This window comes from Meleagris gallopavo, chromosome 16 (genome assembly GCF_905368555.1).
Source record: "Meleagris gallopavo chromosome 16, MGAL_WU_HG_1.1, whole genome shotgun sequence".
Taxonomy (NCBI): Eukaryota; Metazoa; Chordata; class Aves; order Galliformes; family Phasianidae; genus Meleagris; species Meleagris gallopavo.
The window spans coordinates 7,641,771-7,713,231 of record NC_139419.1 but is presented as its reverse complement, the minus strand read 5'-3'; the positions used below and the strand labels follow the sequence as shown (position 1 = coordinate 7,713,231).

Below are 71,461 nucleotides of genomic sequence, written 5' to 3'. Positions count from 1 at the left end.
TATCAGCACAGCTTTCCATCTCCAAATGAACCCAGCTTTTTCCTAGCACTCTCCATGTGCACAATTGAATCCTTAAGCACTACTTTAGAGGATAATAAATTAAAGCACACATGGATCTGAGTTGAAATTAAGGTCAAGGAGCACCAGTTTAAAGAACAATGCAGAAGCCTAAACTAGATCTCCACAGATCAGATTTGTCATTTGCGCTTTCCTCAGTCAGCCACACCAGTGCTGAACCAGCAATGTTACCACTACCTCCACTGCCAAACAGCCAACCTGAGGGAAAGCAGCAAGGGAGAATATACAGAATGTTCAGGTAGAAGCAGTGAATAAACCTTCTTAGCATCATTGCTATTGAGTTAATGGATTTTTAATATCCAAACCACCACCACCAAAGCCTAGTAACCAGAGCACAAGAACAACATGTTCCATCCTTCCAAGAGCACTCTGTAACATCGCACTCGTGCTTCTGTGTTGACTATGCATTACTGAGCCTGCAAGGGGTCAGATTTCGTTACTCTACATTGTTGTTAGAGGAAAGTGAAGGGCTTCGTCTTCTTGTTGAGATGCTTTTAGAGACCAGATTTATAATTCATCCAAACAAAGCATCAGACTTAAATTCTGGGCAGGTTAATGCCAGCCTGTCACACTCTGGATGAGCAATGCCCTTATCTTGTCCATATAGTTCACATATCACACATAGAGAACTGGAGTGGAAAAACCCTGAGAGACAAAAGAAAATTAGAGTAGAATTAAAATGTATTTACAGTCAGGAAAGCAAATAAAAAGTCATATTACTCAACAGCTAAGCCGAAAAAGCAAATTGATTTTTTGGTTCACTGACAGAACAAAAAAAGAATTGTTTTTACTCAAAGCAGCTTAGTGTTACTTTACCCTTATTTAAACAAAGGTAGATCCTTTTGAAATTAAAAGTCTCTGCAAGCAAAAAGAAAAGATTGTGCTTCTAATGGCTGTTTTTTCTTTCCTCCCAAGCCACAACAAGAAATAAGTTTGTTCCTCTTTTACCAAAGCAGGTTGCAGACATTTTCCCTTCTGTCTCTGTAGATCTCATCTCTATACACATCCATAGGTGTCTGCCTATCTTTCACAATTTTTCCTCATGCTGGCACCTCAGAGTTAACACTACCCTTTAGCTTCCCATTCACACTGCCCTGACAATACCTGGATGCTGAAGAGCAGAGACCACTACTGGTTAATCGATGTTACAAATCTGCCAAGAGATGAGAAAGTTAAGCAGTATTTATTGACTTGCACACATCAACCCATAACTTTTAGGAAACAAAGAGGAAGAAAGTATCAATCCCATTCCTGCCCCAACAAAAATTATAGATATATTTGGCTTAGGAAAGCAGGTGAAGCTTTTCTAACATTGCAACAGAAGACCTACGAACAGCTGCAGGCATTCACTATAAGCACAAGCACCTACCATATACATTTTACAGCAACTGTATCTACTTAGTAAGGACAAAGTACATCCATAGTTTCCAGAGTTCCAAAAGGTGCCTAAGGCTTAGAAAACCATTATTAAATATTCGTATTTGTTGTAATTTAAAGTAAAACATTTTTGTAAATTGGAAAAAGCCAATTTATTAACCAAGTTCAGATGACAAAGCTAAGCTGTTACTCTACATTTTAAAATGACATTTAATTTGAACATGAGCTTAGAGTTTTTCCTTTGATAACTTTGTAGGTGTAGTACAGAACAGCTATTTCACATAGAAACTATTCAACATCCTTCCAAAGCTGCTATAAATCAAACATACCAGAAATCTCTACTCCAGTGACTCTTTTCTATCACAATTTGTCTGCAGTGTTATCATATCTATCTATCTCCATTGTACAACAAAATGTAATGAAGCTCAGGTGTTTCTTGTGTTCAATCAGTGCTCCCACCTCACAGAACCAAATTCTATTTTCAATAACATTAATTACTTTTCTTAACAGCCCTCCTCCATTCACAGCTCTCATGACACTCTCATGACATTGCACAGACTTCTGCTAGGGTAACCCATGGCTGTGAGAGATACTAATGCAACAAAACTATTTCAAGTTGATTGGTTTATTATCTACTGCAGGATCAGTTCACTCTTAAATAACATGTGTTTACTGAGCACCAGAAACAAACTAATTGTTTTGTATATTTCCAGTTAAACCTGTTAATAGTTCATTAGCATGTCATGGTCTGGGTCTCTTATTCCTCACTAAGAGACCTGTTGGTAGGGAATGATGTTGCCCTGCACCTGACATTAACATATTTCGGTGGCTGATAATTAGCAATGAGAAAACAAGCCCCATTTCAACCAACCAAGGACATGCTGCTGATTTCAGTGCAGCCTTTGTTTCCTTTGTGGTCTAGTATTAAGGTTACCTTAAATCTGAGTTACCAGAGTTTGTTTTCAGAGCTCCACCTCTGCTCTCATACTTGCTGGCTCAGCATCTAATCTGTCCAAACCAAGTGGGAGGGAGTTTAGACTGATGTAATAGAAACCCAGGAGTGTGGAGTAGACAGGTTTCAGGTCTGACACAACAGCATATCATTTCTCAAGAAAAATCAGCTTACCATCTACAAAGAGCTAGTTGTGCATTTTGCAGTCTAAACCATCCAACATCTATTCTTTTTTCTCCAAGTGGCAATGAGCTGAAGATAACTAAGGTGGATTACAAGCTATCAGCAAAACTTTCTTCAGCAGCCAGCACCTGGTCACCAGCATCCAGAGCCAAGGCCTAGAGCAATCTAATGCACCACTGAACATTACTTGGATCAGTCTTACTGCATCCCTTGCATAAGTCTACCAGTGGGAAAAGCAAATGCCTTACTACAGTGGTCAATATAATTTTTAATTGAAATCAGCAAGAGACCACAGGATTGAATGAGAACGTTAGGTACTGATGCACACCTCCAACTTGTTCAGTAGACTTCGCCTCCACATCTAGTTCAGTAGTATTCTTGCCTCCACATGCATTTTTCAGCATATTTTCAAGCATGATTATACAGAACGCTTAATATTTCTGAATTAAGTAAAACGAGCCTCCTGTGGCTGGAGATGTTTATTATTCTAGGTACTTTATGTTGTTACACTAATTTTATTTAAATCACTATCCACTGCCTGACGCCCTTAATACATTTCATTGGTATGCCTTGAGGGTTTTATTTTACCCTAAAAATCAACTTTGCTGAAGCAGTATATAAACTCCTTTTCGATTTACCTTTGATTTTACCATTACTAATTCTTCAGATATAGTACATTCCCAATAATAGTAACATAACACAGAAACACTTTTTATTCTAATATCAGCTAGTTCATTTGAGTTAAAACCAAGTAGCAAGGAAGAGCTCACAGCAGCAGCACACTGGGATTCCACAGACTCTACTGCCCAGCCTCCCTCCAGCACAGCTGCACAAACCAGACCGTAAGCACCTGCACATTCAGCAGGGCCAGCTGGTTGATCCCAGATTAAGGATGATTCCCTCGTGCTCCAGAATCCTTCTCATATTTCAGATATTAAGTAGTGCTGTTAACAGTTCCTTTTCCAGCCTTGCCATTCTTACATATTTACCTCTTCATTTTGCAAAATACATCCCAGTGAGCAATAACCATATTGCTCTGTGAACGAACAGGAAATTTTGCTGCAGCCTTACTGCCTTCAACACATCACTGGTATAATTAAAGCCTCGACACAAGGCAAAGGTAAAAGACAAAACCAGCATTTTATGCACCGGCCAACTAGTTCATTCAAGGCTTTTCTAGAAGCCCTCTACAGAACACCACCACAATCCAGTAATACAGAAGCAATCACATACCCCTTTCTGAGGATCAAGACTCACCAAAAGCTCCAAAGGAGGCAATCCCAAGCAGAGATGCTTCCCTTGTGGCCGCCAGCCCTTAAATGAGGTTAGGGAGGGGTAGAATTGCTTCCACCTGTGCTCTCAGAGCTGGCTATGCCTCTTCACAGGTGCTCAATCACTGCTTTAGGTCATGACCTAACAGTTCACATACACTAGCAAAGCAAAGTTTTTAATGTAGAGCAAAAATAACATCAAGACTAGTTACTAGTTTACTCCATTTAAAGAAAAATCAAGATAGTGAATTGTGGTATTCATTATATACAGCCATTAGTAAATATTCTCAACTAACACAGTAACTAGAAAAACAATTCCTAAAATAAACACTTCAATTTCTCCCATAATTACGGAAATGAAAACATATTTGGTAATATGTAAATTAATTATTTGTCTACACTGATAAACTTGCAGCTATGATTTTTTTCTAATTAATGAAACCTTGCCTCAAGAAACAAACTCATTTTCTAATTTTTCATTCGTTATATTAACAAGATCTCATTCCAGAATTCAAGCATTTTTCTGCTAATAGTGTGTAACTCCACATATATGGCAGTGACTACACATGCATTTTGCAAAGCTGCCACAGCTTTAAAGGCATCATTTATAATTTCCAAATATGTCAGATCTGGAATAAAACTATCTGACGTTAAGCTGTATGGTTTCATTGCACATCCAACCCAGCAGCACATTAACGAAGACACTTAAAGAAGACCTCTGAGGACTAAAATGCTGTTCTATCAAGGTTATGGTAATTCAAAGCCACTAGAGAAATCAATAACCTGACACAAACTATGCCTAAGACGCTGGTGCTCCACCAACTCCAGCTCACATCAGCCAAAATTCCAGCTCAGCAGCAGCAAGCTTGCACTTTGTCCCAACTTAATCCAGTTTGTGCAACAATAAAAAAAGAAGTATGATTTTTAAAAAGCTGCCAGTAGACTACAGGTGTCTTCTACTCTGCTTCAGTCCTTACTGCTACCTTCATTCGAGAGAATGAACCAAGCATATTGAAGATTAATTCCCTGAAGCCATTTTGATTTGGAATTGTTTTTAAGCCAGCATGTCTTGTAAGTGTCTTAGACAGCAAGATAAACTAGCTGCAGCATCTTGCGATAACATCACATACAACAAACACACTGTCATCATAACCCCGAGGATTTCTTTATCTTTTATATGATTTGTATATTTTGTCCTTGCGAGTGTAAATTATCTTCTTTGCTCCATTTTTTCCCTTTTGCAACCCTGTTATCACTGCAAGGTCACTACTGTATTATCAGCCACCATTCAGAGAATGCCAGTTGGCCAATAAAGCACCCAATGAAGCCTTCCATCCATCCATCCAAGGACCGTGGGGTGACTGGGAAAGGAAGTCTGACATTTGAAAACATAATTCAATGTCAAACTGGCTCATATGCCACTGTAACTCAGACTTGTAGCTCAGATGTGTACTGTACCATAACTACAGCTTTAGATGTAATCACTGTTTTCATCAGGTAGCTAAGAACTCATTCATTCCATCATGCAAATTTTAATCAAGCATGTCACTGAAACATCAAATCTGGCTAGAAGTAATCTGAAGCAGAGATATTTCAGCTGGTATTTTCAAAGACACACATACACCTTCAAACAGGACTTCAGTTTCATTTGGAAAACAGTGGCCTGCATCCCTAGCTCTAAACACATGCCTGCACACACAGATCCCTGGTGACAGTCTCCATGCTGTCATCCCTTAACAGCTGCTCCTTCCAAATGAAGTACATGGAGGCTTAGCTTAAGGTTGGAAACCTCGAGCTCAGCCTCTATTGTTTCTTTACAACAGAGATAAGCTAAACCCCAGGAATAAACTTGAACATGTTAAATGTGCTAGAAAAACATGTACCCAAATAATTACAATACATCACTAATAAGGATTAAAAATATTAATAAAATTACATGCAGACATTTCAGTCAATTGTTGGTATCTTTCCAGCTAATTAATACTTGGCACTGCATAAATACTCAAGACTGCATTTTACTCCATTATATTTGTATAAGACAGCTTCCAGAATCATTTTAGGTAGCTACTAATGAGAAATTATTCTTGCCTGAGTAGAGCATTGGACTAAGCTGAAATACAAGGTTTAGTTGCAAAATTAAATTTACCCACAATTGCTAAGAAAATTAATTTCATTCTAGGATTTTGATCCAGCCCCATACCTAGTATGAATGAACAAGCTTCTCCAAATGTCCGAGCTTTGCTATACACATCAATCCTGATCTGTTTGCAAGACAAAATCCTATAGCTGGGATAAGCCTGAGGAATCTATCTACATGTTGTGTAAGTTTTTCTGGTGTACCTCTCCCTCACAGCAGAAAGGAAGACTTAAGTCATTTTTCTTCAGGAGCTAAATATGAACATGTGTCTTGTCTATAGATCAAACATCACAATGAGTTTGTCTGGCACCTCCCTCTCTCAGTGGCTGCCATAGTAGCCCTTGCTCTGGCACACACTTTTCCAGAAGTGACAACTGATGCTTATTTAGCTTTGGTCTGGCTGTGTGGAATCATTCATTTGGACAGTCTATAATGCCAGCCTCCAAAATGCCAGCCAAACACTGTAGCAGAGATGCTAAAAGCCCTTCTACCCTTATTAAAACACTGGCATCTCCACAATGGAGTTTAGATAGTCATTTACACTTTTACAAAGCACGTATACACCCTGCTGTAGATGTGCTTAGGATAGTTGCAGAAGCATCTGACCTATCAGATGGGAATAATTGTCTGTTGACCCTAAATCTTTATCACTGCAGAGTTCTGGGATATTATCAGTTTCTACACCCAGGAATCAACCAGTTCCCATTTGGGATTTCATCTCATCTTTTTCCCAGTTACACTGCAAGTTATCCACTTGCATTATCAAAAGTGAAATGAACCATCTTCAGAGCTCTACCAAATTCACACTCTACACAAAAGAGGAGTAACTTCAACTCTTGTCTTATGGAAACAGTAACTTACTGTAACAGGAGGATTTCTGAAATAAACAGTTTCAGCTGATGATTGTATCTTTTCTATGGAAAATTAAACTGTAACACTCAGGTCATGTTGTCCTTTGTGGCCATTCAAGATGCCAAAGCAATCTTCCATGCTGCAGGAGAACAACCATTCCTTTGCAAAGTAATAAAACTTTTCTATATACTTCCTAGGACAACAGGAATTTTCTGTTCCCGCCAAGTCTGGAAGATGACAGTACTAGACAGGCTATCATCACTGTCAGAAATTCTTCAAGCTGCTTTCTGCTGCTACTACTTCAGCCCAGTTTTCAATAACCACACCTCGCCCTGCTTCCTGCCAAAGTCTTCCCCTGCTGGAACACAGTCACTGCCGACTGCTTCAAGGAGAAAGGCTTTGCTGTATGTCTGAAGTCTATTTTTTCTCCTCCCTCAAAGAGCAAATGCCATTTAGTGACAGTTCCCTGTCAGCTAGGCGTGACTGGCAGGTTGCTTGTATTTCTTTTGAGAACAGGACTTGCAAATATCCACTTAACAGAAAGGAGAGGAAAACAAAAATGAAACAAAGAAAACATACAAACAAACCTACCATATGGACAGCTTGTCTCAAAATTCAGGAGATAAGGTCCCGGTCTAGCAAGATGCATTTTTACAAGTATTTCTTATTCACATAAACAATCCCCAGTGAACTCAGCAAAAGAGCAAAGCGATATGTTAGCCAAGCGTCTGCAACCTGTCAGGATATGCCAAATGCTGCAGTGTATCAGCCTATACACGTATCCATGAACAAATGTGAATACTTCCAGCGCTGAACACAGTTTTAAGAACAGTGTAAGAAATTAACAAACAATAGCACTTCTTGCAAAACTTGAAGAATCTCTACAGGCTTTTACTGTACTACATCTTTGTACAAATGGCAGAAGAGGCATCTCCCCAAGGACAGCAGTAGTACCTCAGTACCTGTCCACCATCTTGTTGGGAACAGAAATCCCCACACATGAGAATGCTGAAACCTTTGGGAAAACCTGTATTCATGAGGAAAACTCACATATTCAAAAGCTTGCCGCTTTTGCCAACCACACCTATTGGTCCATTAACTCCCCTTACAAAACCTTCTTTGCTGTTAACCAGACTGGAACTTGGGACAAGTAAAAAATAAAAAATAAAAATAAAAATAATAAAAAAACCCATGGGTTATCATTCTGAAATTATGACCTTCCTCAGAGGGATCAGACATACCTTAGCCCAGCCTGCACATTCCACACAACACACCACCTCTGGAGCTGAGGTAATGCTGGCAGCCATCTTGCTGACCCACAGCCGCACTGAGGTAATGCCGGTAGACCACCTTGCTGACTCACAGCCAGGCTGAGATAATGCCAGCAGACCATCATCTTGACCCACAGCCAAACTGACGTAATGCCGGCAGCCATCTTGACTCCACGCAAAACACAAAGCATCCATCCGAGGCAGCTTAATGGCTGCTGAAAACGGTTGAAGGTTCTGTTACAGAGCTGAGGAGGAGCATCTCGATGCAGACAGACCCCCAGAGCACTGGAGGAAGGTGGCTCAACCACTGCAGCTGCCCTCACTCGGCCCCAGGAGGCTCTGCAGACTGCAGGGACCAAACCAGCATGGTACCCATTGCAGCAGAGCTCCAAATTTCCACACTTACAATCATTTTCTCTCTCTCTCTCTCTTCTTCTTCTTCTTTTTTTTTTTTTTTTAAGTATGATTAAGGTATCTTGCTTTATGCTAATGATGAAAGACTAATGACTGCAGCATTCAAGTATAGGTACTTTGCAATTTCTTCAGCAAAAAGAACAGTATCCAATAGCATGAAACTAAATTCAGGGAATGTGATCTGTGTCTCTATGCTTGACTCTCAGTAAGACCACCTCCCTTTCTTTCAAGCCATCACCACCACGTCCTTCCTCAGATTATAAAAAGGAGAAAAAGAACGTTCTGATGAATTTTCAGAATTGATGTGATGTTTTAGAGTACTTCTCCAGGAGACATAACCCCATTTTCTTTTCAACTAATTCTGAACTCTATCCTTATATATATATATATATATATATATATATATATATATATATATATATACACATTATTTTTAGTTATTTTTAGTTACACTACTTGCATCCACATGTACAGAAAAAGGAAAAAATCTGACCATTCTTTAAAAACCATGATCTGAATAAAGAAATCTTACCATCCCGCTCCTGTAAAAACTTCCCAGCTGGTGAGGAAAGAGTCTATGGTTTCCCAAACCTGTCAAGCCAATGCTCCTCTGAACTGATGCACACTGATGTTATACTCAAGAGAACTAATCTTCGATAGGAAGCAAATTGCATTCTCCATTAGGATAAATTTCCAGACTAAAGAATGCGTCTAATTTTAATTTGCTACACACAGATAATTGACTTTATACTGAAATTGCAGTTCATTTAATATTTATCATATTCAGACTGACAAGAAACCTGAGAAGTAGAAATTACTGTCCTCAGGTTTTATTTATGAGGTTATTTTTACTTACTAAATACAAGTCGGAAAACAATTTTACCCATTCCCAGGACATATACACAGTTACATCCCAAAGACTGCTTCATACGTGACATGCCACAAAATCACATCAAAGATTCCATGTTTGTAAATCAGCACCGAATCAAGTATATCTGCAGAGATACCACAGTATAGCTGCAGCTGATACTTTTACCAAGAATACCAAGATAAAGTTTTAGGTTTTGTCTCCAAAAACTTCCATTTTTGGCTCTTCATTGCATATCATCACACTTTCCATACTGCACACATGGCACTCTATTTGTCAATAATCATGTTGTTACCCTCAGCTACGTGACTGCAGTGTATTGCAGAGGCACTTGGGCTCCATAAAATCAGTTGCCTTCCTTGTCCACAGCTGTTTAACCATGGTGCTGTGAAGGTCAGCCCTATGCTACCATCCTTTATTTTTTTATTCATGTTTTTCCTGCGGTGTGTTCAACACTGCAGCAGTTAATTCACAGCCCCATTCTCCCTCTCTCCTAGCTTCATATTTAAAACACCTTCTTAAGATGCCAGGACCTCTTTACCAACTGTAGCAGGGAGGAGTGATCTGAATCTGAATGATTTCCTACCCTTCAAACCAGCGCTTCAAGTAGCAAAGGTGGGATTGGATGTAAAGGAGCAGAAAATATTTCAGGGAAAAACTGAGAAAGGTGTTATTTACGTCCTAACCTAGAAAAGAAAGGAAAATAAATCCAAGCCTCCAACCCATCTTTGAAAACTGGAAGACTCTTTCCTTACCTGGCTGAAGCAGTGAATTTCTGCAGCGAGAGAAGCTTATTTTGCACGGTGACTGATATACATGAACGACCTCACCAGCTACCAGTAATACTAGGTGTATCTCATATCCACCTGAATTTCTCAGATTAAATGGCTGGCCTGCATAAACATGAGCTTTCAAGAAAAGGTTTGGCTCTCTGCAGAACACTCTGCATGTTCTGACTGGAATCATCTGAATACACATTCCCTTTTCAGGAGAAACACCTGGCAATTTCAGATTTCCTTCTGTTACCAAATGGAAGAAAACAAAAAAGACATAGAAGTCCAGTAACACGAAATTTCCAGAATTTTTGGAGGCAAATACAAACCTACTTTTATTAAATCAAAGTTCTTGTTCCATTTTTTTTTATTTTTACCATTACTGTATGAAATTTACTTTAGTTGATACAGTATAATAAAATCAGAAAAGTTATTTAGGAGAAAAAAATCAGTACGCTGCTTTATCTTTTAAAATGCGTTACTAAAACCAACACTTCCTCACAAATTTAATACATCACATTTTATTTTTATTCTTATTGCCCATGTTAACCTCAGTATTTAGCTCCCATAGATAAAAAAGTTTGTGATTACATGCCATAAAGTATTTTCATCTCGAATATAAATGGAAGTAACCTTTCCAAACAGAATATATTAACATATGCTGGAGAATCCATTGATTATTCTGAGACCTCTTTCTTTCAGCCTTTAATCACTAAAGCCATCACTTCACAGTCAGTTTTACAAATGGCAAAAGAACCAATAGCTCTCATGAGAATGCCTTTTTTTCTCCTCCTCAATCCAGGCAAGGTCTCATAAATGTGCCATCTTCTAGTAGCTTTTTTTTTTTTTTTTTTTTTTTAAATAAAGCATAAATGTCATTCTTTCCCTAAAATGATAAACAAACCTTATTCTTCAGAATACTACTAAGTTCCTTGCAAATTAAGTAATCCTCATCTTATAGTATGCAAATGGCTTCCCCCTATTTTATCTTATTCTTTTGAACAGAAGGAAATTAGAAGAAACCAGAAACTGAAATATCTCCAGGCATCTTGAAGAAAATGGAGAAACAAATCAGTTGTTCTCTTCTTGAGATTTTGAGAACAAAGTTGATATACTATACCTTAAAAAGGACTCAAATAAGGAGAAAGTATTAATATCTATGGAAATAAGTTTTCACGTACTCAGATGTGCATCATCTTGATAACCATCTCCGTCCCATCTTAAATCAATACAAGTTCAAGCTCCTTTCTCTAGGACAAAGAGCAAAACTAAGGATTTCAGTGCATTACATGCTTTAAGTGCTTTTTCCCAGCTTCCTGAAGCACCATGCCATCTTCTTGAAGCTACTTCTAAAGGCTTTGTCCCTCAGGAGTTAAAGTGATGAGGAGCATAGATCCTCTAACAGGGAATAGGAGTGGGCACTGCAAAGCTCAGTGGCAGCAGCATCGGTCCCAACTACTTTGGATCTCAGTAGCCATCCTATAGACTATTAACTTGAACTTCCAATCATCTTTCATCCGTCCAAACCTTTCAGACTGTAAGGCCTTTAGGCAGTGGCATTTTATAATAGAAAAGCTAGAATGATGAGCATTAGAGCTTCCACTTGGCTTTCAGAATGCCTTCACACTTCAGCTAGTAAATAACAATGTGGAACAATGCCCACGCCAATTTAGCACTAAAACGTCCCAGATTTCCAACATGTGCTTGACAGACAAAGATTGAAAATTTCCTTGCTGTTAACAAAATCTTATTCTGAAATGTGGTAATACCAGAGGAGTTTGGAAGCTGGAATTGTTATGCACCTTATGGACGTGGAGCAAGTGAATACAAGAGGTTCCAAGGGGTTGATGGATGAAAAGATCTGCTGGCTGTCAGTTGTATACTCTGACGTTTAATCAAATTATTAAAAAAATATTTTAGCAAATAAGATCAGTGCAACATGAGGAATTAGAATTTATTCAGTGAGTTTTCTTAAGCAAAGAATGATTTTAGATGCAGTTCTTGGTTATAATCACCAGAACTAGAGTTGGAATTTTGGTACCTGAGAGAACAGAAACTGAAACAGTTGAAGAAAAAAACACTTGAAACATCAGAGATCAGAGAAGTTCTGCAGAACTGTAAGCAAATTCATAAAGGAGGTGGTCTCTGGTTCACATCTCTGATCTCTCTAACAAAATAAACCTGAGAAAGGAAGATGAAAGACAACAATGAAATTAGGCTCTTCTGCAAAAATGTAGTTGATGAACACTCTAACGCTTGAGCATAAAACATGCTATAGAAAAGACAGGCATTAAATAACTTCATTCAAAGGATAATCCTGCTCCGGGGACACAGGATCAGCAGCTGGGAAGTGCTAAAAGTCTTTTGTTCATTTGAGAAAAGTTTGGAGCATAAATGCCTCTTGCTCTGGTCAGTGCTGCCATTTTTGCACCCCACGCAAGCTGTCAACCCCTAGGAACAACATCTAAAGGGGAAAGCTGGAGTTGCTAAGTTTCATGGCCTCCTGATGGCATTCCAGTGGAAGGAAGGCTGCATACTAACAGTGCTGTTGCTACAACAGCCCATGTTGATTCAGAAATAATCATCTCATATGTGCTGATCTCCTTATGGACAGATTATTAATAAAAACTAGGTTAGCCAGGAATTTTGTCTCCATTTGTGCCAGGTGCTAACACTTGCCACCCTTGACCAGCTTTGCACAAGTCAGAGTGCAGTTCCCTTTGAATCACTCCTGTCATTACCTAGTGCTCAACATTCCACTGTTTGCAATGAGACTCCATCCTTCCTCAGCATCTTTGTGGGTAGGCTCTATGATGGTCTGAACAATAATGTCATTGCCCAACTTTACCTAATGCTGCATCAGAAATAAGCAGAAGAGAAGCCAGCAGTCCAAAGGCACATGAGGGTCTGTAGTCAGAACATACCAAGTGTTCTGCTTTCATAGTCAAGAATCACACAAAAAGTAACCAGTGCAACTCATCTGCCCCGGTTTACCTTGCATAACAGAAAAAACACTAACTACTATTGGATATTTTTATGAAATTGCATTCTTTAAATTGATTTAATACTGTATTAGCTTCCTCTTTCCTCCCAGCAACAGAGCATGTACAGAGAAAGTTTGATTTGGAACAGAAATCTGTGTTTGTATAGACCAAGATTAATTGTATAGATAAAAATTAATGAATGCAATAATTAAAGACAGCATTCACTGCCAGAAAGAACACGGGCTCACTGACCTAGCAGCTCAGGCACGGATTTATGGATGCAGTTTTTTGCTAATTAGTTTGATGGAGAAAAGAAATGTTGCACAGCACAATAAGGAATAAAAGCTAAGGAGGCAAAATATGTATGTGCTCTCTGTCTTTAGTCTCTTGTGCTACTTCCTTTCTTTGTTTACTCTGTTGATATATAAATGGCTGAAGACTATAAAAACAGAAGCCTTCTAATTGTGTAGGTCATCTTTTTTATTAATAAGCTGGGCTTTTTCAGTATTTTGCTTTTTTTTTTTTTTCCCTCTCCTGTATAAGATCTGTTTGCACAGTTCAAGAACAACAGAAGCACACCAAGAGACTGAAGCCTTATTTACACACAAATTCCCAGCTGAGCCTGGACCTACACAACAAGCATTTTGCTGGGGTGCATCTGTTTTCTAGAGACATCACACTTGTAGCCTGGGAATGGAAGTTTTGACTACCCAATGCCCTTGTAGCAAAGGATGCAGGAAAAATAGCAGCTCAATTACAAAACAGCCATCTGTTCTACATACTTAAGACACAGCAGGATGAGCTGGTACCAGGTTTCATAGATCAGGAGCAGAGAATTTTATTTTAGAATACATATTAAATTAATGTTTTAACTGTTTACTTAGGTACCTGAAAATACACATAGATGTATTCAAAAGCATTTATTATTTTTTAATTCAAAACATGTGAAATTGCTTGCTTAAATCCTCTTAGAAATTTTATCTTTTTGGTACTGAAACATCTCTAAGCATTGGCCTTCAGCACTCCAGGAAGTCTAGTTGCAAAGGAAGATAAACAGCCCTTATTTTAAGGAAGATTAGGAAAAATGCTGGTGGGTTAGCAGAGGATCAAGCTAAACACGTCAAGGAAGTCCCTTGTTCTCTGATAATGAGGAGAAAAAAACGTGACCAACTAAGGATCAGCTAGTTGTCCAATTCAGCTACTAGAAAAGACAAATGCCTGCATTCGAGATTAACCAGTTAAAATTACTGAAGTACAGGATAAATGCCTTGTGTTTGTATTTTGGGTTTTGTGATGTACACGTTAATCAGATTCAATACCAATGACCCTTGTCCTCCACCAAGAACTGTATCTGTTGCAATTTCACAGTTATTTACAATATTGTTTCTTGCTGTTTCTCCCTTCTGCAATGTCATTGTCCTGCAATATACTACTGCAAAAGGGGAGACATTTGTTTTGTCTATTCCACAGTACCTGGACTGCTCTGTACACAAGTCCCACTGCAGGATCTGAATCTATATGAGCAAAAGTTCCATCTTGTAGAACTGGAAGTTAAACACAGAGAAATCAGTTACTTCCCAAAGCGCCAAAGACTCCTCCTGTTCATCTTCTGCTCTGGTGCTCATTGGAAACAAAAGCACTGAAAACAAAACTGTCACCTCACAAAGTCCATCCACACTACCAAAACTGTAATTCACCATCTTATTTTGCATCCTTTGTTCAGTGCTTATTGATAGCACCACTGACATATCAGTTACTCCATTACCACAGCTTTTAGAGATGAATTTTGGGCATCTCTCTATTGCCTTAGGAAATTCCGTGCTATGTTCAGGATCCACCAAGACACAATGAAGTCTTACCATGTCCCAGGGATCACAGGGATGACTGAGAAGTCCTTGGGCATGCATAATGACCAAAGGGTTGGAAACTTCTGCATACCATAAATCAAGACTGGGCTTCAGCAGGAGAGAACCAAAATAAATCATATCAAGTGCAAAACGATACAAATCTGTGATAGTTCCATCTAGTGGTTGGCAGGCGAAATAGTGTGACACATCAGTGTCTGCAGGCATGCTGACTTTTTAGAAACATGGTAGGAATAATCAACAAGAGAGCTGATGGCAACATTACAGAACGCCTTACACAATCTCATATGAGACTTTTATAATCATGAAAAGAAAAAATTCAATTTTTTATTTTCCTTTGTGAAGTTCTGACTTAATTATGTTACTAGTTCCACATCTGCTCCACATAGCTTAAGATATCACTGCTGGACCAAGCTTTGTACAAGTATACATTGCCACATGAATGCCTACTGAATCCACAGAGCTCCTTACAGAGCTTGTTCTGAAGCTGACATTTACGACTTAAGGTTGGACTTTCCTTTCCTTATGCAGAAAGAATGACAGACTCTTGTAGTTGCACTTCTCAACTGCTCTGAGCCACCAAAAGATAATAGTGCAGCTGGAATGCAGAATAAAAGCAAAATACTGTTCCTGATTTAAATGCATAATGAAATTCACATCCAATTTCCATACTTACAAAAACAAAATAATGTGTGTCTCTCTGCACACAAACAGCTTTGCTCCTCTAGTGATGCAGAGGGCTGTTTCAACCAGGCTGAGAATCACAGGTACTACTTAAACTTTGTCAGAGGTGTCTTGATGGCAGAGAGCAAACCACCAGACCCCAAGCCTGCAGATGCGTTATTTGATCAACATTTTGATCATGTCTGATAAAAGGAATCATCCAGGTGCATTAACTGACAGGTGAAGAAAGGAGAGAAGTAGTCCAAGATAAGAAAGGGAAGATGGGCAGCATCTCCTTCAGAAGGAGTGAGTTTTACAGTACAGAACAGAGTACCAGTGTGCTTCCTAGTGAGAGCTGAAGAAAATAGTTTAAAGAAGCAAATACTGGACACCATAAAAACAAAACAGTTTGTTTTCCAGTGTTTTACATAAGCCCTATTATTTTCTTTTCTGCCTGACAGAAGGGAAGCTTGGAGTGAGAATATGTTGCTGCTTTGACAAAATGCTATGCAGCAAAATAATAAATAAATACAAGTAGCCAGAGTCTGTGTGATAAGAGACCCGTGAAGAAATTAGAGTTTTTGTGATGGGGATTTAATTATTTAGTATCGACAAGAACGAGAATTAAGGGAGGAATCAACAGGCTGACTTCCACAGGCAGTAAAAAACAGGTTTATCTTTCACTGTTTATTGAGCTCTTAGATGTAATAAATTCAATAATGGTCTGGTGGGTATTACTGCTTTATGACCATATATCACAGGGCTTAAAGTAATCATGGTCTTAGGCTATGAAGGTAACAAATAAAACTTCAGACAGCATCAGGTTGTTAAGCTCAAATATTCCCAGAAAGGCAGTGGGAAAGGAAGGGGGAAAACAAGGAAGAAGAGGTAATGTTTAAAGCAAGCAGAGTAAATAATGTAATCATGTTGATCTTAGTAATAGAAAACAGTTAAAAGTAATAGTAGAAGTTACTGGAGTAAAGCACCAACATATCAAATGATGACAGAAAGCAATTACAAAAGGTATAATAAAAAACTGAAAGGACAAGCTAGCTGATGTAAGAAGCTCACAAAAGCTCTGTAAAACATTCAAGGGGAAAAAGCTGCACTTGCTAATAATAATCCACAAGGGCTCAGGGAATGCTAATTAGCATAGAGCTGCTCTTCATGTGTACAAGGACATACAGCATGTTCCAGGTTTAAACAACTGAATGACAGAGATTAAACTCATTGTTCTTTTAAAAGTTAAAAAAAAAATAAAAAAATAAAAAAATCACAGAATTCAGGCATCAGTCGGTAACACCCCAGAAATAGATTTAGTGGACTTTTGGAGATTTTTCTAAAGCCACCGATCTATCTGTAAGGAAAACATGACTCACCACACGTTAATGCACCCAGCTCTCAGCAGGATTTGAGCCCACTCTTCTGTGCACAACTCAGGAAATCTGACCACCTTTGGGCTCTGTCTACCATACCTGTTTTATTGCCTCCAGCTTTCCAACAAGCTCAGTTTAAATTACTTTCAGACTAGGAAAAAAAAATAAAAATACAGATACCATGCAAAGACAGGAATACTGATCAGAAGGCAAAATCATCTTAGAATTCAATTCCATGTTCAGCCCCAGCTCTCCAAGAGAGCTTACATTCCTCCTGGAGTCACTTACATTTCTAGTAGGATTTTCAAAGGCACCTTACCTTCAACATCCTCAGTGCCTGTTGTGTGTTTTCTTAAGCACAGGGCTGGAAAGAGTGTTCCCTACTTATTATGACAGCTATTTCTATCTAAAGAACAATATTCACAAGGAAGCAATCAAGTTGTGCTCTGAGCTAACAGGGGCAGGATGGGGGATGCTTGAAGGTCCACAGCGTTGCCTTCCTATTATCATAGTTATAGACACATTTGCTGATAGAAATCAAAATATCTAAGGGCCATGGTGTTAAACTGCCAAACCACAGGTTCACCTATTGGAACCAGCTGTCAGCCCCAACTGACCTCATTTTCTTTCTTTAGTAAGTTAGAGAAGTTTGCAAGGATCAAACCTACCTGCTGCGTAGAAAGCAACCTGGGAGAAGGTGGGGAGCTCCCAGAGCACATTGATACACAAAGCAGCAACACTCATTTCAAAGATTTCCTTCTGGAATCCCATCCTCTGCAGGATGAGGAGCACTGAGCTGGTCAGCACATCATGTCACACTAAGTTCTGGTCCAAAGAGACATACAGGCTCTCAGTCTCACTGAGCATTGTCAATTTACTCCAATGTGTCCTTAATGAAGAAAAACAAATGTTTAGCCCCAAAAAACTGTCCACTGACAAAGGTGTTTATTAAGTAGTGCCACTCAGCACGTAGTGAAACTTTTAAAGTAAATGCACCAAGAAGTATTGTGAAGAAATCCGTGCTTCCCTACCCTTGCTGAAATGGGTCATTTCCTCAGTTTTTTGTATTCATTCTCCTACACGTTTGGTTTTTTTAATGGTTGCACCTTTACTTAATAACACTGTTGCTTATGCAGCAAGAATACTTGTTCTCAAAATCTGACTTCATCTGACAGGCATAAAGAAAATAATGCTTTAGAAAGTAAGCTCAGAAACCGTAAAATTCTGTACCAATAGTCCATTTTGTTCTTAAGAAACAGCGTTGTGTGCATCACTGATAAGTCAGCCAATAACATTTGTTGCTTTCAAAAGAAAAACAGGTAACATGCAACATCACCTCTATCCAGAAGGTCTTAGTCTCATTTCCAAAAGAATCAGACATTTGTTACCATGCAAATGAATTCACTATTCTTTCACTACTGAGCACTGAGCCTCAAGTGTTTCCTTGTAAGAGTCAACATCTAAATGCTAGTCCCATCTTACACACAGTCTCTGTATTAATATAAATGCCCCAACACTCACCTGAGAAGAGTGTAGCAGGCAGTCCTCAACTTGAGCTGCCCTTGACCTTTCTGGCCAATGTGGAAGATGGGCATATACAGTTTTTTTCTGGATAGACCAGTATCAGGATAAAATTACTAAGAATCCTGCCTCATAAAGAAGTCTGATACAAACCCACTTCCTGTATTCAACATTCATACACATTTTGTTTCCTCCAACTCACTACTGTTGTCAGAGGCTGTAAGATCTATTTACCCAATCTTATCCTGAGATCCTTAGCTAGCAAGGGGAAAATGGATGTCACAAACCAAACAGCTTCTGTCAACAAATTAGCAAGCATCAGTGCCTTTTTATTAACAGCATTTCCAATGTTTAATGTCATTCATCAAGTCCCACAGTTCAGAGGTCAGAATATCTGGTAGTCCTTCAAGTCACATTAAATTATCATTCATTCCTCACACAACTCCCCCAAGTAGCAATTCCCTTATCAACGCTCACCAACCTAAAATAAAGACATAAAAATTGTACATTTTTAATACAAGGCCTCCAACACTATGTTTTTTTTCCCTACATATTTCATCACAGCAAACCACAAAACATGAGGTCATTAAGCTGAGAGCATGACAGTTTGTTAAAGCTTCATCTCAAGCTTTATACACACATGCTTTTTTTTATATTCTTCATTTTTATTACAATCTTGGTAAAGTTTCCCTCAGACAGATTGCGTTGTATAAATGCCAGTTCAAGTAGAAGAATCAGTAAATGAAGTTTTAATATTTAGGACCAAACTGAAGCAATTTTTGTATCCAGATTTCTGAAGTAGCATTTGTAAGCTTCAATATTTAAACATAAAGGGACTTTATTTCAAGTACTATAAAAGAGAAACATTGCCACTCACTGGCAGTACCAATGTCTTTGCAATATTTGTAGGCATTTATGTTCATCTTTCAAAAGCTCTATTAACCTTTATACTATTTGTCAATAAAAAGCCCCATTAACATTTAAACTGTGTATGTCTAACTGTCTGTTTCAAACAAGAATCAAAAGATGGCCTATAAGAAGTAGGTCATTATTCATTTCGGTCTACATTATTGGGACTGTGCATGTTGAAGGTTTCCAAAAGCTAACACTTCTTAAAATAATTGGGGAAAAAAAGAAAATAATCCATCAGCAACTGGCAAATATGTTACACATTGCCTGAGCACGAGATGAGACAGACACACAGACAAATATCACAACACAATCCAACTTTGGAAAGAGCAGTGCAACTAGCTAACCAGCTGTAGCCACTACAGGAATACTGGAGGTCTAAAGAGATCACACTGTACATGAACTTGAAATTTAAACACTGCTTTTGCACTAGGATAGCAGAACTCACCTGATATTATCAACTAATCTTACGTGACATTAATGATTTGTCTTCATTGGGCAAATATGTTATCTTTGATTCAAATCAAGTATTTATTGGATAAGAACTGAGATCACAGCTGTGCAGGTAACAGAATCTTCAATCAAGCTGCTCAATTGGAAGTGCCAAGGACATTATTCACCAGTTCATGCATGCTTCCTAGAACTTTGTTGCTTCAAGTAGCACTGATTTAGCAAAATCCCTCTGTGCTCCTTCTCGGGAGTAAAGTGGTATTTTGAAAGGCAAGGAAAAATACTGTCAAAATATAGAGACAGAGTGAAATCGGCAGTTTATTACCACTGCTTTTACAAATCATTAATGAAGACAACACAACCCATTCTACTGAAGAGAAAAAGAATTCATGAACTGTCTTCAAGTATGGGAGATGTACTCACAGTAACAACAGATGCATTCATTTCATTAACTTTATAATAAGTAAACCTATAAACTTCATAAAAAATTTACAACCAAAATGGAGCTCGTGTGACAAATCACGCTCAGGTCACAATGACAAAAATGTGAAGATCACACATTTATCAAAAATGTATTTTAGTTTTGCTTCCCCAGAATTCAGTTTGATGGAGTGTCACTTTATGCAACCACCCCTTTCACCTCACGTCCTTCTTGTCTTCTGTTTTTTTGTCTGTCTCTTCGCATCCTCTGGGCCACCTGTGTCAGAACCTGCCTGTCCGAGAGCACGGACCCCTTGCAGTCGAGTCGTCAGCTGCAGCAATAAGGGAATAAGCTGGGCCAACAAAAAGGGGAAATAGTTTGTGATCATGATGGCTTGTAAGGTCTGCACAATAGTGTTCTTCAGAATGATACACTCCCAAACAAATGGAATCCATTGCATAAATAGAACATCTACAACATCTAAAAAGATGTCAGAAAACGGCAGCAATTCTTTGGAAAGGAAGCAAGCCAAACTTACTGAAACTTCTGATAACCAAAACCAAAAATCATCCCTAATTTTTTTTCTTGCAGTCATTTATCTAAGACTAGGATTTGAGTTCTGAGTCTGGACAGGCCAGTAATTTATATGGCATTTTCAGTGCCACTGAAAAATCCTGAAGAAACTCATGTTCTGTGCAGTAAACTCAAGTTTGAAAAGAAATCACATTGCACAGTTTTTTTCCCCTCTTATCATCAAAACAATCCAGGCCTATCAGAGAAAGCTTGAAAGAACACAGTTTATCAACAAATAAGAAGGGTAACAGGGTAGTTCCTTATATTTCTCCTGAGAGTTTTATACTGAGGGCATAAAGCCAAAGAGATCAGGCTCAATGACTTGCAAGAGTTTTTTCAGTCTGACTGTTCCTGAAGTCAATAAAATATTTATTTTCTTCAGGTTATCACTGACTCTAGTTATATGAATTTAAAAGACACTGTATTGTGTTGTGGGTTTTTTTGTTGTTGTTGCCGTTGTTTGTTTGTTTTTTATTTTCCAGAGCCATCAAATAAGAAATTGAGAAGTAAGAGAGGAGCACAATTTCCCACCATAGGTTTCCCAAGGTAAGTGTCCAAAAGCTTAGCTACACATACATCACTTAAGGCAGCTGCTGACTGCATCTCTATCCAGATATCCACCAGAATGCAACTTCACTTAACAGAGTACAAAGTATTTATGGGTATCAACAGACAATAATATTTGGATAGAACAAAAATCATGCCCTACCTTATCGTGGTTGTAGCCAGCCAACAACAGAAGCAGTGTCAGTGGCAATGCAATGTAAGATCCTTGGGCAATATCTTGCTCAGGTAGCTTTCTCTGAAAATAGTGTGTATGATGCATTTTATTATTTTTTAACAATTATTTTGACTACAAACTCTCTCAACTTTAACCAATTTTAGCAAAAGAACCATGTAGAACATCCAGTCCTTCCCATCTGGTTTCCTTTCAGACCCTTTCATCTGCTAATTCCTTCTTGGGATTTGTTGTTGTTTTTTAAAGCTAATTCACCAATGGTCAGTCTCCACTTTACAGTCAATCTGTTGTGCATTTTGCCTATATCACAAGTTGCCTAAAATTCTCTGATCCCATGGATAACACAAGAGCAGCCAAACTAGCACAACATCTTTCAGGCATATTTGCAACCTTCATTATTAACTGCTGTTTCACCTCATGTTTCACTGAACATGCAGCGATGCAGGAAAGATCATTTAAGTATTACAGGACAAACATTTCCCTACACTGACTGCACTATTCAGCTCCGAAGGTGCAAAAAGATATTTCTCTCTCTTACAGGAGGAGATTTCTCCTGACATTAGTCTGAGAATTCATCTGCTTTGGGCTCCAAGAACTGAAAACATTCATTTGGGCTTGCTGACGCTTTTTTCCTCTATACAAGTTTTTAAAGGGAATCCCAGCACAATCTTATCTTCAGACCCCAGTTACTGCATCCTTTCAGTTAGTGTCAAGGCTAGAATTCCATTCTGAACTCCCTATTTGCTTCCCATAATATAACAGGTCATTACATCGCTGTTCGATGCCTTAAACATGGCCAAAACCAAATTACCAAGTTTACTGCTACATTAACATCTCTCATAAACCTCTTTATATTTACATTAATAGAAACTTAGGCCAAGATCACAAGGCTCACTACCTAGACATTGCTCTCAAGCTCAACATCTGAAATGAACATTTACCTATTTTGTACTTACAGTGGGACTAAAGACCAATGTAATGTGCTTATGATATCCAATGGAAGTGAAGGAAACTTGAGGCAGGATGTAGTCATACTGTGACTTAGACAACGTAGAATCCAGGAGCACCACGTAATTCTGTGGGTATAAAATAAACTCAAGTCTACAGCACCAGTAGCAGTCTGAGGCAAAATTAGAATCAAAGGCAAAAGTCAGTTTAATAGGATTCACATGCTCTGAGACACAAGTCACCACCAGCATGAATACAGTACTGCAGGTAAACCAGAAATAATACTTCAGTGTGCTTAGGGAAAAATAATAAAGCTAATTAAGCCAATTATTCAGAAATATTCTTACCTCTCCATCTCGGAGCAGTGGAGGGAAGTGGAAGAAAAGGGATTGGCCTAAGTTGACTGTATGAATTGGGTTGTCAAGATTTTCACTTTTATAGAGCTTCACCTGTGAGGCAAAGAAGAGATCACAAGAGGTATTTCTGAGTCTGCACTAGAACAGCCCATGCTCCTATATAATAAAAGTACTTCAAAATTCATCACGGGCTGTATAAATAGATGTCAAGTATGAGCATCTGGGTTTGTTCTAACACGTTCTGTGAAAAATCACAGAAAGAGACTTATAAATTACCATTAAAGTACCATTAGGGAAGAGTGATATTTTCCCATATCTAGATGTATTAGACATAGTCTGTGCTGTGCAATGAAGAGAATATAGTAATTCTTTTAAATAATGCCAACAGTTTCACAGGATTTTGGAGCTGGAGTTTGTTTCTAATTTCTCTGCTAAGCTCATTTTGTTAAGTTTCAATTTCTCTGTCCTTACCTCACAAATTAGACATCTCAAGGTACAAAGTAAGCCTGAAATACTGAGAAAACACAGTTTGCTCAGAAATGAGCGTAATTAAAAGAGGATTGCATCATACTCAGATAAGACTACTGAATGACTGCCAGTGACCCTGCAAAAAAACACTGGGAAATCAATAGCAAATGCACTTGACAGAGATCACAGGCTTGAACTTACGCATAACGTGGACAAATACTCAGAAGACGTAATCACATTTCCACTTAAATCAAACTGATTAATTTGCCGGAACGCTATAATATTAACATCATCGATGTCGCTGTTCCCAACCTGCAACATACAACACAGTCACGTTTTTGCAGACAAAGAAAGAACTAAAGCAGGTTTCTTTCAGATGCTTTTCTGTCCTTAAGAAAAAGGCAAGCCAGTTACGATACTATCAGTACAATCTACTGCCTACAGCTCTCACTTGCAGTACATAAGCTTCACTTGATTTTCTGAAACTTGTGTTGCCATTTACTTCCCTTTCCAAGCAGCAACCATTCTTAGCAAGAGACACTAAGGACTTGAAAGAATTCTGCCTGTTTTGCGGCAAAGGACGGCATCTTGATCAGGCATGAGTCTGAGTTCAAATAACGACCATCTTCCACCGAAAAGCTCTAGGCAACTAACTAATTAACTAAGGTTAATTAACTTCTGCCAGGTGTCAAAAGATAGGTGAGTAGTTTGAGTCTGAAAGGATGAAGGAGTATTTAAAAAGACCTCATAAGTCCTAAATTCAAAGTTATTATTACATTTTATAAAGATTTGCTAGTCTGGATGACAACTTCATCTGCATCGAGATTGCAAGATTTGGACCAAAGAAACCACAGTAAGTTGTATTTATTGACACGTAATTGAATATGAAGATAAATAATACAACAATTTATGACAATCTCAAATCATCATTTCTCTATCCCAGATCATAAAAGAATACTGAAAAGTAAGCTGCATATTTATTCTCTTATTTCTTAACATATAGCTTTTGTGCAGTAAAAGAATCCTTTTCACTTGTTTACTGGTTGGGCCTTATTGCAATTCTAAGCTATGGTGCTGACACAACAGGAGCTAACTTGCTGAAAACCGCTTGACTAAACAGAATGCATTCAAATACACTGCTGTTGATTTAATGCCTACACAGATGCATTATAAATGTAATTGATACCACAAAATTAAAAATAAAAAATAAAAAAATTACCTCAATTGCCCGGTGCTGTGGTAAAGCTCTTTCAATATGATCATTGCCTTCAGCTTTGAGTTGTACGTGATACACACAGCCTGGCTATGAACAACATTCAGATGATAAGTCTTAACACTAAATAGCATGTACTTTAATTTTAGAAGACGGTAAATGAATTTTCTAACATTCCACAAGTTTTCTTATCCTAAATAGATAATTTAACTCACTAACTCCTTTAAGTCTGTTCATTTCCAGAAATTCAGATGCTGTTTTTCCCACAGAACAGCTCACTTCACACATATGCTATACAGTCAACAAGATACATACACCCAATAGACCTCTAAGATACACTTGCTGCAGAATTTTCACATGAGCAGCTGAAGAGATGAGATTTCCCTGCCACAGCACCTGTGCTTGTGCTTGAACACCGGTGAGACACATTCATGTGTCACACCATAGGAGCTGTTCAGTCAGAAAGTTGCCCAGATTTGCACTATAAAAATGTTCCCCTCTACAAGAGTGAATCATCACTCACAGCCTGTCCTAACAAAAAGAGTCTCAAGGACCTCTGAGCTAGCAAGTGTGATGAAAAGACAAAAATCTGTAGCTAATTCATAAAACACATTGTATTGTTCCATTAACATACTAACATAAACGTAAATGAGAGAAAGCTTCTGATCCTTACCAGGAGGCCACGTAGCCGGAACTTGCCCTCTTCATCAGTTACTGTATCTTCTCCATAGATGCTACACCCTTCCTGCCCCACAGCTTCTACTGAGACTCCTTGCTCAGGCTCTCCATTTAATGAAGAAACCGTGCCATAACAGCTAGAGGGAGAAACAATTGCTACTTATGTGCAAATGCTGTTTTAACGTGTATTTTTAAGACATGATTGTTACAACTCATGAGAAAAGTACTTCATATATTTAGCATAGCATGCAAAAGCAGAATTTGTAACATATACACCTAAAGCTGTTTCAAAGCTTTTAAATCAGCTGCAGTTTGGAGGATAGCTTAAGGAATCCAAGATCCCAGCCCTTCAAGAAAAGTAAGACTTACCCCAGAGGGCAGGGACCCTTAATTTGTTTCAGCCCTTAAGTCAGATACCCAGAGTGCTACACAGTCCCCAGAATAAATCTTTCCTCTCCCACTGGACACAGCACAAGCCACTCGCAGTGCCACTGACATGGTACCTTCTTAGCAACGTTTTTCCTTACAGTTCTGTCGTGGGCTTAGATAGTATATCCACATGCATGAAAAAAGGGCTAGAAACAGTACTCTCAAGCAGCACAGTATTTAAATTGTGCCTTCAAAAGTACGTCCAAGCCTTCAGAACAAACTTGTATCAGAAGAAAACCCATCTTTTGCATAATGCATCCTGATACAGTACATAGCATTTTGCACAGTTTATCATCTCCACTAACCTGTAAGCTGTTCTGTAACCAGTTATCCGAATTTTAAGATTTTGTCCTTCCTGCACTTCAATCATTTGAGATGATGGTTCAAAGCGAAATTCTTTCATCATGGGTTTAAAATAATACTGCCCTGGACTCTGCAAAGATGCATAAAACAAGCTGTTGTGTCACTATCAATAAAATTCAGCAGCTCCAAACAATTATTTTTCTCTTAGAGCTCCCTGAAGAGCCAACCTTCTCTGTTCCAACCATAGGTTAAACTGGCTGGAAAACATAAACAGGGAACACATCAGACAATGAACTGGTGGAGTTCTACCAGAAAATAAAGCCTGAAAAGGGAAAGAACTATGACTCTAATACTTCATCACAACTGCAAGGAAAGGAAAGTGACCAGGAGAGAAGGAAGTTTGAAAGGAAACTATTCAGTCATGCCTACACAAATGTACATATCAATACTCTTATTACATTTGTTTCCTCTAAAGACTAAAATGAACCAAGCCAGTTTGCTGGTGATCATGTTTATAGACTGCAAGTTTCTAAATGAGATCAATCAACATCATCTATTGCATGTAGGGGACAAAACTTCCTCCAGCTTAGATTTCACATCTTCCACTAGCTAACATTTTAAGTGCTAGTGGAACCTACATCTCTCAGTATGAGTTATGATTTCATGTATCTTCCTGTCACTGAGGAGCACTGATTACATCCCTGTTTTGGAGGGCAAAGATACACAGCACCACACATACAATCACTTTCAGAACAATTGATTTCAACTTACCAGATTGGAAAAGGTCAGCATGCCATCATCCTGTGTAAGGAGGTTGGATCGGAACACCCCTCCACTGAGAGACAAGAGTACTCCAGCAAGAGCCTGGTCATCCTCAGATTTAATCTGTTTTAACAAAAGCCATAGCTATAATTGTAAGATAACATTCTATCATGAAAAGATGCTCAACTCAGAAGCCTCTGAGAATACGCTAGCCACATCTGCAGTGTCATGCTGCAGGGCTACAGAACCTTCTGCTCTCAGGATCTGAGCAGTCACAGACAGATGTACCAAAAACGCCAGAGAGACACTATCCAACAATTCACAGGACATGGTAGGGGCCAGAACAAAGTATCCCAAGACTAAAACCAGGTACCAGCTGGACCAGGTTGTACAAGAAAATCCCCTTGAGATACAGGAGAAGGTTGTCAAGTTCTGCAAAAGCAAATAAATCCAGTCTTTTGGATTACAAGCTCTTATTTTTATTCCATAAAATACGTGCAGCAAGTCACAACTAAATCACTGAGATCTGTTTCCATTATGATAAAGTTACCTGATTCCCACATCCAATACTTGTTTGTTGTTCCCTGGGACACATGGGTTAACATTTTTGCCTGTCTAGCTTTAACAAAACACCATTCAGAAACTTAAGCACTTAGATGTGCTTACCTCAAATGTCACTCCAGCAAGAGCAAAAGCTTTGAAGTCACCAACTGTTCCTTCTACTGCAGTCAAAACAAATCCTTCTTTCTGGGCAGTAACTGTATATTCCAAGTCACTGTGGAGTGGCCCAACACTTCAAAATATAAGGAAAGAAACATTCACTTCAGAAGAAGCATCTGAATATCACACAGGTTGTCAAGTCACTATGGCACTTAAATGAGAGAATCCAAAACATCAAAACAGATCTGCTAATTACCTGTAAGCACCTTTGTCATCAGTGAAAACTGTGATGAGAGGAGAAGGCGCTCCCTTTTCACCAATGACAATCTCAACACCTTCTAATTCAGGATGAATCCGCCCTTCCATAAATAAGCCTGCTTTCCCATGAATCTCTATCAGCTTTCCAGGACAGCTCTCTTGGTCATTGCAAAGGGGATTCAAAACAAACAAGTCAAGAATACACTCAATATTACATCTTACAGCAAGAGTTTTACTACTTCTAAAGAGTCAGTCGAAGTTCTTTTGCCTTGGAGTAAGAGATCAACCCACATAATTTACAGCTCTTTGTCACATCTTCAAACATCCAAACATTCACCAAATTCAGAAACTGAGTTCCAAAGCTATAAGCACGTGGGTACCATAAAAAAATTTGGATTTGCTAAGTGCTTTGTAGGTTCATAACGTACCATGCACTGCAGCCACGTGGAAAGCATTCCAACAGCAAGAAAATTTTCTGAGATCAAATAGAGGTCAATATATGCCATGTTTAGTGACATGTAAGGTTTTTTTTGTTTTTTTTTACATTATGTACTTAGACTGTGCACAACAAAGAAGCACATAAAAGGTACCGCATGCTTCCTAGCCGCTACAAATAAAGGATGTTCTGGACACTGATACAACAGGCAGCGTAACTGATTGCTGGTAGCCCTCACAATTTTTGAAGTGTGAGGGTTTTTGTTTGTTTGTTGTGTGTTTTTTGTTGTTGTTGTTTGTTTCTAGCTACTTTTATTGGTCTAACGTAATACAAAGGAAAAACTGACAGGAACTTCAACTGATTATCATACTCAAAATACACCTAGCACCTACACAGCTATTTTTCTCAGTAAGTGTAATACAAGTAATTCTGAGAATCTGCTGTAACATCCAGAAATTATATTTATATTTACCTCCACTAACAACTGTTTCCACATAAGGTGGGTAGAAAAGAAGCTCTTTTGAAGACGGTGTCACGGTAATTTTCTCACCAGACCTACAAAAACAAGACAGCATTAGAAGAAAATGAAATCAGTGTCTCTCACACACAGGACAAAGCACTGCATATTGACCTCAGAACACTTCTAAATACACTAAGGGGAAAATACCAGCAATAATATAAGCAAAATTCTTACAATGTGCTATTAGTTTTCATTTTGCTAACAGTCAGCCAGAACAAATACCCACAGAGCAGCTCTTTCCTAAGTGGAATAGATCAGTATTTTTTTTGTTGGAAAACCCAGGTAACAGTCCAAAGAAAACATCCTTCCCATCAGAGCTTGGTAGTACCTTGCCCAGTATGAAAATTCATATAAAAATGGTCCTTGAAGTTCCTCCACCATCTCCTGCACTGGTGGCTTTGTTCCCTCCTCTTCTTGGCCCTTCTTTTCTCTCTCCTGTCGGCGGGTCTCAATTTCTGCCAGCTGCTGCTCCCTGCGTAACTCCTGCACAGATTTCAACGGCCCTAAAACTAAGGCAGGTTCACTATCAATGGATGACCTGAAAACATAGAAAAGATAACAAAATAAGCTCACTTCATACAAGGGGAAAAGATACTGTTTTATATGTTAATTAGAGCCTTTACAACACAGCAGACACATCCCAGATATTTTTTTTTAAAGGTATTCCTTCCTATTCTGCTCTTCATTCCAAGCATAAATAAAACTTTCATATTCCTAACAATCTGCTTGACCATAGGGGCTACTGGTAACATAGTTGGAAAGTTGGAAAGGACCTATTGGTAACACATTATATTCACATATTCTGCCACATCACACTAGAACCATTCAAAAAGTTATATCCCTGCTGTCTCCTCCTTCCCTCTGGCACATCTCAGCACCTAAATGCACAGCCAGCATAAAATAAATAACTAAATAACTACATAACATGCAGCTACAACTCAACCATTTTGCAGAGTCCAGCACCCTAACGTAAGCTTAACTTAGTTTTCCATAAGTAGAATCTCAGTTTTGCAACAAGGAACATACTCCAGCTCTGCTGCAGTGGCAATGACTTCCCACAGAAGCAGTGACAAGTTAGGAGGAGCAGCAAATTCTTAAGCCAAAGGAACAGTTTGCAAGAGTACCTTTAACAAAGTCATCACCTATGAGAGGCTGGAATTTCAAAACTGAGAACAGGATAAATGCAGAAAAGATGTTATACAAAATCAACAAGAAGACTGGTATCTCTATTGTTCAGTACTAGGAACCTTCCCTCAGAACATACCTCTTAGATATAGAGTACACAAGAAGAAAAAAACTTCTGTCACAAGCAAATACTTCCAATAGTTGGCAATTCCCAGAAAAAGTGCTGAGTTCCAACCTATCTGCCTACACCTTTCAACCATCCAGCTGTCTTATCACTGTCTACCGACCAGATCGCTAGATAAGCTTATCTCATCCCCATTCGTTAAATCAACTCAGAACAATGGATATTGTTACACTGTCTCTCCTAGCAATTTCTGCTGTCTCCAACCATCCTTTCTACCTTATCTCCTGTCTTGTCTACAACAGACTGAAAAACTGATTCCAAATATTTCAAAAGTCTCTACAAGTTGTGAAATGAAATGATTACCAATATAATTTCCTAAGACCACTTTAGATTATCAGGATAATTCCATCTCCTGCTTCAGCACTAACCTATATCCTAGTTTTTCTTTTTTGGGAGTTTCATTGAGTTTCATTAGGACTTTAAACCCTTTCTCTGCAGTTTCCAATTAACTGAAATTAAAGACATCACTGTTCTAAATCTGGTATGCAAGCACAGACTTTAAAAAAAAAAAAAAAAAGAGCCTTGCTTTGAAATCCAGAACTGTTCCCATTACATTGACAGCATTTCACAAAACAGACTTCAGCTGAAAAGCTTCATAGAGGCTGGAACAGCCAGCGGCAACTGAACTGCCACCTCCGGCCCCAATAGTCTCAAAAAACCCCCACCAGCCTGGACCACTGATATAATATTCACCCTCTTGTTAAATTACTTTTAAAATTCTAATGGCTCTTTTCTGTCTCAGTGCTTCTTTTGTGGCTGCTGTAGTTGCCCAGCAGTTGCAGTTGTGGGCTCATTAAACTCAGGGACTCAAGGAAGGGCTATTGAGGAAATCTGTTTCTCCACAAAGATGTTTTCTACACTCTAAGTTTGAGACCCTCTAGTCCACAGCAACTGAACATCAGGAGAGCATTAAAACACTCATTGTTATCACCCACTTTCAGGCAGATCTGGCACCTCAAACAATTAAGGCTATTCACAAATCAGTGCTTCCCAGTGAGCTGTCTGTTCAGCTAAACATAAACTGGCACATTAGTGTGTAATCACTCAGCACACTTTTCCTCTTACAGCTCTCTCCACATCAATAACAATGCTCTAAAGCAGCAGATTCTTATTCTGAGGTAATAAACTAAGAAAAAAACAGTCCCGGTGCTAAACAGCTCAGAATTCTGAATTCAGAAATTTTGGTTCATTAAAATGCATAATCACTCAGAAAATCATTTCTTTTTACCATGACATACAATTAGGAAGGAGCTATACTGAAATCAAGTGACAATGTACAAATCGAGGGCTGAGAATTATTTATCTGTCTACAAAGAACTCAAAGAACAGCTTAGCATAAAAACCTCCTGCAGTCCAGCACAGGGTGCCATTCCCTTAAAAGTAGCCACTGGGGTATAAAAACCAGAATAAAACTTTATGAGAGGGATGTCTTTCCTCCCTTTTTTTACAGCCACATTATTTCTTTGTTCTTACTTAATGGTAATAGTCACATCCATCAGTTTATCTGTTACAATCGTGCCAAGGACATGGTGTCGAACAGCAGTGAGCGTCAGTATACTAGGAGAGGACCTGTAAATCAAAGCAACAAAGAGATGAACTTAAGGCTCCCTCCTAAAGAAAATAATTGGATGTTATTTAGCTGATTTTGTACTCCCACCCATAAGCAGAAAGATCTTTATAAAACACAGAATATAAATTACACAACAAAGCTGTAGTGCTAATGGGATGGCATACTGCAAAGCTGGCATTTTGCAGATGTGAAACCCCAACTGCTGCATGGCATTGGGAAGCACAAAGGAAGGAAGATATTTGGCCTTCCTCACAAGCTGATGTTGATTTGATTGAATTCATATGTTCAATCTCTATACACATCAGAGGAACATTCACAAGTTAACAATACTGGGAGTGGTTCACAAAGATGCCCCAGGTCTAATGGTACTTTGCTGCAGAAAGGGGTTCCTCTTTCAATTCATGTATTCAGTTTTGCTGGCTGACAGTTATTGGATCCCTCTTTGAAGTACTTTTAATTCAGTAACAGAATTCAGTAGCAGAAAAAATTATCTTTTAATGCTGAATTTGTTTCCTGTTAAGGAATTAGAAGTAGTCAGGGAGCAGAAATCCTCTTTATAGGAGTAAAGCCATTAAGCACATTGCCAAATCACAACCTGGATGTACATGATAAAACATGGCTGACTTGGGAAGATCTGCACTGCCCACTGGTAATTAGGGTGTATGCCTATTCAGCCTGCAAAGCAGAGGTGAGCAGCATCACCACAGATAGCTGCTGGTACCAGGGATGTACAAGTGCTACGTGCTCTCTAGTAAACATAACATCTTTTGCATTTCAACCCTCACAAGCCGTCAACATTTTTCACTGAAAAATCTCTCCTTCGTTACAAAGCAAAAAAGCATTAAAGATGGACAGAAGGCAGACTGAAACATCCATCTGAAGCAGCAAAAGCATCTTTAAAGCCTATCTTTAGTCACATTTTTCTTTTTTAAAGGGCAAGAAAACTGATACATTTTGCTAAGGCTTCCTTCTATTGGTTACAGCCAGTCATAGCAGCTCATCCTGAATTACTGAAAGAAAGTAGGTGCAGCAGAAGGAAGCTTTATGAAAGCACACTGAAAGCAGATTCTGCTCTTACGTGTCGTAAGTGTAATACTCATGTTCAAACTGGTGGCAGGAACGTGGGGTTACTTCGTACACACCTGTAAGCATTAAGCCAAAGAATGATCCACTGATACACAAATAAAGAAATAAAGCTTACTGAGTTGCCTGAATTCTGAAGACTACGTATGACCTTAGGTACAGAAAGAATTGCAAAGTTTGACTACTGTAAATTAATTCAATTCATCTCCTCAGTCACAGATCACTACTGGAAGCTATGTTGACTTTCTAATATATACTGATACAAAATGTGGCACCTCAACAAAGAGGCACATAAAAACAGTTACAAATATAACAAACCAAAGTCAGAAGCAATCTATTTTAATTTCACAGCTGATGGCCTTGGAGTTTCAGTGGTGGCTCTTTAATCCATTTGTGAATTGTGAATGAAACCAAAGGCTCTAAGGATGAACTACGCAAAGCTAAAAATGGAATCAAAATCAGATGCATTGGTTAACTGTTCTGCTAGTGGGCAGTAACAGGTAATTAGCTCTAAAATATTCAAAGTGAAAAAAATGCAAAACATTAAAACATTACTTTTTCTTGTTATAAATAACCCTGGTGGTACCATTAATAGCTATCCTTCAGGAACTCTGTATTGAAATGAAACTTCTATTGATCAGTTACGTTCCAATTACAGAATCAAACAAGATTATTCTAACATCCTAGACCAATGCCATTCATCTACTAAAAAAGAAAAAAAATAGAGAATTTATATGCTGAAATCTCAGAAGCCACAACAGACTGTTGGAATTACCAGCAGCTTTGATTGAATGGTTGTTTTCCTTTATTCAAGTAATATTTTATAGCTGTTACCTGGCTTTGAAAGACAGAATCTATTAACTCCTTTAGACAAGTTATAAACACCAACGTTCTCTGGTCCATTTCCATCCTGGTAAAACTCCTGTGAAGCCACAACACAATTCAGTATTAGCAACTACTGAACAACAAAATGAAAATAGTTTTTGCCTAAGGGTACATTAATGCTTCTCTCTTACAGCAAAGAACAGCAGAAGACCATTTCACCAAATCTAAGAGACAAATCTCAAAGCACATTCAGCATTTGAGCTCCTGTGCTACAAGACCACCTACAGACACGAGAAAGCTTTGATTCCAAGTGCAATCCAACCTATGTACACATGTTAATGAAAAAACACGAGGATGTTTGTTATACACATACCAGTGTAATTGCATGAGAAAGGGAACACCTCAGCATATATCCAGTCTGCCTGAATTCTACTCCTGAAACATCATCTTCCATGATTTCCACCTCAAGAGATTTGTTCTTCCAGCACCAGTCTTCATGTATAATGCTTACTGGAATACACAACACAGAAAGTTTTCAGTAATGTACAACTGAATAAAAACTGGTTTTGTGGTGTAAAAAGCCCCTATCACACTGATTTCCCAGGCAATAATCTTCAAAGTCAGATAAAAAAATAAATATCAGCACCAAGAAAATGGCTAAATAGACAATATTAAGAAAACCTGATGCACGGGCATACAGCATTTTTCCCAACTTTTTCACGTTTGAGACTAACTCCACACTGGGCATGTGGCACGTGATAACCAAAGCATACAGATTAACACAGATTTAGAGAGCAAGGTAAGACTTGCAGCAATTCCCTCTTATCCTACCTTTGTATTTGCCAGGTAGCACATTTTCAAACGCGAAGGTTATTGAGTCTGTACGTCCAGAGAGCTGGAGGTTACGTTTCTCACCCTGGCGGCTCACAGACTGTAACATCACCACCAAATCACCACAAGCATCTGCACAGAAAAGACATCAGAAAATGAGCACACCCTGCCTTGCCGGCTTTCCTCCAAATCCCCCAACTCCAAGGAAGCTTCACGTGTACTAAGATTACAATTACTCTTTTTACAACAGAGTGTATTTCCAATTCAAGCTACTGAGCTTATTTCCTAAGCATCTCCTTACTAGTGCTTTGCTGCATTCTTCAGTAAGCCTACGCTTGTTAATCATACTCTTCTATTAAATGGCCAGTAACAACCAGAAGCCAGCACTAAATTCCTGGGTCCACCTCACAATAGCAGAGGGCAGGGCCCAGAAACATCTGAGAGGACTCAGAGAAAAAGGAAGGGATAAAAAATGACAAGAGTTAAATTCTAATCATCATCTGCTGCAATCAGTTTTATAGGCACTGTATTTTCTTTGCATGCATTTTTTACTTCTGATACTTCTGATGCTGCTGGACAACATGCCACGCATCAGCCAGGAGCATTTCCTGCCAGAACTTACTGTCTTCTAGGGGAAATAAGTCAGAACTTACTGTTAGCAAGTATTAAAAACAAGTTCATAACTTCATCCCAAACACACTACTTACTAGGCTGTAAGGTCTCTTGATGAAAGACCTGTTTCCACCCATGTACTACAAGGCAACTTACTTATCTGTCAATGGGGCTTGACCACAACAAGTGGTTTTAAAGCAAGTGGATTTAAACAGTACTGATTCACACATGCAGTGCTGAAGTTCTCCATTTCCATTTCACATTCAAAACCGCCTTACCTAAACAAGAGATCTTCCCCGAAACTGATGCCAAAAACTGAGAGAAGGTCACATCCATGACTGGTCTGTCTGTAACAGTAACAGGGAACACTTTGGGTTTCAAAGCCAATCCTGCTCTGGTCTCAGCCTCCGGAATAATTACCTGTTGAGCATAGGTCAGCAGCACATCACCAGCTTTTAAATGCTAAATACAGATAACTCTACTGAGTTCAACTGACTTATCAGAAATTAGAAAATGGATATTTAACCATAAGTTGCAGCAAAACCAGCCTCCAAAATATGCTTTTCAAAATTCATCTAAAAAATTGCAGTAAGTCTGAGCTGAAAATGATACAAAAGTTTCAAAAGTCTGGATGAGTTTCTACTTTGAGATCTATCTACTCCAGTTTCCACATTAGCCTATTCCATTTATCTAGGACAGTTAGAAACCTCGTAACTGTGCACTTCCTATCTCTCAGCCTGCACTGTCCTCTACAATGCAAGGTTCAGCGTGGTTGTGCCATGGTTCTGCAGTGACCTGTAATCTCAGGAACCATTAGCACACCTGAAAAAGGCACATATCATGTTTCTTTTACAGGAAAATATATGAAGATAAGAAGCTATCTGAGGGACAGTACAGAGGAGGGAGAGAAACCTGCTCAATCTCAATGGGCTGAAGTCCTTTTCACAAGTATAAAGGGAAAGGTGCATGAGAATTTCTGCTTACTAAAAAAAAAAACGAAAAACAACCAAGCCTGTCATAGTTTAAATAGTGCAAACAGGAGAAAAGGGCCAACAAAATCAAATTTTAGAAATTAGATGATTTAAATCTTCTAAAACCATTTAACAGTCCTACAGTAAAGAAACAGAAGTTCACTCTTACCTTAACACTGTATGCGCCAGATTTTGCTTTAAAACAAAATCCTCCATGAGGGTCTGTTTCTGTTGTAACCATTGATGCTTTGTCCTTATCTTGAGGCACCATGGTTACCTTATATTTACTGATCTGTTTGACTGCGTCAGGTAAACGAGTTACTGAGATCTGGCCACATACACTGAACCTTTAAAATAAATGCCAGCCATCAGAATACACATAACAATCTGACAAAGCTCATAAAAAACACTTGCTTGAAAATTTCCTTGATAAGCAAACTTCGTTACCTTGAGGAACTACTACATGAATGGGAATCAATCCCTCCTGAATGAGGTTTGGTACAATACCATATTAGACAGTTACACAACTCTCAAACAAGAGGAAGGTATCTGAAGTGCAGTACCAGTGACAACAAAACTCCCCTTTTTTTGGTTCACGTACAGTTCTACAATTGCTCAATACCCTCATGTGGTGGAGCCTTTGCCTACAAAGAAGGGATTATAAAAAGAGCAATCTCCAAGGCTTAAACAGTAGTGAGCAAAGCACTGTGGATAAAACATAATTTTGTACTCATGCTGTTCTATTTCTCTTAAATCTCTTGAGTAACATTTAACTCCTAACAAATAACAGTACACCAGATCACGCATGGCATGAGAAAGGACTACCCCCTCTGAAGACACTGTCCATGTATCAATTTACATTTTCATGACACTGGCACCTACCCTGTTGCAATGATGTCTGCTAGCTGAGGTGTATTTGGTGCGATCTTCACTGTGATAGTATCAAAGAAGAGATGCTCCTTTCTGGCATGAATTGTGTATGTTCCTGTTGTTATGTTCTCAAGACGGAAAGATCCATCAGCTTTTGTTTTCACTGGAACAAATAAAGTGAAGAGTTAAAAAAGCACAGCACATTTTCATTGTCTATCTTTGTGTGTCAAAAGCACCAAAGGGCATTCACTGCTTTAGATTTAAATTTTAATTGCACAACAATGAAACAATATTACGTTTCTTAAGAGATGAACCTTCATTTCTCTATTGCAAAGCAATACTTCTACTTTGGCGAATGTTCAAAGGAAATCATAAGAAATTCTCTACTACAGAACAAATGAACAGCTACTACTCTCATCTAAGCCAGAAAACATACAAAATTACTGAACTGTATGAAAATCACTGTCATATTACAAATAAATTATGAAAAAAGTAGAGTATTATCATGAAGATTTAATTCAGCAGTAGCATACCCTACTAATCCTGTACTTGAGCTTATTAAAGACTTCCCTGTAGCAACACAGACCGAGATCACTGCATACCTTTAATCTGATTGTTTAGTGTCACAGTGGCATCAGCAACTCCTTCTCCTTCAGGACCATTCAACACTCTGCCTGTGACAGAGAAACCCATCACATGGAAAACAGGCTGAAATGGGAAAGAAAGTTAACATTAATCTTTAGCCAGCAAAAGCATTCACATGTCTACAGCAATCAACATGGACTGCTATTCACCTCACACACACAGGAGAAATTAATTTCCAGATTTAGGAAACAAAAAACACCAGGATAATCACAATGAAAGTATGCATGTAACTCAAGGCTTACTGTCCCACTAAGAGAAGGAACCAATTCTCAAGTCAACTGTATCAGTATCATTCAGAAGGCTCAAATCATACATCATAACGATATTACTCAAGAAATTCTGCAAACCACACAAATTTCCAAGTCCTTCTTGAAGAGATGAAAATGTGAAGGAGTAAACTTACTCAATCGGAAAGGTTATTGCCTGTTTGTAAGACAGACAGGAAAGTGAACACAGTAGACAGCTTTTCCCTACTTTGTTTCTTCCTAGTGAAAGGGAACGAGCACAGGAAATAAAGCATAACGCCAGATATTGTCATCTACCTGCTTGGCAAGAGGCTGCATGTAACAAATCTCTTTAAGCTTCTTACAAAGAAGTTTTTCCACAGCCCATCTGCTTTCTGTTAACATCAGTTACACTTTTACAGGAATGAATGGCACAAACCTCTTACTTCTCTTACCTCAATTTGTAAGCTGTCATGTTCTACAAAGAAGTCCAATCTAGATGGCGCAACATCAAAGGTAATTCTTTCTCCTCTGTAGAAAGGTATCTGAAAAGAGAACACATCGCTCTGACTCCTAAGAAGCCATGATATCAGAACTCCTTTCCTTTACCACTTTCCACATCCTTATCACTAACAGACACCTCTATGGCCAAATGGGCTGCAAACCTTTTGGAAAAATGACTCAGAGTAACAGAGGCAGAAATAAAGGCAGTATTTCAAGAATGTCTGATGCATACATATAAGACTCTATGAAAAACCAGAAGAATAACCCTCCACTCAGGAGGTACTTGGTGCTTGTGTAAGAGCTTACAGAGATATTAATCTAAGAGAATATAGGATCACTAGAGAATTAAAGGAAAGAGACAAGCTTGGATCCTTTTCTTGATCAAACAGGTTGAGATTGCAAGACCATCACTGTAAGCATCAGACACACAACAACACTCTCATGCTTCCTGGACATAAATGAAGAGAATGGACAAAAAGAAAACAGGGAACTTAACGCATGTGGGGTAGCCAAAGCCAGCTGAAGTTTTCAGTCTTCCATCAGTCCCCAGGGGTGGTTCTGTGTGTGGTCGGTGTATTCAGGTAATTTGTAACCAAGTTCCTTTCTCAGAAATCACATCGCAGAGTTCTAACACAGCAATTTACTTCCCTGCCAAATGCTTTAGGTTGGATTCTCCTTTTCCAATTAAACCAATTAAAAGTATTTCCAACTAATTCTGTTTTACTAGCTATAAAATTATACATAAGCTAGCTTAGAAAGCAAAAGTTAACAACTCAATGGATAAACAAACATACCACAGTGTATTTTCCACTTGGAAGGGAAAGAAAGCTGAAAGATCCATCTTCTTTTGATACAACATTACACAAATAGGAGAGAGACTCATCTCGTGATTGGAATCCATCCACAGGAGAAATATTGCAGCCCACAACATCCTGTGACAATAAATGAGAGAACACAGAAAATAATTTGGAGACAGGTACAACTTAAAATGGTATTCTGAGAATGAAGGAAGGGAAATGCAAAAGCCATTTTAAAGACGGTTTGACAGCACAGCTTACAATTCCTGTATAGGTAAAAGAAAAATCAACCAATAACTAACTTCATGCTAACAAGGACAGAAAACTGGGAAACTCAACACCCCCCAGTACCCTAGAACTGCACTACATGTCTTAACATTAACTGACTTCAGCTCTGAGGATAAAGTTAATATTACAGAACAGATCTCTATAAGCTGTATATTAAACCACAGTACACCACCAAATGTTCCACACTCTTTTCATAAATAATAACACTTTTAAGGTGGCAGCAGAAGCAACTGATCTTTGATTTCATATCATAAGGGCAAAAAGTGATTGAGATCTTACAAGGAAAATTAGAGCACTAGAGCTCCTACACAGTGAAATTCAAAGTTTGTTTGGCAATAATTTCAGTCTTTTTCCAGAAGCTGATCTTTCAAATAGTAGATTGTAATCCTCATGAGGGAACATACTGACCAAACAACATTCAATGTGCAAAAAGATGCTAGTGGAAAAATACTGTCTTAGAATTGTAGCCCTTTACCTTGCTGACCCATAGTGAATATACAGAACTATACCATGCTGAGAACCCATTATATTTTGCATTTGCTGCCTGCTTCAGGTCAAGTCTTAGTTTTCTATGCCCTGAACAACCTGAGCATTGGGAAACCCAATCGCCTGAAAACAATAATGGAAAGACATCAGAAGAGTTGAAGCTAAAATGAACTTCTAATTTCTTGTGTCTGAAAAATACAAAGACCTTAAGCTTCAAGGTTGCCAACTTTTAAACAGAAAGCTATTGTGTTACATGTCTGAGTAATTCCATTCAAGTCAGGTGAAAAGTGAGCACATACACAAACATTGTATTACAAGGGCCTTGTTAAAAATGAAAACAAATAAATACAAAAACACAGCTAGAAAGGCTATGCAGTTTATGTCTTTTATAAGCCAAGCTCAAGATGAACAGAGGTGAGTACCAGGGCACTACACAAAGCTATATAGCTTTCCACTTATCTCCATACTTGTATGAAAAGGTTTCTGAAACACCATTACCTCTTTGGTCACTGAGGAGGAGAAAAGCAGGAACATGACCCCTTTCATTGGTTCTCCATCACTCCTTACTGACCCAGACACGTTGTAGCCAGCAACAATCAGAGGGCTAGCAGCATAAGCATTAGAACTGGTCACCCGTACCACTGTGTTTGACTGAAATACCAAAGCACGTACACTTGCATCAGAACTAGATATTTAATCTTGTTCACAGCACAAAATAACCAACGAAAGCTAAGTATTCAATAACAGAAGAACCAAGAATAGCAGTACTCAAAGAGAATCCAGCAGCTATTCAAAACAGAAGGATGCTAAAGCAGTTTTGCGTGTTTTTACTGTTTCTCTGATTAGGAATCAGTCAGGACTTCAGAGTTCAGAAAGCAAACAACCTGAGAGGAAAGGACTGAAGCATCTGCTATAACACCTAATTTCAAACAGAATGTATAGGGTTAGAAAACATAAAGCAGGAGCTCATAGCCAGTCCTCCCTCAGCTGGCTCCACTAGCTCCAGATGAGGCTTGCACAAGGCAATTTCTTGCCAGCCTCAGCTAAATTTAGGAAAATTGCATTAACCTAGTCCACTCACACAAACTTGCTCACAGAGCTGATCAAGACAAAGTCTAGATGATACACTCTCACTAAAAATGTCCATCAGAACTTTTTTCGGCTCTAACCTCTTTCAACATCCAGGTGGGATGAGATGCAAAGATTTCATATTCGCCAGGAAGCACTTTAAAGAAAGCAAACCTGTAAAGCAAGAAAAAGGTGATGCTGCTGAAGAGTCAATAACACCTGTTTACAGAAAAGCAATTCATATTCTTTGTGTGTTTCAGAACTTCTATAATCCCAATCAATATGGCAGAACAGAAAGGATCTTGTGTGAACGAACAAATGAGGCATGCACACATGCATATTCCCACACTCACTTTCCTCCAGGTTGGGTAATAGTTGCCTGTAAGTTTACATCACTGCCAGCATTTCTCAGTACAACCTGGACTCCAGCAGGACCTAACGACTGACCTTTGCTGAGAACCTGTCAAAATGAAGAGAAAACAGCGCACAAGTGAATAAAAATAACTAGCAGAGGTAAAGTAGAATGTTTTTCTGAAGGTAGAATTAACATCAGATGGAATAAATAAACATAAAGGAGTCTAACCTTTCCGTTCACAGAAAACCCTGTGAACACAAAGTTAATATCGCCTCCCTTTGTGCAAATGTCATTAATGCCATCTACATGGATGTCTACACTGGTCGGTTCTGGGGGGGAAAAACAATGAAACAGCACGGCAGTTAGCGACAAAGGAATCACAGAGATACCCTGGTTCAGCTTTACAAAACTTTTCCAGAAACGCGCTAGCTCAAGTGCACTAGTCGTGCTCTGGAAGCCTTATCTTAGCCAAGTTAACTACCCACAAATTCTGATATTAAAAATCCTTTCCCCTCTCATTAAAGACATTTTTATGAAAAATACACATTATTTCTTATCAGTTCACGTGTTACTTTGCCAGTGTCTGCCCTACAGCTCTATTTTTCTACTGTACAGTCAGTATATTTATTAAAACTAAATAGGGTTTCTGTCTTTTACACAGCACGTGATTTTCCCTGCCAACTGCAAGCTAGCAGTAGTTGAAGTCCCACAGTGCAAAATACAGCGTCCTATTATTAGAAGAGATGTGAACACTTACCAAAACTCCATCCCAGAGGAGGTTCAATTTTAAGAATGAAATCCCCCTAAAAATAATTTTAAAAAAAGCAATAACAGTCTTCACTGACCTGATTCAATTTAACTGAAGAACGAAAAAAAAGTCAGAATACAAGCACAATGCTGCATAGAGTAAAGAAGACTCAAGAACCCCACTCCCCTCTCTTTCCACCTATTATTATGCTGTTTTCAAAGAAGCAGCAGAATCTACCCAGACAGTCTGCAATGTTGAGCTTGTATCCTGACAGCTAAGAGCAAGAATTAAGCAGCATCATGTTTATATCGCATCTACATCAAACCTGGCTCATGCACAAGCAGTTCAATGTTAGAAAGTGTTCAAATCTTTCTACCTGCCTCAACAGATGTGCTCTAAAACTGCCTTTAGAGCTTTCCACTCTTGGGTGGTTCTACTCAAACATTCTGCCCAAACATGAGATAATAAAACTCAAATTCTACTAAAAGTTCTGTGCCGAAAAGGCATTAATCTACACAGAGATCCTCTTTAAATCAGCAGACACCACATGGGTTCTGAAGTTTGGCCATTAAAAGGCCCTGAGACCTAAGAATGAAACGAATGGGATAAGATGTGTCTAATGTCCTCACATTTGAAGCAGATTTATTCCCAAACCACAAGCTAACCAATTCTTTACAAGAGCAAAACACCCAGATCACTTGAGGGCAGCTTGTATCTAATTTGAAAGTAAATATTTTTCCAGTCTAAATAAATACCAAAATCTTGCTACATTCTAAGCTTTCGATTTCTTTATTTTAATGCTTAAGTCATTTCTAATATAAGCAGCTAGCCATTCAAGTTATTTTCAATTCAGTCAAATCAAAACAGATATAGCAGAGACACTGTTGTTGCTACTGGCAGGTAACTGAAAGCTTTACCCATACTCACACTGCCAGGACCTACACTTTTCTTTCAGCATTCCTACAGCTACGAGCACCACACAGCTGAAGCTACCTGGCTTCCCCACCATAACACCACTGAGAAACACAATAATTGTACTACAGACAGAAAACCAAAAGAAGGGAAGTTGGATCCAAGCGTAACAAAATTATGTACTGATCCAATCCAAATGCTTTGTGATGCGTGCTGTTCTGATGGCAGCAGCTCGTGCCTCTGCTGCAGAGAAGACACTGCAGTATTTTGGTTTCTTACCTTATCATAGAGGGGAATCATGAAATACCCGTTGTTTGGAGCACAGTCTGTCTGGTATTTGAGAGTACCATGCTTTGTGTACAACTTAATCTATTAAAAAAAAAAAAAAAAAAAAAAAGAGAGATTTTAAGAAACGTGACCAGAAGCAGAACCAGGAATTCTCCAAGCAAGTGCTTTTACACAGCAGAGGGTGCACGTCCCCCAGCGGCGACGGAGGTGACGGGGCAAAGGTTTACTGTAGGGCTGCCAGGAGAACCGCGGCACAGAGCTCAGCTCTGGGCTCGGGAGAAATCAGCGAGCGCTTAAACGAGAACCGCCTGCAGCAAGCCCGGTACCAGCCAGCAGCAGCCGGGGCACGGAGCCCATCCTGCCGTCAGCCCGCCGGGCCGCACGGCCGCAGCTCGGGACGGAAAGGGGCGGCGGGAGGCGGCGCTGCACCCGGAGCTGCGCGGGGTCCCGCGGTGCGGCGCTGCGAAGGGGCGGCGACGGCGCCCACCTCGATGAGGGAGTAGTTGATCTCCACGTCGGACTTGACGAAGCCGCCGCAGCCCACCACGATGTCCTCGGAGCCCCGCACCAGTGCGCAGCACAGGGCGCAGCACAGCGCGGCCGTCCAGGCCCGCATGCTGCCGCCACCGACCTGACTGAGCGCCGCGCTGCCGGAAGGGCCGGGCGGGGCGCGGCCGTACCGATGCCGCCCTCTACCGGCCCGGCGGCCCCGCTGCCCGCCGACACCTTCGTCCCCATCCCGTAGCGGGGCCGTGGCGAGCGGCGGGCGATTCCCATGCGGCGCCGTGGCAGTGAAGCCCGCGACTCAGAGCGCCGCCGCTCTCGGGCCGCACAAACGAAGCCGAGCCGGAGAGCCCCGGCCGCAGCCCCTCTCACCTCCGCCTCCCGCCCCCGCGGCCGGTGCCATCCCCTTCGCCCTCCGGCAGCGCCCGGCCGGACTTTGCTCGCCGCCCCGGCGCCCGGCTCCCCTCGCTCCTGGCGGCGCGGGGCTGTCCGCCGTTTTCCGCTCGAGGACGCGGCTTTCCCGCCCGCGCTGAGGCACCCCGCGGCACCGGGGCGGACGGGCACCATGGCGGGCCGGCTGTGCGGTTCCTCGGCCGGGCTGTGGGTGAGTGAGGGCCCGCCGGCGGCCCGGGGCGCCGCTGGCTCGAGCTGAAGCACGGCCCCGGTTCGGCGCTGCCGCGCGGATCCGTTTCACTCAAAACGACAACGGCGGTCCGACTCAACCGCCCAGCCTTCTTTGCCAGAATTGCTGCCGGCCGAGCTTTCCCCACGGGCTGCTCAAGCTTTGGCATCGGACTGATTGCCCCCGGTCAGAGAAGTTATTATCGGATTGTAAAGACAGCTGGGGAAATGCAGTTGTGATGCAGTTCATGCTCCAGGACACTTCTTATCTCTGTTGCACCGGGTTTCTCTACTGACCATTCCCAAATGCTAATAGTTTTTTTGATTCCAAAATTGTTATTTCTCATTCTGCATTCCACTTAAATTTCCTCTTTTTCTTTGTCCTCCTTAGTTCTGATAGATGATTCATTTTCTCTAGCACTTTTCAAACCCTTTTTTCCTCTTTCCATTTCCATTCCCTGCAGAATGCTGCTGCATTGTCTCCGGCAGCTCTGTTGCCAAATGCTCTTCACATTTGAAACTCCACATTAAGTTTCTTTAACATCATCTTAGTTGAACTAGGAGCAATTTGCATTGGCTGGTGAAATTCTGCATACATTAGCATTACTGTTTAATTTCTGTGTTGGTTCTGTGACAGGACTGGAACCAGACGTGGTACACCAACAGCCCAAGATTTACCTGGTGCTTCGAGATCACAATCCTTGCTTGGATCCCCTGTGCCTATCTGTGGATCTGTTTTCCCTTCTACTACTTGTATCTTCGACACAAAAACAAAGGCTATATCAGGATGTCCCACATCTTCAAAATCAAAGTGGTAAAAGTGGAGGATGGGATTTGATCCTAACACTACTGCAATTTTGATGCATAGTTTAATTTTTATAAATCATTAACTCTTTTCTGATGATCCATCTCTGTGTTTGTATTGACATTTATTCACTCAGGTAAAAGTCACATCAGTACAAATCAAGTAAATCTTCAGGAATAACTATTGCAAGATTTTTTCCCCTGTAGCTCCATAAAGTTTCCTGCTACTTTCCATAATGCTGTCTGTCTCAAACCTGCTCTTCAGTCTTACAGCCCAGCCTTCTTGGAGCAATCAGTTCAGTAGGCTGGCCCAGTATCTTTTTACTTCATTCCAATATGTTTTTGCTGTCTCCGCCCCAGGTCCTTGGATTCCTCTTGGTAATACTGTGTTTTTCTAATGTCTTCTTTGTACTATGGGAAATAAGCCAAGGAATCCCTCGGACTCCAGCATTCTTCATTAGCCCTGCAGTGTTGGGGATCACAATGGTAATTCTTCTTTTGTCCTGTGTGTGGCCCAGCTTAGCCTTCTGGGGGTACTTCTGGTATTTCCCCTGTTTTTGAGTGTCTGAGTACAAAGATAGCTGGTGGGGAATATAAGACTGGAGCTTTGCTCTTTGAGTTTCTGCTGTCTGAAGCAGCAGGGGATGAATTGAGGCAGCTACATTACATAGCTCTGTGAGTTGCGTATACCTCCCAAGAGCCAAAGCAGCAATATTTACAAGGAGGTTTTATAAGAGGGCAAGATCCCGTTTCCCACAACCACAGTACATCAGTTAGTATGGTTGGCTCTTAATGAATGAAATGGGATTTCTTTTTGACTAAGTGCCTATCCTCCCCTTCTGTTACGGCTCCTTCATAGCCTAGAGCCTTCCAGCCTGTTGGCTCAGTTATGGTTTTATTACTTGCTCTTTCACTAGTGACATTCTGCAGTGCAAACTGCTCATAATACATTCAGTTTTAGTCTTACAATACTTCAGCTCTAAGCACCTTGAAATGTTTGGACAAGAAACTGATTTTGCTTTATTGTGTCCATTAACTTGATAGTAATGTTTGGCATTTCACTACCAGCTATTTACCTGGAGGTATTTCTGTTTCCTCACAGATCCTTGCCATGTTCCTTACCCAAGCAGAAAGAATGATGGGCATCCAGTCTTCAGGCATCATGTTGATTTATTGGCTGCTCACATTCTTGTCTGCACTTGTGATGTTTAGTTCCAAAATCCAACATGGCCTGGAAAGAGTAAGTGAAATCATGCTTCTTTAACCTGAAAGGGTATGAAGGCTCTGAACAATATGGTTCTTTTTGCCTCATTGATAGTGAGGAGAACTGAATTCTTTTCTTAATGTCTGTGCTAAGAAAAACGATTAATGAGTCTGATCTCTACTCATGTTATCCCTTTCAATACAGACAGAGCATGGTTTTCTGAGTGTTCATCAGATTTCACATATAAAAAAAAGCAAATGAATGTAAACACTGTTACTAAGTGTAGCCTTATGCTCAGGCTCCAGACCTCTTGCACAATTAACAATTCACCAATTCTTGCTATGAAAAAAATATTCAGACTTTTACCCTGTTGGGTTTTTTTTGTTTTGGTTTGTTTTGGTTTTGTTTTTGTCTTTCTTGGTCACAAAATTAATTAATGAGCCTTTTATGGAGCCCCATACACCCTTATAAACCCCAGCAGCTGCTTCATTCTGTCAGTGACTTATCCCACTATGTGAGCACAATCTACGCGTCAAAGCTCTGCAAGTTCTCTGAACAATTATGCAGTGTAGACATTTGACTCAAGTATGCTGTGAAGTGTCACGATAAAGCATTACTGTAAATGATAAATGAGTCCATTATTCAGAAGCTTCTGGTGTTCCAGTTCTAGGAGTTACTTATTTCAATAGTTACACAACTGTAATTTAAATAAATGTAAGTACAAAAAATAAACCCACGCTTCAAACAAAAACTCAGAGCCTATGGCTAGTAGAGTATGAAGAAGCCATCTTTCCCCACTGATTTCATTCTCAGCAGTATTCTGTTTCTTAGGGGTTCTTGGAAGACTTTTACCACCATGTTTCCACTTACCTTTATGCTAGCCTGGTGCTTGGTGAACTTGTGTTATTCTGCTTAGTGGATCACCCTCCCTTCTTCACTAAAGCTGTCAACAGTTCTGTAAGTATAATGTAGCTTTTCATAATGCTTTGCTTCATTGCTCAAGTAAGTTTAAACTTCTGGGGATACACAGGAACATGATTAACTGAGAGGTGCAAAATACATCATTCTGTATAAAGGCCAATGGTATTAAAAGGTAACCAGCAGAACTGGGGATAACAACTCCATCTCTCTCTGTGTGTTTTGAAAAACTAGTGACCTATCCACACTCTTGCTTGTTTTCACTGAAATCAGCATATAGAGCTTATTTTGCTTCTGCCTGGTCTTCAGTAAACCAGTACATTCCTCTACCTGTGGTACATGCATGGCAGAACTACGTGCTTCAGAAAGTGAATATCTTTGGATATGAAGGATGGTATTCTGAGACGTTATTTGAAGTCTAATTCTCCAAAGTCCTGTTGATCCCTCACAACACATTTACACTGTCAGAGGCAAGGAGTGGGGGGTGGGTAGCCTTTTGTTTGTTTTTCTTGGAAAAGTGCAGGAGGGATATCATATGACACATTCCTTTTTCTGCATATAAATATCATCCATGTTTTTCCTCCCATCAGAATCAATGTCCAGAAGCCAGCAGCTCTTTTCTGTCCAAAATCACATACTGGTGGTTCTCTGGGTAAGAAAACACAGAACAGACATGGTTTTGCTGTAATATCAGGAAGAAAAAAAAAAAAAAAAAAAAGGGAAAAAAAAAACAGCATAAGAGAGGGTGTAGATAAGAAGCAGTTGAAGCATCTCTGCTCTGCTCCCAGGTTAACTTATGTAGTGAGGTTTTGAGGTTTTAAATTCCTTCTCTGGGGACTTGAGGTATTCTCTCAAGATCAAATTATAAAACGTAGCTTATTTTTCTCAAGATAGTTTAAAACACAAATTTATGATTCCAGACAATTCCTCACTTCTAGCTACCTGTCCAGGGCCTTTTCAATCTTCAAATAGACATCAGCAATCTCAAGAGATCGCTGTACACCAGCCACAGCCCTGCCTGCCAGACCTTCTTGTAACAAGTGCTGGGCAAAGAGAAAATACTGGAAGATGATTTTGCCCAAGCCTTCTGCTTAGCAGTCAGAAGTAAAATAAATACATACCTTGGACCTATGTCAGTTATGCTAATGCCTCCGCTCTTTCACTTAGCCACAAATTAAGTTAAAATGAACTTTGTCCCCCTCTGCCCGAGACCCAGCTGTCAGTACCAACTAAACTTCGAATTAGGGCTTACTTGCAAATAATAATAATGCTGACAGAAGATAGCAAAACAGCTGTTCCTAAATATTCATGTGTATTCAGGGAAAGGATATTCCTAAGTAGTATTCACAGAATTCAGTGTGGAGCACTGAATTAAGGCCCATCTGTTTTGAAAATACTACATGTGCAACGAATACGTTTGTGCTTACTTATTGACTGTCTGTGTTTTCCAGGCTTGTCTGGAAAGGTTGTCGGCAGTTTTTGGGAGTGGATGACCTGTGGTCAGTGAGGAAACAGGACTCCTCTGAAGAAATTGTTGCCTGGGCTGAGAGGGAGTGGAAGAAGTATAACAACAGAACGAAGCAGTGAGTACTTAATCTAGAGTGTGTCATGAACTTCTCTCTCCTTTAGATGCTATAAACAAATATGCCTGCAGGGACTGGTATGCCATCTCTGAACAGACTTGAAGCTCCTCCATTCCCTACAGAGGGATAGACCACAAAATCATAGAATCGTTTTAGTTGAAAGGGACCTTTAAAAGTTGTTTAGTCCAACTCCCCTGAAACAAAAAGGGACATCTCCAGTTAGATCAGGTTGCTCAGAGCCCAGTCCAGCCTGAACTGGAGATGTTCATCTCCAGGTACGAAACATCCACCACAGTAGCCAGACAGCTTCAGTACATATTCAGGTTCTCAGTGTGAGCTTTGCTGGTGCTTCCAACACAGATGGAAGCATCCTGTCCATCTAGACAAAGGATGATTTGAAAGATTTCATCCTACTGAATTATCTGGCTATTAAACAAGAAGAAAAATGTAGTTACTCAGACTTTATGTTGACTGGCTGTTAGAAAAATGTGGGAGTCTTCTGTATTCAGTGGGTAAACAGTGAGAGTATTTTTGTGCAAAACCTAAGTGATGAAATATGCTGAACAACAACTCTTAATTCCTAGAAGCTTGGTTCTGATGAGAGGGATCATTTTTTGACCTGCATTTATACTGGACAAGGCACAAGATCCAGCCTGAGATATTTCATGATTTTTTGAAAACACAAGATGCAATTCTTTTCAGTTGCAGTTAGCTTTTCCACTGTTTCTTTAGAAAAATGGAGTCTGCTACTTTTAAAAAGAGTCAGAAGATTGATACTGCAGAAGCTGAAGAGACAGAGGTTCTACTGCAGTCAGAGCACAGTCAGAGTGGGCCATTGCTGCAAGCATTTTGGAGCATGTTTGGAACCTATTTCCTACTCAGCACCCTCTGCTTAGTTATATGTGATGTCTTCTTGTTCTCCATTCCAAAGATACTGAGGTATGTGCCTATTTAGAATTCATTTCCCAAAGGAAACACCACATGTATAATAAGATGCTGCATGCATGAGCTCACCCAGAGAAATATATGTCAGCACTCACAGAAGTAGATAAACAGACTCTTAGCTCTTGCAATCTCCAATTGCTGTTGAAAGGAGCAGGATTACCATTTATTCCAAGCCCACAGTCAATTCAGTGTCACTTTCTACAGCTGTGTACATTTCTTTACTGCTATGTGAAAAGGACCAGTTGCCCTAAACTTTGTGACAACTTTGCTAGAACCGGAGTAAGCATTATTTGGTGATTCTATGTATTGCATACATTGCACAGGCTGTCAGCAATCGGCAGTAGACTCACAGCTCTGTGTTCTTTTACTAATCATAAGGCATACAGCTGAGCATCCTACACATCTTAAGTAGCATCTTTAGTTAGTTGATCGTTACGCTTTGTGGATTATGTTGGTACAACACAAACCTGCATTGCAATATGTTTTCAAAGGCAAAAACACTTCTCAGTCATTAGAAGAAGCTGTGGAAATTTCAATGACTTCCTTAGATTCTCACTCCTTATTTGCATATTTCTGACAAATTCACAGAATTCAGGAGCCATCTTTCACATTGAAAAATCACATCTCAGAAGATGCTGAGATAGATCAGAGATTACTTCAAAACCAAGAGTGTCAAATGTCAAAAACAAGATATTGCAGACACAGGAAACCTAGCAGTTTTCCCATCTCTTCTACTATTTTACTGACAAAGGTCAGCTAGAGAATACAGAAAAATTGCTGGTGTTATTTCATTTCTGACATTGCATCAGTTCTACATAGATTAACCAATATTGTGCTCCTGTCTTGCAGCCTTTTCCTTGAGTTCATTGAAAATCAAGAGGCCCCTAGCTGGCATGGTTATTTCTATGCCTTCATTCTGGTTCTTTTAGCTTGCCTCCAGACTCTATTTGAACAACGATATATGTACATGTGTCTCGTTCTGGGTCTGAGATTGAAAACTGCAGTAACAGGGCTTGTATACAGGAAGGTAAGTCTGTAAGCTTCCTTTTCAACTTCATTTTTTTCCTAGCCTAACATTAGTTATTGTGATGTTGTTACATTGTTCTCAACAATATGCTATTAGAGATCTACCTCTAGCATGTAATTCTGTACTATATTCATCTCTGAATAGTGTGTGAGGTATTTTACTGTTTGTTTTTTAGATCTTACCTCTGAAGGGAAAGACAAGAAAAGGAAAGATAGTTGAGAAAGGGAGTAAATTTTTCATTCTCAAGTGAAGTCACATATTTCAGGCATCAGCACATTTTCAGTACCTACAATTTGACCTTTTTTTTTTTTCTTCTCTATAAGGAAAAGAAAGTTCTTTGATTTTTGGATCAAAGCTGTTGTGTTGATTTATACTTTCTTCTCTACCCTGTTCAGATCCTAATCATGTCAAGTGCATCAAGGAAAGCGGTAACAGTAGGTGAAATTGTTAATTTGGTATCTGTTGATGTCCAAAAGCTAATGGATCTCATTATCTATTTTAATGGAACCTGGCTTGCTCCTATTCGGATTATCATCTGCTTTGTCTTCCTGTGGCAGGTAAAATATGATGACAGCACATAGCAATCAATTTCCATTCTAGGTATCAAAGGAAAAAGGACTTTTCAGAATTCGTTTTAGAGTTTGCTGGTCTGAACAACCTGAAATTGCCATGTTTTTTTATCTGTGTAGCATGGAAAATTCACTTCTATTGTCAGAAGTTATTTTTATTGGTATGGAGTCTTTTCCTGATCCTTGACTGTCTTCTTACCCGTATATTCAGTATTCAGTCTCTTTTAGAGAAAAAAATGTGACTACAATTGTTCTGAGCTGATTGATGAACTTCTACCTGCAATTTTCCTTTGCCTGCTCTCGTTCCAGTCAAAATGTAGTGGCCCAATGCAGGCTCTAGGTGCAGTCACAGCTCTTCTGCATAGTAACAGAACATAAAGAAAAATGGTCTATGGTAACAACTTGATATATTTCATCCTGAAGGTTTGTTACCATAAGATCAGTGAAAGAAACAGAAGCAAAGATATTCAAAAAGAGAATTGGATATGCTGAATTGCTGAATATCAAGGAGTTTTGCAAGGAGAGAGCAAAACCCAAATGAGAATAAGTGATGCTAATATGAAAGATCCCTTTTTCCCCTAATGCAATGTATGGTATTTTCTCAGCAGGATAAGGTTGTATTTCTTTGCCTGTTTTTGGCAGCACGCAAACTGGAAGTATGAGCACAGTAGAGACAATTTCTAAGAGCTTTCCAGAGGCCTTTGAGACCTTCCTCCTCTAGGTAGGATGGACTAGTGCCAGGTGCCTGCAGTGTGCCGTGACCCTGGAAAGTAAATTGGTAGCCATGGTATAAACAGTTTAAAGTCCATCAGCCTTTTCTGTTGATGTTGCCAAACTGAATGTACTTGCATGTACTGAGTTACATGAGAGTTTTCAGTGGCAACATGCAGATTGCTTTAAGTTTTTCTAACTTATAAAAATTAACACTTTGTTTGCTAGTGTTTATAAACCATTTGTGTAGGGAATACATTTGTCTGCTAGTATATCAGCACTCACATTTCTAGCAAATGCAAGCTGTCTGCAGAGATGTGACTAAACCACAAGAAGGTGGAAGTTAAGAACTCAAGAGCTGTCCAAGAGGATGTGGCACTGTACTTGATGGCTGCCATTTCATCTCACTAACTGATGTAAATTCAGGCAAACTGAGTTATTTATGTTGCAAGAATAGTTTGTTTTCTAAACAAAGCCTGTTTTTGTTTGGTATCACTTCCATATGCCAGCCACAAGATGTCCTCCTTGATAAATCCAAGAGCAGGTGGGAAGCAAATGACTTGAACCACCAAGCGTGCTTCTGGATCTCTCTCAACACTAATCCAGTTCCTAAAAGGAAAGCAAATAAATTCAGCAGAGTACGATGACAGGAGTTACCCTGCTTGGAGAATTAGCAACCCACAGTGTTTATGCAGCTCAACTCCCAAGAAAGGCAAAGAGTGACCTAGAGAAAAACCTTAGACTAGGTTTCAAAGAAGGAATGGAGCAAGAGGGAGCAGACTGTCATGTATAGTAAAACCAGAAGTTCCTCCACTTTCCTTTTTTCTCCTGGCAGCTCCTTGGGCCATCGGCCTTGGCTTCAATTGCTGTATTCCTTTTTCTTTTGCCTCTGAATTTTATGATCACCAAGAAGAGGAGTCATTTCCAGGTACATTTTGCTTCATAAAAATGAAGTTTTTTACTAACATGAATTATGCTAGGATTCAACTTTAAAATCTAAGTTAAAGGCTGCCATGCTTTCCTGGGGAAGGATTACATGTAACCCAACGCTACAGAAAAAATTGAAGGCTGATGATTACAATAGGCAGGTTGTTAAGCTTTATATTGGTATGTATCACCATCATCTGGCTTTAAGTGATGGGTTAATATATATTATTCACGATGACTATGACTCTCTGAAGTAACCTAGGAGAATTCAAAGCCTACAAAGTTAATTGAGGTTTACAGTAAGCTCACCTGCCTTTTACTTCTTTTACTTTGTGTTTGCTGAACTTTTCTGGTTTTGTATTTACTGCCAGTAAAACAATGCTCTAAAGAAGAAAAGCAAGATGTCCCCCAGCCTCAAAGATTTACAAGCAAAAGAGTATACACAGTTCAAACACAGTTCAACTGCAGGGAAATTTATCCAGAGCTCGGAGGCAGGATTAAGGTGTTTTTTTCAGAATAATTACTCAGTTATGTATTCAACCTATTAAATGACAAACTCAAACATTTATTACAGGAGGCCCAGATGAAGCATAAAGATGAGAGGGCCAAACTTACCAATGCCATTCTTAGTGACATTAAAGTAATCAAGCTCTACGGTTGGGAAAAAACCTTCATGGAGAAAGTGCATGCTATCCGGAAGCAAGAACTTCAGGCTCTAAAAAGATCTCAGATTCTCTTTTCAGCATCTTTAGCTTCTTTCCATTCATCAACTTTCCTGGTGAGTGGTTCATCTTCCTACACAAAACACGCACTGTTACTTCCACTTCTCTTTGTGGTACTGTCTGGACAGATTTTTCCTGTTGGACAGTTAAAGATAATAAATGCATGGAGTAGCTGGTGGTCTCACAGGAGGAGCTGAGCCCCAGTGAATCAGCCACACAGACTTTTACTGTCCTAACAGTTCTGTTAATGCTTCACCTTGTCTCATGATGTGCTCCAAGCAGATGAATCCTGCTTTGTAAAAACCATCTGGAGACCTCCAGCTACATAGAGTTCATAACACAGTCAGTAACCCCACAAGCCACTTTTGCTTGTACATATATGACTGGCAGGTCAGCCATATATGCTTTTAATGGAAGATGGCCACATTTTTATCTTGCTGCGATTGCAGCACCAAACCTTCCTTAAAGCAGAACAAACATCAAATGATCAGACTTGTTTTATCACCAACATGCAAGACCACACCTGTGACATTTGCAGAACAGCAGTATAATGTATGTGGATGATAACCTAGATTTAACTAAATTAATTCCAGAGTATTTAGAAAGGGATCTGCCAACTATGAATCATTCTCTTTTCCTTGCCTGAAGCAAATGGTTTGGTTTTGCTTTGCTTTTTTCCAGATTGCATTTGTCATGTTTGCTGTCTATACCCTGGTGGATAACACACACATCCTGGATGCTCAGAAGGCCTTTGTATCTTTAACACTGATCAACATTCTCAACACTGCGCACTCGTTCCTGCCATTCTCCATAAATGCTGCTGTCCAGGTTAATTGCAGGCTATGTTTCTTTTTCTTTGACCACAAGTGCTTTTTTACATATCACTATTAAAAGGTAAAGATAGGAATGTCTTAATGGGTTTGAGACTCAGGTCAGCTATTTAATTGCTATTTTGAAACAGTGAAGTGCAAGGACTTGCAGCTAAAAGTATTTTTTAAGTACTGTTTTTCAGAAAGGCTCCATATGACAAAATAGTCCCCAGGAGTAGTTCTTAAATCTTTCAGGGTCTTATAAGCATCGTGTTGTGCAAGGCAGGGTTCTAATGTTTTTTCCATTGGGCAGTATCTGTGCTTCACTTTTCCTAGAAGCATTAATTGTTAGTTTTATATCACAAGCAACAGTAGACGTGAGATGGGCTTCTAGTTCCGCTTTTAATCACAAGAGATCAGAGCAGTGGGGGAAAAGTCTCCATGGCAGATCAGGGAAACCTTGTTAGGCCAAGCCAGAGATAAAAGCAAGTCATTTTTCAGTGAGAAATTGGGAAATTGCACTTCTCTTTTGCACCACAAGAAGGCTGTTATGACTCTTCATACATAGGAGCAATTGCTAAAAGAATTGCAAGATGTATTTGGAGAAAAAAGCACTAATATTCAAACGTGAACAGAAGAAAAAAACACATGGAAGAACAAACCTTTTTGATGAGCTAAGTGAAAGTAAAGGCAATTAACTTAGGGAAGAGTTGCATTTGTCCATCTAAGCCTACAGCATCTGCAACACAGCACCTAGTCAACAGTCTTCAGTGGGTTTTCAGGTTAAGTCTTTTAGTTGTAGTTCCCTTTCTATTCTAAATCTTAGTGTTTGTGTGCTTCTTCATTTCAGGCCAAAGTTTCTTTAAAACGCTTAGCAGCTTTTCTAAATCTGGAAGAACTGAATCCTGAAAGCTCAAACAGAAACACTTCTGACTGTGGTGAGCTTTTGTGTTAGTATTGTTGTCTTACAAGAGGAACAGTTCATTGTTCAGCTTCTACTTTGATGTCTGCCATAGTCAAGAGAGAAAATTATTTGCCCCTCACCATCATTTTGTTTCTGAGGCCTAGTAATTTCTAACAATGAAATTTAGTCTGGTAATCAGCCCCTTCTTTTGATACTTAAGGTTGGTTTTTATGTAAGTACATACTGAAACATAGGTATGTTTTCTGTAGTTACTTTTGAATTTACAAATGTTCTATTTCTCCTCATATTTTAGTACAGGCAAGTATCATTGTAAGAAATGGAAGTTTCTGCTGGAGCAAAGACACTTCTCCTTGTCTTAGAAGGTACAGTCTTAAGCTTAATCTGCTCAGTTCCGTAGGTCAGAGTGAGAGCTGAACGAATGAATTGTTCAGAGCCCAAAGAGAAAGTAGTGTAGAATACATAGAGTTTTCTGAGTCTCCTTCATATTTCACATTGAATCCCGAAAATTAAGTCAGATAAAATGGATTCTTTTTTCTATTCCTGTTTTAATAGGAGTACAGAATAAGGTCTCGGTATCTAGATATTGCCTTAATACATAGAGACTGTACTTACACAATTATTCATTGAAATGTGGAATTAGATTAATTTAAGTAAAAGAAGTGGAATTGGTGGCATACAATTGCTACATGCTTATTTCAAAAGGCGCTGCAGTTTCAGAGAAGAAATACTATCCAGTATTTTGGGCTAGTTTGTATCCAGAGTGGGATTCTGTGTCTTCAATCTTGGTTTGAAATCTAAACGCAGATATGGACAAAGACTTTCTGGCTGAACATGCCTCTGAAGGGATGAATCCTGTGCTACTGAAAAATGTTAGCGTAACAAAAAGAGTAACCTTGTGAAATTATATGAAATTAGAAGCATGCATTTTTTTTACTGTTGCATCACAACAGCAATAATTTTGCTTGTTTTCTTTTAGAAAATGTGTTTAAAAGGTGGTCAGAGTGATTGAGGGAGGGGGTCTCTTCTCTCTATAGGATAGATCTTACCGTACCACAAGGCTCCTTGCTTGCTGTAGTTGGCCAAGTGGGTGCTGGAAAGTCCTCCTTGCTGTCAGCGTTACTCGGTGACCTGGAAAAGATGGATGGTTGTGTGACTATGAAGGTAAATTTTGCCTTGAGCATTTGCTTTTAATTAGGCTATATTCAAGAACAGTGAGGCATAAACTAAGGCATCATGTACTTGATGAAAATTCACTGCTGAATATGAACAAAAACTATAGCATAGCAGCCTATATCTAATCATTGATTAGATAGAGGTGCTTAAGACCTAATGAGCCTGACTCTTAGGACTAGGAACAGGACTTTGGAGACCCAGTTCCATTTCCCACGCTGACAGTGAGCTACAGTGGCACTGTGGTTAGTCACGTCACTTGCACCTGTTTCTTCCTCTGTAAAAGAGCAGGGTGAAGACCCTTTTCTTTTGCAAAGCACTCCGAAGCCTCTCAGTGGTGATGATCATTGCATATTTCCATAAAGCTAACTGGGAAGTTGTTTCTTCAAAGACAGATTCACACAGTGTCAAGTTGTACTTACGAAAAAGAGATTGATAACATTCTATTTCTGTTTTTGTAGGGCACAGCAGCTTATGTCCCCCAGCAAGCTTGGATACAGAATGCTTCAGTGGAAGATAATATTCTCTTTGGGAAGGAGATGGATGAAACGTGGTTTAATAGAGTGGTTGATGCTTGTGCATTGCAACCTGATTTGGAGAGCTTCCCTGCAGGGCAGAAGAGCGAAATAGGCGAGAAGGTACTGGGCCAGTTTCATGGAAAAGTTACCAAAACATGAGTAAAATCAACTTTGGATATCCTGCTTAAACACCAAGAAAGGAATTAAATTTGCAAGGGCAAGTACTCAGGAATTTCTGAAAAGTTGGGCTATAATTTAAAGGGGTCTCAAGCCCACCTCTTAATAGTTAAGCTAACTAGAAATATGAAAGATGCATCAGACGTAGTAAACAAATCCAGGTAATTTATGGGTCCTCTTTTGCAGGAGAGTGGAGTTTCTCAAGAGAAGAGGCCTCTGCCTCAGTATCTGAGGAGCCCAATTGGTGGGAGGGAGGGAGAGGAAAGAAAGAGACCGTCATTTAATAATAAGTGTTAAAGGAGTCACGAGTTGACAATTATGCCATAGCACAGTAATAAACAGTATCAATGCATTTTTACAGGGAATAAATATATCTGGAGGACAGAAACAAAGAATAAGCCTCGCTCGTGCTGTGTACAAAAGGTCTTCCATTTACCTACTAGATGACCCCCTCTCTGCCGTTGATGCCCACGTTGGACAGCATATTTTTGAACATGTTCTTGGACCGAATGGTCTACTGAAGGACAAGGTTTGTTATAAATTCTGAACTGTAAAAGACATAAAAATGTATCCAATCATAAAGACCTCACAAACGTTTCCAGTCATGTGAGTTACTTTATCAAAGGTTCCTGTTTTGTTTTTTTTTACTTACGTTAGCAGCAAAACTAGTTAGTGGCATGGGTAACCAATATGCTGCATAGATTGCAGAGAAGTCTTGCAATAAATTTTAGCTAGGAGGAGGAAAACTGAAAGGTTAGGTTCTTCTGAAAGGCTGCCTTTATCTTCACTCAAACCGCATGCCTAATTCCAGCCTTACTTCTATAGCAAAGCTGTTGTTCTAAGGTCTTCTATCAGTATTAGATTTTTCCTGCTTTGGGATTTATTTCTAGTATAGTTTGGAAAAAGCATCTATTCACTTTATCATAATACCTCATCCAATCATTTTTGATGGCAGCACCTTTATAGTTCTCATCGCCCAACTGTTCATTACTTAAATTTCAGTCTTAAGATCCATCTTAAACCTCCTCTCTTCTTTGCACTTGGTTGCATTGATATACCTTGGTATTTCTCTGCTGTCAGACAACGCAGATGATAAATGTAGATACATAAGAAGGGATGACAGATTACGGGGCACCTCTATTTTTTTTTTTCATCTTATAAATTGACACTCTAGTTTTATTCAGTCTGAAAAAGTTTTCAGACACAAATTCCTTTCTGGAATGCTGACATCAGTGACAATGAACATGACAGACTCTCCCATTACCATCATACTCCTTAGGAGCTTCAGCCTGAGTAGAATCATCAACATTAGACTGGTCAGTGAACCCTTCAAAAGGTCCTCCTACATGGTGCTGATCATCAGTTCCGATCTTTGCTTTTTTATGCCATGCATGACACAGAGCAATTTGGTTCACCTCTCCACTCATAATTTCCACTTAGTTGGTTTTTTTTTCCCCCATGATTTTCTCGTTAGTTTTCCACTTACAAAGCCATGCTGCAAAGGTAAACTTTGACAAAGAGACACTCAGAAGTAACAGGAACAAAAACCAAGAATATTCTCACATTAGTGAAAGTTACAGCTCTGAGGATGTCTTCTTAGAAGACAGTTAATTGCAACAACTCATGCAAATAGGGGAACACCAGAACAATTGTAACTGTTCCCTCTTTTATTCAGACTCGTGTTCTTGTGACTCACATGATCAGTGTTTTGCACCAAGTGGACAACATTGTTGTGTTGGTGGATGGAATGATCGCAGAAATTGGTTCCTACCAAGAACTTTCACAGAAAAATGGGGCTTTTGCAGAGTTTCTTCAGTCACACAATACTGCAGAAGAGAAGGCATGCTCTGGTTTTCCAGGTAATGCAAGTTAATTGGAATTGTTTTTCCCAGACATACCATTCTTGTTTCTTTAATGTTATACTTAATGAACTGGGGGTCTGCTGCTAGAAAGACCGAAAAGAGAACAGAACTGGAAAAGCCAATCTTAAGTTTTGTTCTGTGAAGGACACTCTGAGCAGGAATTCCATCACAGTAAGCTGTCGCTTTTAGTGGGAAAAATGCCAGTCAAATGAGCTGAGTCATCACCTCAAAACTGGTTTTTGAATTTCTTTCTTAGCAAACAACAATCACGCACTTAACATAATTACCCACTTTACATGCAATTTTTCAAGCCTCACTTTGATATTTCTATCCTTATGAACAATTATCTGTAATCTTTTCTCTCTTTTACCAGTTTCTCAAGGACTGTAACAGGATAAAGTAGTATTAAAAAGCACTTAAATAGTGCATTTATTTTTATAGCTACAGGAGACATGGGAGACACCATCACCTCTAGAAACAATCTGTCAGAGGACAAGCTCTTTAGGTAAGCTTAAAGCTGTCTCAGCTACCAAAGAACTTGCTCTGAAAGTCCATACAAACACACAAGAGTTTCTTAATAAGTATGAAAATAGTTTGGAATTGGTCTTCACTAATAACAGCAAACTGGCAAAACTAAAGAACAACTAAGGAACAGCTTTTGAATATGGATGTTTACAAACATTTTTTCCATATTTCACTTGAAGCCAGAATCTGTCCTGGAGCTCAGTACTAGGCATGGAGATCATCTGCTTGCTCTTCCCAGTAGGGCTGTAAGGTCTGACTTGTTTCACACCAGCTACAGCCAGTGAACACTCAAGCTTCTGCTTGTTAATAGCTACATTTAGCAGAGCTCAACACTTGTAATACATATGGACAATTTCTGGGGTCACTCTGGAGGACCCCAAAAACAACTTTAAAAAAAGAGTGACTATAGAGGAGATGAGTAAGGATGAGTAAGCTTCTCCAACTTTCACATTCCATTTGACTCTGGGAAAAGTGCACTGCCACTGTAAGAAATATTGAAAATGCACTCTAGGGAAGAAGGAAGGGCAGTTCAACTTTATTCTCTACAAATAAACACACACGGTGCTAAGATTTCCTGGATATAAATACCTTCTAAAAGGCTCACTGCCTTAGCTAAAAATTGAAAGGATTTTTGTTTTCTTTATAAAGTGACAATTCAGTCAAATCTCCGGCTATGGGAAGGAAGACCAGTCCTGTAAGTCAAGAGTGTACTACTGCTGAAGTCACTGAAGGAAGATTAACCAGGGGAGAGAAAACTCAGCAAGGCAGAGTAAGTACAGCACTTTTTCGCTTTATCACTGACCCACTCATGGTAGGTGGGTCAGCTCTCTTACAAAGTTCAGCTCCAGGAATGTCAGCTGAGCTGTATAAATCTGCCCTATAATTGAGACAAAGTCATTTCAGCATTATTTTATATAGCACCTTCTGTGCAAACTGTATCTCCCTACTTACCCCTATCTAAGCACCTTTTTAAAAATAAAAGTAGTAACACATTATGGGAATGAGAGAAGAAAAAGTAATTTATGATCCCTGAGAATTTGAGATCCTGATTATGATCCTGATTTGAAAATTGACCTGAAGGGAGAATATAACAGAGGCAGTCAGGGTGAATTGGTGTAAAGGACAGATTACAAGGGACTTGTGACCTTGTGTCTGCCTGCAGACTCTTGAGGCTGGTGAGAAGGGGTGTTCTCATCTTGCTTGTGAGGAACATTTCAAAAGGCCAAGGCAAGGAAGGTACTATATAAGCAAAGAAGCAGATGTGGGATTCCAGCTAGGAGGAGTCAGTCATGGATAGGATGTCTACTCAGGACACACTGTAGTTGTAAAATGTGGAGAGAAAAAGAATCACTGAAACTACACACTGCTACTGTTAGAGATGAAGAAGATGTCAGACATCTGAAAAAGGGGCTGCACTGAGCACAGTATTAGGCAGATTGGGATCTCCTCAGCTCTGCCACTCAGCAGTTAGTCCTGTGGGCAGTCAGTAGGGTACATACCATGGTTCAAAACATATAACTGAGTAGATATGCCCTAATAAATCATTCCTTGCTTCAGAGCTGTTTTTCCTCTCTAACAACCTTAAGCCTTCCAACTTCTTTTTTCTTTTTCCTCTCCTTATTGGTTCACTCTAGGTTAATGCTTCAGTTTATGCAGCCTACTTGAAGGCAATAGGCTTACCACTGTGTGCCTACATCATTTTGTTGTTCACATGTCAGCAAAGTGTATCATTTTTTCGTGGTTATTGGCTCAGCGTGTGGACAGAAGACCCTGTACACAATGGTACACAGCAATACACAGAACTAAGAGTTGGAGTCTTTGGTGCACTAGGAGTCATTCAAGGTTTGTTTAATTTCTTACCCAGTTGTTTTCATCTCCATTTCCCATATTCAAGATGTTTTCCTCACAGTACAAACAAGTGCATACGCACGAGCTTTTCATCTCCTGGGTTCTTGGCACCAGTCCTAAAAGTTTGGCATGGGACCTACAACTATAGGCTCTGATACACAAAAAGAATATTTCAAGGGATCTAAACAATATTTCCAGTGTTACTGCCTGAAATCCCACCTCATAGTATGCTAGAAGTGTTCTGTGTCTTTTAGCAGACCACGATAAAGTGTCTTCACTTCCTGATGGAAATGTACGACCTGGACCCTAAGCAAAAAAAACAAAAAGACAAAAATCAGCTATGAAGAACTACATTTTTCCATCAAATACCCTTGTATCCAACATCAGATCCTGAGGTTTGGCTTAATTATACCAGAGAGCCAGTTCCTTTCACTAATATAGCATTCACACTAAATGAAAGTCATGATGTCCCAGAAGGGATCTCTAAGGTAACTTTGTTCAGATCCAGTAATAATAATTATTTTTTAAATTACAGCTGTTGTCAGATTTGTGTCCACAGCAGCCATCTTTCTAGGCGGCGTCTTAGCTTCACACAAGCTGTTTCTGCAGTTGCTGAGGAATGTTGCTAGATCCCCAACAGTCTTCTTTGAGGAGACACCCATTGGAAACTTGCTGAACCGCTTCTCCAAAGAGATGGATGCCATTGATTCTATCATCCCTGACAAGCTGAAGTCCTTACTGGGATTCTTGTTCAACTTGCTTGAGATCTACCTTGTGATTATAGTGGCTACACCAAAGGCAGCAATAGCCATAGTGCCCTTGACTGCTTTTTATGCTGTATTCCAGGTAGGAGCTCAAAGTATACATAAACAAGAGAACAGCATAGCCACATCTCTGTGGAGCGCCTGCTCCCACTTCTTAGGGGTAGAGACATGCAGAAACTAGTTTCATAATCTCCAATTGCATCTGAACAAGAGTAACATCAACTCTTCCCACATCACCTCAACTTTCCAAAGCACGATGTCTCTGGAATGAAGAGACTTCTAAGTTTCTATTGTCCAAATCAAATCTGCCCTGGGGCTACATTTCTCATCTCCATTAGTGTACATGAAATGATATTAAGACCAAAGACATTTTTCCTTTCCTTCAGCATTCCTGTGCTGCTTTTAATTCAGCCATATATACCAAGCAGTTCCTGTATTGAGCTCAAATGCTCTGCCAAGTAAGAGTAAATAAAAGGAAGGGATGTAAAAGTGCAAGTATGCCTCCATTCTCAGTCAGGCAAAGGGCTGGTCTACAGTAGAAAGCAAGAATAAGTTTAGAGGCTCTGTGAGTTACAGCACCTTTGCTTTCCTGCATTACCCAACTGTGGGGTTATTCTTAATGACAACAGGACATAACACAGGCAGAAACACCACCTCACCTTTTAAGGGCATCTCCTGCCTGCCCATTAGGTTTTATAACAGTAGGATAGTACGTACTGTTGTACTTGCTGAGCCCTTTCCAAATTTTCTATAGAGCATCTCAACAAAGATGTTAACCATCTAGTCACTTCTCTTTCCATTTCCCTTTGTACCAGCATTTCTATGTCATCACCTCCTGCCAGCTGAGACGCATGGAGGCTGCCAGCAGATCACCAATCTACTCCCATATTTCAGAAACCTTCCAGGGGAGTAGCGTGATCCGTGCTTACAAGGACCAGGAGAGGTTTATTTTGAAAAGCAACTGCCTAGTGGATGAGAATCTGAGAATATGCTTCCCTGGAGCTGTTGCTGACAGGTATAAATCTTCAGACTAGAAGAAATTACAGTTTACCACCATGGCCCTTGTGAGTGGAGAGGGCTGCTCTTGGGGCAGGGGTGGAGGTACACAGAAGATGAGACATTGATGCAACGATCTGAAGTTAGGACAGTCTCTTATATTTATCACTCATAATACACCCCTCTCTGGCAATGTGCTCCCTCTCTGTTGTATGAGTGGGCACACATGCTCACACATGGCTAGAGGTACCATCCAACGTCCTAAATGCAAGAAGCAACAGTAATAACTGGCCTATCTGGGTGCATACATGACAGCGCATAGGACATTTAGTATATGCAGAATCCATCAACCACCTGTCATGAGCAGCTGAGAAGTAGCAGATTAAGAAAGGTTAGATCAATTAATAGAATAAATTGTGCTAGCTGTTCATCCAGCTGCCCTTGGACAAAATCCTAACAGAGACCACATGCCAACCAGTTTGCAGAGACTGGAGTCACTCACGAGCTACAAGGCAGATGATAACAGCAACCAGGGCATGGCAAGGTCTTTGTTGTACACTGCAAAATAATTGTGGAGCTGCTGTGGATACAAACAAGATACTGTGGGGTAAAAAGTAGCAGGGAACCCAACAACAACTCTGTAATCTTCTCTTGCAGGTGGCTTGCAACGAACCTGGAGTTCCTAGGCAATGGCATTGTATTGTCTGCAGCACTATTTGCAGCAATTGGCAGAACACATCTTAGTCCAGGAACTGCAGGCTTCTCCATTTCATATGCTCTTCAGGTACTAGTAATACCATGCTTACATGGCACCAAAATCAAATTTTATTTTCTGCTACCATTACACTCTCTAAAAAGTCAGTAGTTCTTTCTGTAGTTTTCTAAATGCCTTCTCTTCTCAAACCCTGCTGTCACTGCTGACCCAGGCCAACCAGAGCACACAGCCCTTTCAATATAAGGGACCATAAAACATATGCAGTAGCTGTCTTTTTCCTCCTACATCTGACCTCACACTTAAGTCACAGAATGCTCCAAGCACCTGAAGTATGTTCTTTACTGTGTCTGATTTGCTTGTAGACTAGCTACAGAACAACCTATGGAATAGTCACACTATCTTTTAGCACCCAAACAGTAGCATTTCAGAGGGAGCTGATGAGGCTCTTTAACAAAGCCTTCTAACCACAAAGACTTGTCAAAGTTTATTTTTTAGCCTTTGATGGGATAATTTCTCACATAATTAGCTGTCTTTGTAAATACTAAACAACATAACAGGTACCTGCGAGCACACATCAAAGTTCTTTTATCTGCCTTAGTGTTTCTGCTCCTTTCTGCTAGATAACTGGTGTTCTGAACTGGATGGTGCGCTCTTGGACAGAAATTGAAAACAACATTGTTTCTGTGGAGAGAGTGAGTGAATACTCCAGGACTCCTAAAGAGGTAGCCAGCCAGTTGTTATCTTGTGCTAGTCAGGTCAACATTGCTGCCAATCAAATTAGCAATTTTACTGTTCCCCATTTTTGCTCTTCTAAAGATGTCACATTCCCTTTAAAACACTGCAGCCTTTTTAATCCAACTGACGTGGCTCGTTTTATAACCTCAGATCACTGTACTTCCTTACAACACTTAAGCACTAGATTTGTCATTAAAATAGCTTCAGCTGTTAACAGTCCTGGAATGAATGAGCCATGTTTTCTGCCCATATTTGGAGTATGTATTTACTGTTCAAGTTCAGATGCAATTCTGATAACTGATGGCTACTAGATAGCCTTTTAGCCACTAAGAATCTCCAATGCAATCATTTTTGTTCTATAATCATTATTTCTCCATATGCTGACCTGATATCAGACAAAATGAGACTTCTTTCACAGCCTTGTGTATAGAGACACAAACCTTTTCATTGAAACACTTAAATATCAGAACTCTGATATGCAAATAAATGTTTATCCCTATTTTCAGTTAAGGTAACTGGGATCTCTGCACAAATGTAAATGTAAAAGGCCACATTTGCAATATGAAAGTTAGAGACCTTTTTCTCTTCTGGAAACAGTAAATTGATCAGGAAGAATACAGCATACACATCTTCATAAGATTCCCATTTCAATAAGGCTAATTCACTTTGTTATTTGAATCAGCTTTATACACTGCTCAAGTTTTTCATCTGTCTAGGCACCCTGGACTCTGAACGACAAACTTCAAGGTCAGGTTTGGCTTACTGAAGGAAGAATTGAATTTACAAACTACAGTTTACGATACAGGCCAAATTTGGAGTTAGCTCTGAAGCACATCAACCTAACCATCAATGGAAAAGAGAAGGTAAGTAAGAGCTTCCAGAAGAGCTGAAGTGTGAACAATGCTTTGCAGTGATTAGATCTGGACAGATGCAGTCCCTGCTCTGCATCAGTAACTTATAAGCATGAGAACTGGTGAGGTATGAGCCTTTCTTGTCAATCACACTGTACACCCCTTCTAGTAAAAAGTAGTGTTTCTGGGATTGTTCCATGCACTATACATTTTTCAGGTGAAATTTCATTTCACAGAAGATTAGCAGAGTTACAGCAAAGAAACTTCACTTTCAAAGAAATTTCTGTATCAAGGCCCTGTTCTACATGGTAAGCCTTCTAGTTGATAGTTTCCATTAGAGGCCTTTGAGATTGGCTTTCATACGAAACAATCACAAATCTGAAATGATTTAAGAATATCTTAACAGCCCTACAAAACTGATCTGTGCAAGATCATCCATTTCAAAAGCCATACACCAGCCAAGAACAACTAGCTACAGACAGGTCTTTCCAACTGTGAAAAATGACAAACATTAAAGATTTATACTGCCCTTCACAGATTGGCATAACTGGAAGAACAGGAGCTGGAAAGTCTACTCTTGCTGCAGGATTGCTGCGATTAGTGGAAGCTGCAGAAGGAGCAATTCTAATTGATGGACAAGACATTGCTCAACTAGGTCTCCACGACCTTAGAATGAAGATAACTGTCATCCCCCAGGTATTAAACTAATTTACAGAATTTTTCAGCAGAGCTATAAATCTTAAGAAGAAGGGGCTTAGAAAGAGTCTGTGAGAAGGAAAACCTTCTGAAATTTCTGTTGGAAAGAACCTGTAGACCATTCTAGTCTCCCATTTCATATAAAATCAGCCAGATTTATACTAAGCACAGAAAACCAAAGTGCCCCTTAATATAATTCATTTCAGGAGTTATCTATCTCTGTGTTCAGGATCCAGTTTTGTTTTCTGGCACTCTAAGAATGAATCTTGACCCATTAAACCAATACACTGATGCAGACATCTGGACAGCTTTGGAACTGACTCAGCTCAAGAACTTTGTTGCAGATTTGCCAGAGCAGTTGGAATATGAGTGCACTGACCAAGGGGAAAACCTAAGGTACCTTATCTTCAGAAAGACAGTGGTAGGGCTGTACCAGCCTGTGGGCTAGGAGGACATGCAACTAGCAGGACAAGGAGTCTAATTTATAATCTGTAAATAAATAAGGGGGAGGATGGGGTGGGGCAATACCCATACAGCAAATTATTGCATGATTGGCATATCTGATAGCATTAAATAACTGAGAGTGGAGAACCTCTGAGACTGAATCACTGTACCATGTGTTTGTGCAGTGCTTCATGTGCTGAAATACTTGCAGGTCTTCTGAGTGCTATAGTAATACACAACTTTCATTTTCTTAGCTTTGTGTTTCATACTGTTATCTGCAGTGCCACCAGCTTCAATCACCCTCTCATTATTGATTTCAAATTAATCATGTCCTCTGATCCCAGGAAAAAATGACTGCTGCTTTTAATTTACCATTTCTCTTCTTACTTGCAGCACTGGTCAGAAGCAGCTGGTTTGCCTGGCCAGAGCACTTCTTCAGAAAGCCAAAGTCCTCATTCTAGATGAGGCCACAGCAGCAGTAGATATAGAAACTGATCTTCAGATTCAGTCTGCCCTGAGAACTCAATTCAAAGAGAGCACAGTGTTAACAATAGCTCACCGGATAAACACCATCATGGACTGTGACAGGTAATATTTTCAGCTGCTTTCCTAAGGAGGAAGGAAAACTCAGGCAGCTTGTATGAACTAGACAAAACCCTAGAGAACAATTCCATTTCTGTCCTTTCCTTGCTTAATCCTCAAAGCTTTGCTGTAGATCTTAGGAGCTATCTTACATCAACTAGGCAACAGTAGGTTAACTGAAGATTGTTTATGCCTATACGATGCATTTCAAGCCCTATCATACCCTTTTTTTCACACAGCACTACAGTTTATTTCAGAAATAAGTACATATAGCTCAGTTTCTTGCAGTTGCTGGTATCCTCCCAAACTTATACTTCTGTTTTATTGTTCACAGGATTTTAGTCTTGGAAGATGGTCAGATAGCTGAATTTGATACTCCGAAACAATTAATAGCTCAGAAGGGACTATTCTACAAGCTAATGGAAGAATCCGGTCTTGCTTGACTGAGTCATGGAGTACACCATAATGCCACCACTATCACAAGTAATTGATCTGCTAATTGAGTTATCATCTTGGTTTTATTCTAAAATGCCTGACATTCCACTACATCTTGTTCAAGCTATAACTACAGTGGTAGATGAAAAGGGAAGACCTGAGATACACGTTATTTCCTTAGGAAACTGAGCCATTCTGTTTTTATTATGATTCCAAATACCAAAGCCTCACTCTTAACTTGAAAATAAGTGTCAGAATCTTCATCTTAAACACCTTACTGCTTTTATGGTATGAAAACTAACCAAAGGACCACAGCATTTCCCATTTATGCTATAAATTGAGCCCGAATACACTGACATACTTAAGGATTATACAAGTTATTTTTAAACGCCAAGATTTCATGGACAGCAAGATTTTAACTGATAGCAAGCAAACAATGTTTACAGTTTATCCGAAGCTCCAGGCAGAACAAATTGAGCCTTTTGCCAAAGTCTTAAGAACTGTTCACCTAAGCACTATTCTTATACAAATGTGGTGGACTCCCAAGCAGCAACTGGATGGAGTCATCCAAAGTGCAAAAACTCAGGGGAAGAGGGAGGGAAGAGAAAGTAGGAGGCCACTAAGCATGACAGCAGACAGCTGCCTCTGTGCTGCCTGTTGTCACAGCCAGTGATCAGATCCATTCCATCTCCCTCATCTGCTCTGGATGGGATCTGACTGAATCATGCTGTGTGGAAGGCTGACAACTTGCCTGAAAGAAAGCCAACTTAGACAAAGAAAATATTAACTGAGCTGTTAGAGGGCAGCAGAACATCATTCATCGTATTTGAAGCCCCAGTCACAGCACACTGCATCCAAACTCGGACACCAGTATTTCCAAATTGAATTTGGTCATAATGAATTTGTGTGGCAGTGTCCTTCTCCGATCCCTGCAGTGTGATAGCCTGGCAGATGGGCAAAGGTTCACGTTTTACCTGGTTCATTCCTGGTTTTCTCCTTGAGTGCAAACTTACCTCCTGTGTGTACCACCCTGGCACCACATCTCTCAGGTATTACTTTAACAAACCAAAATGGCTGCCTGAAGCAAAGTCTTCTTGGGCTTCCCACAGCGCCAAGGAGCTGCTGTCAGAGCTGCCCCCAAGTCTTTCTTCAGGACTGCAACAGGACAACATGGTGAGCAAATCACACTGTGAAATACTGCTGTTTACTATGACCTTCATTAAAGCATTTCATTTGCTAGAAAGCTGCAATAAAGATAGAAGCAGGTATTAAAATGGCTCAGATCACAAATAAGGATGGAGAGTGGGAGAAATCAAATGCCTGCTGCCTTACTGGTATTAAAATACTAGCAAAAAAAAAAAAAAAAAAAAGTTGTTTGTTTCTTTTTTCCTACTTTCTCCAAACCAGTATTTGTGGTTAAATAGAGTATCACAAGAGCAGAGCCAAAATGACTCAAACATCAGATAAGTCATGAGAACCCTTGAGGTTTATCAGTGGATTCAAGGAGTCAAGGAGAAGCTGAAGCGCTGGTGTTGCTGGGCAGTTCTGAAGGAGACATATTTTAACATACTATAATCTGATGTGGTAATGGTAGAAACATTTTTTAAACGCTTGCTTTCCAATCCTAAGTTGGTAATGAAGAAAGAAGGCAACAGAAGGAGAAAATAATCAAAATATACTTTGATAATCTTTGAGCAGGTGCTGTTTAGCTATCAGCAGCAAGCAAAAATACCATCAGCTTTCACACATAAAGCTGTGCTGAAACGGCACAGAAAATGAATTTTCAAACTACACGTAACCAAAAAAAAAAAAACCAACAATCTGTGTTTCAAATGAGTAAGAATTCCCAGTTTTATGTCCAAGTGGTATTGTAAGTGACAAATGAGGAATTCAAGTCTCACAGAAAAGGCTTTTTTTTTTTTTTCTTTCCCCTTTAAAGAGAACAAGCTCTTCTAGATGTGAAGTATATTCCTGGTAGAAGTGATCCATAGAGCAGAGCATGGAATGAAACGGAAAAGCAAACAGCCTTTCTCTATAGAAGAGCAAGGATGTTAAGTCTGGCTACTTATTTTTGGGTCTACTAGGTACTTGGCAGATTTTACACAAAACACAACAAATTGCCAGTAACGTAGCCAAATAACATTTCTGGTTTTTCCACTGATCTGAATGAAATGAATTTTATTGCTTTTACAGAAAGAAAAACAAAGTTGGGACTGGGGGGGAGGGGGCAGGGAGGAAGTTCCCCTGTCTATAGAATCACAAGATGACCAACTATGGCAAATGATTCCCTCTTCACCTGGAAGAGGCCTGGAGGATGAGGACAGGATGAACTCGGTCCATTCCCCAGCAATGCACTGCAGGGAATTCCTGTTCTACAGCAGCTGGCTGAGGGTGCCCACCTCGCATATTTCACAAGAACTGTTCATTGTGATACACGCTCTCAGTGCAGTTAGCAACTCCTCCCCCCCAAGTTTTCACAGCACAAAGGAAAATATAAAAATATGTGCATCAACATCAAGGCCATCAAGGCAAAGTAAGTAGATGAAACAGACATTTGCTACACGACTGTGCTCAGCTGCTGGAATTCATCACTACATCCATGAATTTCATAGTGACCTTTTTTCTTTTATTTTTTCCCTTTCTCTGTACTTTCTCTGTAGTGTACATTGCCCTGAGCTGTCACTGCTGGATGGCATCAAATTCTTTTGTACTGGATCATAGAAAGGCTTCGGTCAGTGGCATGGATGTCACAAGCTGCCATGCTAGATGTCACTTACCCAGGTCTTGAAACTGTCCAGGAACTAGAAGAGCATTAGGTGTAAACACAAGCACAACAATGAAAACAGATTAACTAAGGAAAACACACTGTATCTTACCTTGCAACAATTTCTATCATTTTCTGCAATTGCTCCCAACAGCAATGCCTGCAGAGATCACTACATGGACCTCTCCTTCCTACCCAAAAGCAGATCTCTCTCAGCTGTACTGCTACCTTAAGGCACCCTGAAGACTACACGGTACTGCTCATGCACACACGTTCTGTGGAAAGAAAACTGTATTTGTTATCTTTGCATGCAGTAAAGATTAATTTAGATGGATCCCCATCGTGCATAATGCAACGTTGTTCAAGTTGCATTCAGATATTAATAATTTTTATGAGGACTGACATGGAATCAGGATCATAAATCAACAGAACAATAGCACAAAGCACCGACAGGTGTTCTGACCAAGCAAAAAATAACTGTGCTCCATAGCTGGGATAGAACAATTTGTGCTTCCAAGCGTATAAATATATAAAACTGGGAAAACAGTGACACTTATTAGTAACCACTTAACTGAAAAAGAACAAGACACACACAGACCAGTATTCTGACCCCTTGTTGCATTATTTATAAAGTTGTCCACAAAATGCAGCCTGCCTTTGAGACGCGCAGTACCCTCAACAATCATGCACAGCATATAAACAGGGCTGAGAACAACCAATAATACTTTCTAGTGCACCAGTCTGACATAGCAAATGCAGTTTAAGTCATCCTCATATGCACAATTGTACTGTTAACACTTGGTATAGCAGAAACTTAATTCTGCAATCTCTGTATTTCAGACATTTATTCCAAGTGCATTCCACTGTTTTCACAAGACTTACTCAGATAGTAAGGCTTGTAAGTCTCAGTTATTCAGAAAGAGTAAAGACACCACTCTGTTCCCATTTGCTCCAGTTTTCCCTTCCATCACAAGGCTGGAGGAATTTAACAGCAAACCACCATCCAGGATATGGTG

General features: G+C 39.6%; 2 protein-coding genes and 2 long non-coding RNA genes across 11 annotated transcripts; 2 read left to right on the top strand and 2 right to left on the bottom strand.

Moving 5' to 3' along the window:
• Window positions 1-18,893: 18,893 nt before the first annotated feature.
• Window positions 18,894-43,724, bottom strand: LOC100544619 (BOS complex subunit NOMO1). The gene is made up of 31 exons (XM_085237136.1): window positions 43,582-43,724; window positions 43,086-43,175; window positions 41,904-41,949; window positions 41,375-41,475; window positions 41,145-41,251; window positions 40,893-40,965; window positions 40,222-40,374; window positions 38,947-39,084; window positions 38,104-38,193; window positions 37,382-37,487; window positions 36,792-36,942; window positions 36,079-36,256; window positions 35,217-35,358; window positions 34,327-34,458; window positions 33,869-34,005; window positions 33,505-33,592; window positions 32,666-32,729; window positions 31,491-31,586; window positions 29,037-29,246; window positions 28,661-28,743; window positions 27,751-27,910; window positions 27,501-27,627; window positions 26,844-26,957; window positions 26,075-26,202; window positions 25,336-25,477; window positions 24,669-24,752; window positions 23,651-23,761; window positions 22,973-23,074; window positions 22,634-22,753; window positions 21,648-21,740; window positions 18,894-20,717 (listed from the first exon to the last, which is right to left on the bottom strand). The coding sequence occupies exons 1-31, from the start codon at window positions 43,708-43,710 to the stop codon at window positions 20,586-20,588; spliced, it is 3,627 nt and encodes a 1,208-aa protein (XP_085093262.1). The 5' UTR covers window positions 43,711-43,724; the 3' UTR covers window positions 18,894-20,585.
• Window positions 43,725-43,732: 8 nt separating this feature from the next.
• On the top strand, window positions 43,733-69,051 carry ABCC6 (ATP binding cassette subfamily C member 6). Of its 8 annotated transcripts, XM_085237130.1 has the most exons (32): window positions 43,733-44,202; window positions 44,857-45,033; window positions 45,384-45,509; window positions 46,126-46,263; window positions 47,059-47,184; window positions 47,736-47,797; window positions 48,597-48,728; window positions 49,461-49,667; window positions 50,523-50,700; window positions 51,096-51,257; window positions 52,816-52,908; window positions 53,482-53,685; window positions 54,311-54,457; window positions 55,289-55,388; window positions 55,656-55,725; window positions 56,398-56,524; window positions 56,995-57,171; window positions 57,590-57,757; window positions 58,904-59,087; window positions 59,532-59,595; window positions 60,264-60,384; window positions 61,250-61,457; window positions 61,999-62,309; window positions 63,043-63,242; window positions 63,881-64,007; window positions 64,559-64,660; window positions 65,390-65,536; window positions 66,062-66,220; window positions 66,450-66,616; window positions 67,058-67,252; window positions 67,581-67,729; window positions 68,791-69,051. In XM_085237130.1, exons 1-31 carry the CDS (start codon window positions 43,870-43,872, stop codon window positions 67,687-67,689), a joined length of 4,821 nt encoding a protein of 1,606 aa, XP_085093256.1. In that variant the 5' UTR covers window positions 43,733-43,869; the 3' UTR covers window positions 67,690-67,729; window positions 68,791-69,051. The 8 variants fall into 8 exon arrangements, 7 of the variants coding, with proteins under 7 accessions (XP_085093256.1, XP_085093257.1, XP_085093255.1 ...); XM_085237131.1 differs by having other exon boundaries at window positions 55,289-55,376; window positions 67,581-69,051; XM_085237129.1 differs by having other exon boundaries at window positions 67,581-69,051.
• On the bottom strand, window positions 45,134-48,573 carry LOC146543244 (uncharacterized). Its single transcript, XR_014886718.1, has 2 exons — window positions 47,098-48,573; window positions 45,134-46,254 (listed from the first exon to the last, which is right to left on the bottom strand). It is a non-coding gene; the product is annotated as an uncharacterized LOC146543244 (long non-coding RNA).
• An 806-nt stretch (window positions 69,052-69,857) lies between the features above and the next one.
• Window positions 69,858-70,779, top strand: LOC146543243 (uncharacterized). Its single transcript, XR_014886719.1, has 2 exons — window positions 69,858-70,214; window positions 70,342-70,779. It is a non-coding gene; the product is annotated as an uncharacterized LOC146543243 (long non-coding RNA).
• The last annotated feature ends 682 nt before the right edge of the window (window positions 70,780-71,461 follow it).

What these genes read in the sequence shown, in the direction of transcription:
- LOC100544619 (XM_085237136.1), bottom strand. Translation starts at nt 43,710, where the DNA reads ATGCGGGCCTGGACGGCCGCGCTGTGCTGCGCCCTGTGCTGCGCACTG. An exon ending in GGTTACAGAACAGCTTACAG is followed by an intron (nt 25,478 to 26,074) that starts GTTAGTGGAGAT and finishes TTCTCCCTCTAG; the next exon opens with CTGTTATGGCACGGTTTCTT. An exon ending in CACAGCACCGGGCAATTGAG is followed by an intron (nt 23,762 to 24,668) that starts GTAATTTTTTTA and finishes TGTATGTTGCAG; the next exon opens with GTTGGGAACAGCGACATCGA.
- ABCC6 (XM_085237130.1), top strand. Translation starts at nt 43,870, where the DNA reads ATGCGGCGCCGTGGCAGTGAAGCCCGCGACTCAGAGCGCCGCCGCTCT. An exon ending in AGAAAACTCAGCAAGGCAGA is followed by an intron (nt 60,385 to 61,249) that starts GTAAGTACAGCA and finishes GGTTCACTCTAG; the next exon opens with GTTAATGCTTCAGTTTATGC. An exon ending in TGCACTAGGAGTCATTCAAG is followed by an intron (nt 61,458 to 61,998) that starts GTTTGTTTAATT and finishes TTTAAATTACAG; the next exon opens with CTGTTGTCAGATTTGTGTCC.